Source organism: Lissotriton vulgaris, chromosome 2_1, assembly GCF_964263255.1.
Source record: "Lissotriton vulgaris chromosome 2_1, aLisVul1.2, whole genome shotgun sequence".
In the NCBI taxonomy this organism is placed as follows: Eukaryota; Metazoa; Chordata; class Amphibia; order Caudata; family Salamandridae; genus Lissotriton; species Lissotriton vulgaris.
In genome coordinates, this window is record NC_141687.1 from 1,864,303,542 (window position 1) to 1,864,375,630 (window position 72,089).

The 72,089-nt window shown below is 45.0% G+C and overlaps 1 protein-coding gene across 1 annotated transcript; it reads left to right on the forward strand.

The window, feature by feature from the left end:
• The first annotated feature begins 20,661 nt into the window (after positions 1-20,661).
• LOC147733435 (uncharacterized) lies at positions 20,662-42,522 on the forward strand. The gene is made up of 2 exons (XM_086958967.1): positions 20,662-22,849; positions 42,390-42,522. The coding sequence occupies exon 1, from the start codon at positions 21,207-21,209 to the stop codon at positions 22,485-22,487; it is 1,281 nt and encodes a 426-aa protein (XP_086815093.1). The 5' UTR covers positions 20,662-21,206; the 3' UTR covers positions 22,488-22,849; positions 42,390-42,522.
• Positions 42,523-72,089: the final 29,567 nt, after the last annotated feature.

The window sequence follows — 72,089 nt, forward strand, 5'->3', positions numbered from 1 at the left end:
ATTTACTCTGTTCGTAATGCTTATGTTCCTATCTTCTGTATATGAATGCTATCCATTGGCAAAATCAAGTTCGATTACCAGATTTGTCTTAGTAATTAATTAAGTGCAGATGTATAAAGTCCAGGAACAAGGGACGCTGTGCAGAGAACTCTTTTATTGTATTAGAAGCCTCTCAAACAAAAATAGGTGTGGAAGACCAGTAGTGACTGGATTATAAAAATCTAAATGTATCAGGAAATTGGAGAATAGCAGCATGGTTAAGAGGAGAGATAAAGAGGTTTGCTCTGACTACAAATGATTTATCTACGGCAGAAGTGACATTTAAAACCCAGGGGTTCAGGTGAAAAGGTCAGCAGCATTTTACAAATATGTAGCATTGCTTATATATAAATCATTTTTCTTTTTAGGTTTATCACAGTCATAATTGATTTACTAGACCCTTAAACATTTCCCATTTCCAACTGTATATATTCAGTATTAATGACTAGAAGTTTGCAACTTCACAGATTGTGGAGAAAGACGGTCTCGACTGAGAAATGTAATTTGTCATCAAGCAAGCTTGCTGTCCACTTGTTGAACACCTGTCCCTGAATTTTCTTATCAATGAAATAGTCAACACGTTTCGTCCGTTACTGGACTTCTTCAGGGCATAATCAGTTTATAATAGTCCGAGGTATATGGACCTGTCATTCATCAATTGAGCCCAGGTAGTTTTTATTTAAAGAATTTCATATCGAATCCCCTTGGCAATATATTTATTTATTTATTTATAAAGTTTTATAAAGCGCGAACTTGATCCCGAAGGATAAGGGAAGGTGTTTAAATTTCAAAAGATACCGGAAGGGTATATCTCCAATAGTATGCGTAGTATGGTGTAATGTATCTATGTATGTATGTATGCATGTACGTATGTATGTATGTATATATGCAGGTATTTATATAGTACAAGCATAGCCAGAGGTAACAAATTTATGCACAAAGGCAATGCATATAATCTCAGACCACCTACTTGCAGACGGCCAGTATGACTTGTGGGGGAAGAGAGGGGGACGCACGGGGAGAGGTTCGCACGGGGCGGAAGGTTTAATAAAAAAGTTACATTAACTTAACTTTGCTAGGCCGACCCGTGTCATCGGTCTGAGTCGTCCTCTGTACAACAGGAAGGAGCCACAGGCAACCTCCCACCCCTCCCCAAAGCCAATCACAATGCTGAAATGTCAGCATTGTGATTAGCTGGGACGCCGACCCCAGAGGCATCTATGGGGAGGACATCTTCTCTATGAAGGATGCATGCAGCTTACATAGAGAAAATGCAGGGTGCGTATCACTGGTTTGGTCGGCCATGAGACCGACCATACAGTCAGTGCCCACAACAGTGGGCAAGCCACTCCTCCCCTGCCCTCCAGTAGGCACAATCACCCACCCACCCACACCCAGAGCTAGAAACAGAAACATAAAATGATATTTAAAATACCATTTTATTTTTCTACTTCTTGCACTGCGAGAAAAAGCAGTGGGGCGACGCTCCTCTGCTCACATGGAGGAGCTGCCCCTGCCTACTTGGTGGGAGGATGCGCAGATGGGTAATAAGAGGAGAAAAATATATATATAGTCCTCAATGACCATAGTAATGACAGTTGTCACATATTTTTAAAAAATCACCACAAGGCAATCTTTCACCCATCCATAATCACTCAATCCTATGGTTTCAGGATTTGTATCTTCATCAAACATAAGTGCTGTCCTTCCCCCATATTCAGTTGCTCTAGATCCTTGCATCTCAAAACACCGCAGACTCCTGTCATCTAGTACATCTATGTTGTAGTTATCTCTGGACTAGAAGCCCACCACTCCATCTTTTTGGATGCTTGAGATCTCTGTAGCTTGAACTAGTGTATTATTGGGTTTCATAATCTGCTAAACATTTGTTCCATATGCAAAATTTCTATCTACCAGCTTCTCAGGAGGACTCGGCAACCTCTATGCTCTCTGCAGCAGTCGTTTTAATACCAGGATGTGGCCCTACAGAACAAGGACAGGACCATATGTTTAAGTGTCAGTAAGAGATGAAAATGGTCTCCTACTGACTAAATGAAGCCGATATGTTGCTGGTACAAGTAAGCATAATATTATTGTTTTGGTGCACCACTCCACAACACATCAAATTACTTGTATGATTCTCCCTGGAACCCCCATTCAATTAGGTTCCAACCTTGGACACCCTAACTTCCTATCCAGTATAGTGTTCACCTCTTTGCAGCCTAACATTACTCCAACTATGTGTGGTCCATTTTTTGCAACACAGTCCCACCATAGTGATGGAGGTTGCAACCATCCTGGGGGATAACCTCCCAAAACATTTGGAGGTCTTCACCTATCTGGCATAGATCTGTGTGCTTTCAGAGGGGTTGCCACCATGGTGGTACCTCTGAAGGCACTGTAACTTTGCTGACCAGCTGCCATGTTCTAATGCGCCCATTCAATAAAATGATTTGATTTTAAAAAGCCAACTGCCAAAGTTTGAGCTTGTGTTTGGGTAATACAAATATTAGCCCTGACTCGCTGAAGCACTGGGGGTCATTTTTATTTTCTCCATTTCGAGGCCATCAGGCTTTTCCACAACTCATTATATAGAAGCTGACCAATACTGTGGGGAGCATGGCACTCCTTCATGTTTGTGGTGGAGTACCAAATCCACCAAACTCTAAATAAGGCCTTAAGTGTTTTCAAGAAGATACCATCTGGATAAACCAGTCAAAAGGTGTGAGATCTCTTATGAACTACCAGATGGAGAGCATAATATTTCGGTTGTGAATAGTGGAAACGTTCTGTCTCAGGAATCCCATACTATCTCTTGACTACGTCAAAGGACCAACTTATTCCCTTTATGAAGCAGCCCTGATCTCTCCAAATCTGAATACAGTATGGGCCCTATTCTGAGTCAGGCGGTTTGAGGACCACCAGACTTGTGGTGGCGGAGCAGTGGCAGATCAAGCCACCGCCAAATCGGCGGTCCGACCGCCTGATTAGGAGTTGGCCGATCGGACCGCCCTGGAAATAGGTGTAATAATTGACATACTCCAAGAGGATGGAATCTAATTAGTTGTGGCTACATTGAACACGCTCGGAAGGATGGGGCCCCACAGGTCTACTACTGCTTTAAAGAAACCCACTGGGACCCCATCAGGTCCTGGTGCTTTTCCCCCTACACTTTCTTTCAGGGCAAAAAAAAAACATCAATTATATTGTTCAATGGTAGAGGAGTCCAGCAAAAATACATCTCGCTACGTTTATGCCCACTCGTCATCTCAGACTGCGTAAAGATATCTGAAAAAGGGGCCACCTGGGCATCACAAGTAACGTAGGATAACATCTCTGGCATCAAGTCACTCTTTGGGAATAGTGAGTTGACTGTGTCCCAAAAGAGTTTATTATCCAAGGTTTCTGCAGCCTCGGACAATTTAAACCAAGCTTCCTCTTGAAGCTCTTTTTCTCTCGGCAAATAGGACATTTCTATAGCTAAATCAGAGGGGCTTAATCAACACTTTATCTCTACATTGACAGTGGAGGGCCAGTGTCAACTGTTGGGATGCATTAGTACATGCATGATCTAAACCAACCTCTGCGTTTTCCATATTCTGAATTACAGGTGCAGGTCAGGAAAGAATTAATAGTACAGGTGACGTGAGTAAAGCTGGATAGTAACTTATTAGATTAGGGATAACTTCATTGTCAAGACAATATGAGATATCAATGAAGTTCCTAGAAATTATATCATGCAGTAATCTGGGAGGGTCAATGCCAGTCCACTTAATACTAACCCTATTTGGTCTAGTAGGGATAGCATTATAGATGATTCTAAATGGGACTTTGCTTTTCCTTCCTTAGAAAAAAACATAAATATAATACTGTTATGGTCACTTAATACAGACTCAGTGACACTCGGGGTACCATACATATTACTAGCATGGGCGAAAATTAAGATATGATTGATGACAGTTGAAGCATTTCTTCCTGTAAAAGTTGGAATCAAAGTCCAATATTATCACAATCATATTTAAGTAATTGTAAATAAAACATGGTAATCATAGAATTTAGTGTACCCTCATACACACTGTTACAAAAGTCTAAACCTAGAGAGACAGAAATATTACAGGCATAATTATTTATGGGATAATTGTTCTGTAGGTGCCTGTTAAAGAAACCGAGAGGCTGTAGAGACATATTCGAATCCATCTGGGAAAGAGGTATGGCCCTGGCTTGAACTTCCCTTGCTCCCTTTAGAATTCTTGAAATTAAAAATAATACAGTCTCCTTTGAGGCTCTTCCTCAAAGGACCAACCCATCCCACTCTCCTGGTTAGTAAACCTTGGTGTGCTCTCCCCACTGGATATTGACAATTTCAATACAGCTAGTGTATCACTATTTTTCAAAGATTTATGGGTTTCTGTTTGAACTGGACGCAAGAGGGGGGGCGTAAACTAAAACGACCACATAGGGGCAAAACGATAGGGGCACATTTATCGTATCATGATCGTAACATGATCCTCTACAGAATGTACAGCATTCTCACCCACTAGATGTAAATTTGTAAACTGCTACTCCGTATGATGCTTAATGTTGAATGTGCCTTAATCACTGAACCTGGCTGACCGTATTTTGTCCTCTGGTACGATACACTTTCAGGGTCCCTTTGTGTTGGCCCAGAAACAGAGCTAGCCCTTTGGGGCTTTCCAGAGTGATGATAGGTTGCCCTGGAATTAGTTTCTAGCAAAGAGGGTACAATGGCTTTTGGTAATGACATATCTGTATTATTGACCCTTAAATAATCAAGAGGAAATTTTGACAAAATAACCTGATCTTATCAACTTCTCCAATCAGACACTCCAACCTTTCTCTGATTGGGGATAATACATCTTTCATTATAGTTGTTATTCTGGCCATAAATGATACCATTGTGTCCCATCAAAAGATTCTGGGCCATTAAGGGTCTCAGGATACATCGGGGGCGGCGGGCACACAAACATGCATTTTACCGGCTAACACTACCTTCTTACACTTTCTTTTCCCCTTTGGTGTAGGAGGCAAGGCCATAGGAGTAGTGTCCTCAAGTAAGGCCTCTGGCTCGGCCTCTGATGGCAAATGGGGAGCTGTAGAAACATCAGAGCCCTCGGCAATGCTAGAACATTGACACCTCTTGCTGCAACTCGCATACAGAGTGCAAAGCAACATCAATGATAGGTGCCCCAGCCTCTCCTACACCCAAAGAAAGATGATATCGAAATTACATTTACCCCCGGCACTATGAAGAAGTCAATTGAGGCGCGGGGAGTATCAGCCGGGGGTGGAGCATCTGCAGTCATAAGCTTGCCCATGCTGTCGCGTAAGACCTAAAATTACCTGATAACCAGAGAAAGGCAAAAGAGATTTGGTCCTGCTCGACAACCAGGTAATCAACCCAGCCCGTGCAATAAAATGGGTACTAATAAAAGTCAAGCAACATTATCACCAGTATCATATCAATGTGCCAAGCAGCACCTACAACTGAACCACATAAAACTCAATTGTGATATTTTCGCTGATTTCCCCCCTTGCTGTGAAGTGCAAATATTGATTTTCCATAGGTTATGGTTATCTCATGATACTCTGTTTCGCTTTGCTTTCTTGTTTCCTTTTAAACCAAGCTCATAATATTTCACTTAGAACGACACTATATCAAAGTCTTAAAAAAATATATATGTAAATATAAATTTTTTTAATAACCATATTTTATTACATTTTTGTATTACACAGCTACATCCACATATAAGTACAATCATGAAATAACTTTCCACTTGGTCTGATCCAGGGGCACCGGCAGTTCCCCAACCACAATATAGCATTTTAAAAGCAGTCCGTAATGAGCACACAATTTCCTCCAGATCTTTTCATGCTTTTGAGGGCAACCATAGGCCTCATAGATGGGTCTGTCTTGGAGTGCACAACAGTCAACAGCCCTCTGCCACACATTCAGGCGCCTCTGGCAGCAGGCTATATCTCTTTTCGCTACCAGGGTCACCAGCCCAAAAAATATCCTCTCAGCCCGGACTCACCGATTCCTTCCAATAATTCCAGTAACACAGTTGGAATAGTAAATTAAACTATTCACTATCCAGCGCCCCAAAGCACTATGCGTTGTAAAGGCATGCGTTGTAAAAACCGCGTTGTAAAGGCATGCGTGGTATAAGCATGCGTTGTAACGTCATACATCCGCTCCAGGGACCACAGAAACCTCCTATGTCCCTCCCTCCCAGAAGGGCTTGAGGCATGGACAGGACCATGTGAAGGAAGTCTGCTTTTGAGGCTTGACATCATGTACGACTGGCCTGCTTCTCCCAGCCATCCATCCGCTGAGGGCAAGACAGAGTTAAGTATGTAGCAAGAAGGTGGTTGACCTGGACCGTTCATAGCCTAGAGGAAAATGCCAGCTATGGCAGACCAAGACATGCATCTCTCCAGTCCTTGCCATCTAGTTGTCCCAGCCAACCCTCCCTCCATTGGTGTCAATGTGTGAATTGGTCCATGGCGTTAATTATCAGGGACTGATAAATCTTTGAAATTGCTCCCTTACCAGGCAACCAATTAATAGCTCTGCTTCAAGAGGGCTATATTCAGGTAGCTGTGCAGCTGCTGGAATGTGAGTTAAAAGAGAAAGATGCATCTGTAGGTAACAGAAACACTGTGCTTGTGATAGATTATATTGTTCGTACATTTCTTGAAAATACATCAGATGCCCTCCCTTTCGAATGTCACCCAAGCCGGTAATGTCAATGCAATCCCATTGGGAGAATCCCGCCAGGCTGGTCACTTGACCCAACCAGGTGCCCCGCCATAGGAGCATCATATCTGTAAGGTGGCACATCCAGCATGTGTGGCGCAAGGCCACCCTCCAGCAAAGCACCATTGCCCGGGTACAGGATAGACACAGGGTACCGTATAAGAGGTCAGTAATCTGTCATACCCCAAAAGATGTATTTCAAGCCGATAGGCTGGGTCATTCCAACCCCTGTGACCCACTTGTTCACCCGGACCAAATGAGCAACAAGATAGCAGGTGTAAATGTCTGGGGCACCAAGTCTCCCGTCAAACTGTGACTTCCTGGCTGATGCAAAAGCCATTCGATGGCAACCACCTGCCCAAATAAAAGGGGTTAGTTTTGATGTGAGGGAGCGGAACCATGCCATGTGAAGGGTAAGGATAATTTGACAGGACATAGAGGTAACAAGCAAACACATCATTTTAACTAAAGCAATGCGCCCATAAGGTTACATTGGAAGTGACTCCACTGATGCAAGTCTCAATCTCGTGTCAATTGAAGAGGATGAAAATACATTGTGTTTCTGGGAGCAGCACTATGTCTGGTCTATGATATCTGATGTTGCGTGGGACAGCTGATCATTTAATACGGTCCAGAAGGCCATTAATGTTCCACAATATGACTTTAAAAATAGTGGGTTTATGAAGGAAAAAAGTAGGAGTAACCCAAGCCTCTAAGGGGCGAGGGCGGAAGGTGAGGCAGCTCACCCAGTCCAACCCAGGCATGTAACAAACAGTGGTGAAGCGCTTGTGTTATGAATACCTGAAAAAGAATTATATCAAAACAGTACAGGCAAAAATTGCCCCCCCCCCCACCATCGCCAACCCCATACTTTTGCCCAGGAAGCATCTGTCATACTTATAATCAACATTTATAAAGAACTAAGGGGGAAGAAAGAAAAGCACATGATGGGGAGCATTGCTAGCTCAGTCGAGGATAAACTGGCCTGGTACAATGCTTAAAGACAAAACATTAAATCATTCATACAATGTGGATTAGGGAAGCCCCCTCTTGCCCCCACACAAGTCAGGGTGGAGAAGTGTGGCTCACTGGTTAGAGCAGGCAGACCCTGAAGCAGAGGTCAGACCCAGGACGAGGGTTCAATTCCTGACGCGGCAGGATCTTGAGCTCAAATGTCCACGGACTCGATAATTCTCGCTTCGGTGCCTGACCTAATCATGGGTTCACACTCTGCAACTCTGGGCATTAGGCTTGCTTAATCTCCACAACGGCCCCCCCGCGGCGGGATGCCTGGCTTTCACCTTGGGGATGCTCTGTAGGGGCTATCTCACAGGGAAAAGCCAGGACGGGTTCCCAAGGCAAGCGCTTAGAGACCCCTGGGTGATAAGCGCTATATAAATACAATACAATACAAGTCAACAACAAACTGTGTGGAGCATCAATTATGGTGCGCATCTGAGGAGCCTGATCCCCTATCACAGGGCCTAAGCATATTTAAAGTAATGATCTAGGTCTTTCACGTCAGGGACTCTGGCAAGCTCTCCATTCATTTAAAGATTGCTGGTGTAGCAGACAGTGAGGCCTCCTGGTCTAGAGCCTGGCAGAAATCCACTGCCAGAGCAGGGCTCAAGGAGGTTTGTCTGTGCCCCTGGGCTCGCTTCTGCCTCCAAGACTGAGTACCACATCTGTGAGTTTTTGTCCAAGGGGTGAGTTACGCGGACCTTTCAATGCAGCTCCATCCGGATCCTCAGTGCTCTGCAAACAGAGAGACCTCTGTTCCGCTGCATTCCCAGGCCTGCCCTGGGGTGTCAAAGAAGAACGTGGAGGATGTAAATAGGCCCTGAATCTGGCTGGGAAGAGCAGCACATAGTGGATTTTGGGCACAAAGAGTTTTTGCTTGACTTCCTCAAGGGACTGCGTTTCTGCTGGACAGTTCTAGTACAGTCCGGTAAAATCTGAATTGTGGCATTGGAGTACAGCTGGTCAGGATGGGCACCAGCCTCCCTAGGGATAGTGTCCTGGTCTTCGTGGTTAAGGATGCGTGCCACCACCAGATGGGAATGTTCCCAGTATGAGGCCTCTTGGTCAGAGCACGATGGGTGCACCTCACTTCAAAGCACCAAGAGCGAAAGGTCATCCAGTTTGAACCCACCTCACCATCTCCAGCAGCCCAAGTAGGCATATATTATTCCACCTCGGACGTAAGGACTGCAACAGAAGACTGCAGCTGAGAGACTTGGGGGGCAGATTTACAAGCCCCTTGCACCGCCATGGCATCACTTTTTGTGATGCAACGGTGGCGCAAACAATGCGTCCTATTTACGTGATGCATCTGGGTGATGCATCACGTTGTAAAGCCCTGCATCAGGTATAATGTATGCAGGTGGGCGTTCCTACGCAGGAAAGCCTCGTAAAAGTGACGCAGTGAAATCTACAAGATTTCACGGCATCACTTTTAGGACGCCACTGCGCGTAAGGAGTGATGCAGTGTAGTGGGAATAGGAAACAAAATGCATTGCCGGAGTTGCGTCGTGCTTGTGACACAACTCCAGCAATGCATGACTTTTGCCCCAACAGATGAGTCAGAAATTCTGATGCATCTGTCAATCCTTCCGCCATGGTACACCGTATTGTAAATACAGTGCATCCATGGTGGCGCAAGCATTTATTTGGGTGCCACAAGAAAAGTGACGCATCTCTATAGATGCGTCACTTTCTTGTAAATCTGCCCCTTGGTGTTCGAGGGTACCCACATCGTCCTTGTCTGTCAAAATCCACGTTTTAGCTTACATGATACTCTCAGCCACCTTACGAAGGTCCTGGCACAGAAGGGAAAAAGACTAAAGGTCTCTAAATACCCTCCACTTTAGCCTCCACCACCTCTTTAGAGGCCCGGATTGCCACGAAAATAGCTGATAGGTCGACAGGTGTTGATGCTGTGGACGTGGTGGAAGAGTCCCCAGTGGCACATTTAGTGTGTGGTATTGACGTGGTGTATTGCTCCGTTTTAGGTTGAGCACCCCTGGGGGAGGCAGCTTGTCCCTGCCCATGAACAATAACGGTGCCCAAGGGTCAGAATTGCATTCAGCACTCTGTTGCTCTCCAGCACATACTTCTATAAGTACATGCATACATATACACATTTTGATGTCTGATCAAGGATGCAGGAGATAATGATTACATCTACCTTTATCTTATGCCACTCATAAACCAGGAGTTACTTACATGTGTAAAGATATGTGGCTTGAGAAAATCCGTGTCATACTTTACATCCATGTCGGAACATGAACGCACGTTTTTTTTGTAGAGTCCTGTTTCCCAGTAATGATTACTTAGTTTCTTAAGACGGATGTCAACAAACTGTGGGATTTTGCGACAATACTATCATAGTTAAACAAAAAAAATCGATATGTAAATTACACAATGAGAGCATTTTATGAGGATTAGATACATTTATTTTTTAATTTAAAATATGCCACAATAATTGGTGTTGTGTGGGCAAAACTACTCTAATTTGCCATTGTTAGGTAGTATTATGAGGTTTTCTTAGCCTTGTGTGCTTCACAGGTTAATACACTCATAAACCCAGCCGTTGTACCATGCACAAGGTTGTGCAAGGTTTATATTTCACATGAAAAGATTGTGTAGTTTACCTTGACCTGTTTTTTTCTCACAATAACTTTCTCAGCATAGTTATATCATTTCCAGTCTAATCAGATTCCGCCACGTTGAAAAATGTGTTCCTTTTTCCCTGCACGATTGCCATTTGCCGAGCTGTACTATGCATAAAGCATAACTATTTTCTGTCAAGTATATATTAGGCAGAAACATTGTGTTCATATTAATTAAAAACATGTGCATCACAATTGTCATTGCCATACTTTTCATGTGGAAGTTGGCAAAGTGAAAAAATGAACTACCAGTGTTATCCTTAGAACGCCATAAACGTGCAAAAAATATTTTGCAGTAAAATCATTGGAAGAGTCTTCAATATAGCATAAAAATATGTTTAAAAAAGGACTTCATTTAAGTTTTCAGGTTCACAATACTAAAATGTAAATACAAATGTGAACAGCAATTCCCTCCACTTAACTACAAAAACAGGACAGAAGTTGTATTGTGTCGTCAAATATTTGACATATGTGTTTTTGTTCCAGTGAAATATTAAACTGCAATCAGAATTTGCTTTATAATGTGAAATAGTACATTTAAAATGTAATGTTAATTCAAGAAATTAGATAAAATTGGTTAGTAAAATCTTTAAAAACAGCTAAAATAAGCATTCTAAAATACAGAAAATGCGAAGTCAGGACTGTCATTTTAATTATACACTCTTGTAATAAACAGAGAAATGCTCACAAGGTCATTATTTTGAGCAAAATGTAACTTTTAAAATGATTCTTCTTACTGCTGATAGAGAAAGTGTGTTTAATATGCGAAGTGTGTTAGAGGCTGCAGTACCACCTCCTGTCTACAGGGGCAGAGCTGAGCAAAAATGGTGAAACACAGGTCCCCACAAGACAATTTTTTAAAAACTTGTCAAAATTGGCACAGATGTTTCTGAAGTAATTTCCAATCATTTAGTAGACTTTACCTTATTGAGACTTGGGTTCAGGTCCCCACAGTGCAATGCAGTCCCCACAGCGTGAGTGTGTTATCATACTAAAGTACCCACAAGGATAGTAATAACACAAACACGCACACACACACACACACACTTTTTATCGATTACCTTTACCTAAGCAGCAACGTTCACCAATTTGCCATCCGAATTATTTTGATGTTAGTGGGAGTCAGTTGTTCTTGGATATTTGTATTGTGTTTTTTTGACGAACGTTTTGCTTTGCAAGCCGTGGAGTACTGAGTTTAATGCTTATTTAAGTTATGAGTAAGAACTCCGACATGCTGTTTAACTAGGAGCAGAGGTGCGCTTGGAAAGGTCATCTTTTCAGGTGTGGGTTTCCACAAACCCTGCAGCTAAACATTATGCAAACAACCCGACTCCTTTGAGGCCGCTGGGCTGGTGTGTATTCTGGTTAGACAACTCTGCCTCGTTCAATATGGGAGCAGAACAAAGCAGAGGCACTTGCTGAGGTACCCCCACAGGGGACACAGATGTATTGCTACAACTTCCGGGGAACACAGGAGTCTCTGGTGTAAGAACCATAAATGCTCAGGGATTTATGGAATTTTGGCTACAAAATGAGTATGTGTGCTGGAGCCCATGGAACTTTGCGTGTGAGAATGGTATGCCTCCTTTTCGCAGGAAATTGCAGACTACAGTGTTTAGGGATCATCAGTTCTGCTCTCAAGGATCTTTGTAACCTTAGCCCATGTTAGAAACACAAGACCAAGAAATATACCAACACGAGGAATGAGAAGCAAAAGGAGAAGGGTAAGGAAACATGGCAATGCTCCTCTACAACGTATATCTTCTTTGCACATGCAAAAGTAACATTTGAGGATCATCAAAGAACTAATAAACAATAAGAACGTAAAATCAAATTAAGTCCTTTAAATGCTTGTCTTGTGATTCTTCTTCCATTACAGTGAAGAGCAAGCGACCTTTAAGTCTCCATATAGGTTCCATTTAAACTTTCACAGAATCATCTAAAGACTTGGAGGCAGATTTACAAGCCCCTTGCGCCTCTTTTACGCCGCCGTTGCATCACTTTTGTGACGCAGCGGCGGCGCAAAGCCAGCGCCATGGTGCGGTGTACTTACAACGTGACGCATCTGGAAGATGCGTCACGTTGTAAAGCCCTGCGCCACATGTAGGCATTCCTGCGCAGGGGGGGCTGTAACGGCGTTGGAACGCCTCCTAAAAGCGGCTGAGTGAAATCTACTAGATTTCACCTAGTCACTTTTCAGGCCATGCTGCGTCAAAACCCTGCGCCTGCTTGAAGCAGGCGTAAGGTTTGACGCAGCATGTTAGGGATAGGGCAACCCTGAGGCTTGCTGGAGGTGGTCGCGCTTGTGACGCAACTCCAGCAATGCGCCGCCTTTCGGACAGGGGATGCAACATGCATCAGCCCATTCGTGCGCCACGGTGCGCTGCATTGTAAATGCGGCGCATCAGTGGTGGCGCACGGGTGGGTAGATGCATCGCAACTCTTCTGGCGCATCCCTGCTGATTAGCAGAGATGCGCCATAGAAGTTAATCTGCCCCTTGTTATTCAGGGACTCATTATGGTCCAACACCATATGTTGGAAATCCACTTCCAGATCCCCACCTATGTCCTTATGTTGTACTGCGTATGTGACACTTCATGCCTCTGCTAAACTCTCTGCCACTTTCCCAGGGACGTAGGTTGATCAGTAAGTTAGGGAGGACAGGGGGGTGAGCTTCATATTTCCCAACAATCAAGCTGTTAAAAATACATTAGTTGAGAAGCAGGACAGGAGGTGGACTCAAGGAGTAGCGGGAAGGGTGTGGAGTGGGACTATGAGGAGTACTTAAAACTCAATATTTTGTAAAATAACAATTTTTTGAGACCTTTAAGACAGAGAACAGAGTATGTGTGTGTTTTTCTGTTTGCATGTGAATGTAAAAGTTCCAAAAACAATGGGACAGACACCTGTGCCCAACTATTTACTACAGAGTACATTTTTTGGGGGCGAGTAATTCTCCAAACACCTCCCCGGCCCTGCACTTTCAATATGATAGAGGATATAACTCTCTCAACAACTCTGTCCGGTGACAAGAATATGGAGCTACCCTTGCAAACTGAACATGCATTATTGGATTAGACCCAATCACTCTTTTCAATATAGAATGATACCAAATGCATTTTTTGTATCACACCGTTTCTTGACTTTTTGTTGTTAGATTCTTACATTTTCACAAACAATCGAGTGCATTTTCTTCGTTATTTTACATGCTCTCTGCTTAGATAACTAAGCAGGGCATAGATCAGAACTTGGAATGAGAATCCATAAACAATTTGAAGGTGGAAAATCGGTGGCGGTGTGAAATACTCGATATAAACCCACAGTATTCCTGAATTTCCCTTCCACTTCTGCCAATGGCCAAAGCATTTTGAACCCCTTCACAAAGCATTATGTCGACCCTCGCGGCCAAACCATTACAATTGACAGACTATTGCTTTGAAGAGGCCATACTGTTCTGAACATAGTCTCGGCATCAAAGATATATTTTGAGGCTCTCACTGTAATTAGATGTTGCTTTCATGACACATGTTCCAGGTATACAGGGTCAAAACTGAGATCATTACCACAATTAGTCTGTGCTCTCATGGTGCACAGTCTCACGTAAATTGTGCTGTTTGAGCTATCAGATATCTCCATTTGTGTATGTGTGTGTAAACCAACACAGAACACGAACAGGTAAAGCACTGAATGAGAACCAGTATAACTAGCTTCTTTATTAGTCTCGGGGGTACTTGTTCTGAGGTGTCAGGGTGAAACCGGTAGTCTAAGTAATTGAACAGTTACACTTTCAGCTCATTTTGTCATGATCATGGATCAGGTTAGAAAGGAATACAGAGGTAAAAACACAGGATGCAATAAAAGGAAATGGAATCTTAAAGCAAAATTCCTTACACACTTCTATTGCAGGAATTTGTTTGCAGTGGTGCCTCATTCAAGATGGCGGTCGTTGTGGACAATGATGCCACAAAGTGAAACTAAAGTGAAATTTCGCAAAACCTCGAAATCTTATCCTGTGATATTTCATGGTAGAGGGATTCATGAATCTTTAGTATAAAAGGAGAAAACAAAGTGAATCTAATTGTTACCCAAACTTGCCACTGGAGCCTTGGAAACCTGGAGGTTTTGTAGCCATCTTTGTCCTTCATGTTGTGAAGAAGCTGACCTTGGAGATAATGTCGCAGTGAGAGGGGGAACCAATGAAGTTCTGTGAGTGAGGGGACAATGTAGTCAACCCTTAGTAAGTCATTGCATACACTGAGGATGCCCTTCAGGGAGTAAATGATGCCTATGAGTGAGTTGGGCATTACATCTGTCCAGCCGAGATATGACCCGTACTTGTACAACTCCTCTGAACTGTGATTTGCAAGATATGTTTTCATGTAATATGGTTCTTGTAGGTGAAAGCCACTTATAGAGTGCAATCTGTTGGAGTATATGGAATCCAATGGTGAAGGGATGAATCCTAAATCTTTATTTCTAAATATAAACGTTGTACTGATGAAATTTGGAAAAGCAGACCTTCAAACAGTCATCAACACCTAAGACCTGTAGATGTTCTCATGGTCCTCTGTGTACTGATGCATCGTAATGGTCATGCTAGTCAGGCATTCCAAGCAGGTGTTGAAGATGATGTTGAATATGATGGAGCATTTAGGAATATATACAACTTAATCATATTAGCCTCATCTGAGACAAGTTGGTAACTAATATGTAATTATGAGAACATCTGGAGAACAGTGTCCTCATCCATGCACACAGTGATCTTCGATGGTACCAGCACTTTTCCAGATATCTGGAAACATGCTACTCTCCTTCCGCTAGGGAAAAAACCGAAAGGGGATCCTGGGATCTGACCAATTATGGCCCATCTCTTTGCTACCTGCCCTAGCAAAGATGCTGGAAAAACTGGTGCGGAGGCAACTGTCCAGCTTTATTGAGAGGGAGGGCATCTTACATGACACCCAATCGAGTTTCAGGTCGGGTTTTAGTATGGAGACAGCCCTCCTGGAGGTGGTGAAGAAAGTTAGACAGGCAGCAAATTCAGGGGCATCCGCGAGGTTGGTGCTCTTGGATCTGTCGGCTGCTTTCGATACAGTCGACCACACCTTGATAGCTGAGAGACTGCAGGAGATTGGCATTGGAGGCACTGCTCTGGCGTGGTTGAAATCCTACCTGTCTAAGCACACTCAGAAGTTTGCGCTCCAGCCATTTCTATCTAAACCAAAACAGCTCTGGTGCGGAGTCCCTCATGGGTCAGCACTAAGCCCTCTTCTGTTTAAGCTGTATCTGGCTCCTCTGGTCACCTTGATAGCCAACTGGGGATAAAAGCGATCTCTTATGCAGATGATACCCAGTTGGTTTTCACTTTAAACAGCGGACCGAGGTCGCCTTTGAAAGCGTCAAGGGGTGCCTGAAAAATATTGCGTTGTGAATGAACAACAACAAACTCAAGCTCACTGTATGAAAGACAGAGGTGCTGTTCTTCTGGAAAGTGCAGCCTCTGGCCCTGGACCTCTGGTGGCCTATTGAAATGGGCCCCCCACCTTCACCGGCTGATTGTATAAAAAATCTGGGTGTGAAGAGGGAGGCTGACCTTTCTTTTTCAGCTCAGATACATCAGGTGACCGCGCCCTGCTTCTGTCAACTGAGAAATTTGAAGACATTTCTACAACTTCTGCCAGAGGAGTGCCGGGAAAGCATAGGACATGCCTTAGTGACATCCAGGCTGGACTATGCAAATGGCCTCTACTTGAGTCAGCCTAATTACTTGATTAAGCGCCTGTAAACAGTGCAAAATGCAGCTGCGAGACTAATTAGGCGAGTGCCCTTTCGCAAGCACGTCTCTCCACATCTAAAAGTACTTCATTGGTTCCCAGTCTCAAAAAGAATTACATTTAAGGCCTTGACGTTGGCATACCATGCCTTGCATGGCAACTGCCCTAGATACTGAAAAAACAGATTACATGTTTATCAACAGTCCAGACCCTTGAGGTCCAATTCGCAAAATGTTACTGTGTATCCCTCGTTTCAAAAAGGTCTGAATGGGGGGGCTGATCTTTTACACTCGGTGCAGCAAAACTGTGGAACTCCCTGCCGAATAATTTCCGAACCATAAAAACAGAGTCCCTCTTCAGGAAAATGGTAAAAACCTGGATCTTTAGTCTGTGGGCCTGATCTGAACTGTCCAATGCTGGACTACTGTTCGCATAGCCACGGGACACCACTGTTTGAGGTAGTTGTTGCACTTAGTAAGTGTCTGTATTATTATTATTAATATTGCTGAACACTGTTGACAGGTGTAGGGAGAAGAGGCAGCAAGATTTGCCATTGCGACCTTGATGGCTGTATTTTCTGCACTGCATTGAGGACTACTGTATCTGAAGGAAAGCACCGCTCTTGATTTAGTAGGGTGTTGTGGTTTGCAGAATTACTTTGCCCAGGAACGGATGGTGATTGTTTGCCCAATATTTAAAGAGTTTGCCTAGACTCATGATGACTTTCTGCAAAAGTGCCAAGACCTATGCTCTCTTGAGACGGCAGATGAAAATACCTTGTATGAGAGAAGCACTTATGATGTTAAGCATGGCTTTTAGTGCTTCATCGAGGATGAAATGTAGAAGGGATAATAGGATGACATAATCTTTGAATGATGCATCTTATTGAGACATGAGGATTTATTTTAACCCCTTCACTGCGGCGGCTATTCTGCCGCAGTGCTAAGGGGGTGGGGGGCCGCATGGCGGTCCCGTGCTCGTGACGGAACCGCTCCGTCACGGCACGTGGGTGAGCTGTGCTTGTGATGGAACGGTTCCGTTACGGCCCGCCCGGTCAATAGAACGTGCCGCGCAGGCGCGGCGAGCGGGCCGTGACGGAACCGTTCCATCACCAGCACAGCCCACCCGAGGCTCGTGACGGAACGGTTCCGTCACGAGCATGGGAGGGGTTAAAGAATTTGATAGGGTGGCATAGTATGTCTGTTGGTGTGTGCTGCTGTGACAAAATATGCGAGGAGTGGTGGCTGGTATTTCAGTATCATCAATGTGCTTTCTGTATTATGCTTCTCTGTGGTGTGATCAACCGGAAAGGTGGAAAGGTGTCGGTATGTGCATAATGACCTTTAACAGAGCTACGCTTTTGTTAAAACCTGAGTTGATGGTGTATCCACAATAGGATTTCTTGGCTGCAATTATGAATCTTCCAAGGGATGTTTGAAGTGCTTTCAAGGCCTGGAGCTCTTTAGTGCGATTTGATTCTTGTCATTTCTTCTCTTAGCTCTAAATATCATGTTCAAGGGTAGATGGGGCTGACAACTTCAGTTTTAATGAACAGATTTCCATGGGTGCTTGCTTGTCTACAAAGGCTTAGAGTGGCTGGTTGAGGGTGAAAAGCTGGGTGTGGATTTCAGTGATGGGATCTGAAGTAACCTTAACGGTGTCCATGTTTTGCTGTTGAAGGACAATTGAGAACTCTTAGAAGGGGCATTATTTTTTCTTGCTGTGATTTGCCTACACATGTAGGGAATGGTAGAGCTCAGGAGATTGAATAGGAGGTTGGCATGGTTGGTCAATCCAAGGACACTGACATGTAGCAGGCAAGAGATTAAATTAATGAGTAGATGAGGGATGAGATATTGTTCTTGAAGCTAGTACAGAGTTTATTATCTTTTTTGAGACATGTTAAGGAGAGTTTCTTTCAAGTTAAAGACGTCAAATGTCTGAAACAATCTACCGGCATTTTGTAAACAGATAGACCGGCATAGTGCTCCACTGCTCCCTCAGCTTGTAGAAGGTAGCCCCACCTACTATCTAATACAACTCTAAGACATGTATTTTGGCTTATAACTTCCAGTCTTTTGGAAGATCATAGAGTTGTTGTAAGAGAATCACTCTAGTGAGAGAAACTTGTGTTTTAATTCTTGTGTACTTTTGGGAGGCTAATTCACCTTTCACTAGTATGTCACAATGTCACAGTGTGCTCACGGTCACTACAGGGATCACAGATTGTCACTTACCTGTGGTAACGATCTCTTTTGTCTCCCAATTTAGGCAAGAGCAGGTGTTGGACAGGTAGTACAACTTGTGTGCAAACTGATACTTTTGTTGGTCATGTTTCTGTAGATAGTAGGTTTTATTAGGTCCTGAAGAATCGCAGCCAATGAGCTTGAAGCGAGAAATATGTTGACCACACCCCTCACATCGTCGCACTGTATCGCTCCTGGAAACCTAAGTTCCAGCGAATACAGGCTACCCATGATTTTATTTGCGGCAGAGGACCACCAGAATAAAATTGTTTTCCGGTACCTTGTGCCTCATTTTATCTTCACCCACACCATCTACTCTGTTCTGGCCCCTCACCCACACTTCACCCATAGGCAGTTGGATAAAAGATCTCCGATAAAGAGCCCCTCTTTGAGGTGTGCCCATTGGGCATTGCACCGCCTGCCCAACGAGGAGCATTGCCTCTGATGAAGCATGACACTCGCAAGGGTGTGTGAGGCCATTATATCCAACATATTGGATACTCAGGGTTAGCTCTCCTTTGAGTACTATCCCCTGCACCTTAGTGACCGTCCCTTCCTTCCTTTAGGAACAGCCCAGTTTCCTTTTTGTTGTCTACATTATCCAGGGCGACGATTGTGGCTGGACCTTCCATTCATTCTCTTGACCACCGTGGGGATTTCTCTGTTTGGTGAGTAAGATTAGTTCATTCCCCCTACCTTTCTACCCTCAGTAAAATACTGAGAGAGCTACGGGTACCTCTACTTTCTTCTGGAGCCTGTCTAAACTACCTCCTTTTCACTTAATTTTACACCATCATCACACCTCTCACTCCCCGACCACCACAAGATGGATGGGCAAGGGTTGAGTTTCGGTGACGATGACGCAGCCGCCATTCATAGGATACCATCAATCCTTGGTATTGACATTGAAGCAGCTACTGGGAGTAACTCCGCGGATTGGAAATCACTCTCTGATATGAAGAGAGAATGGGTGAGGATTACCCTTCATGGAGCACTCATGGCTGAGTATTTTAAGGCTAAAATAGCACTGAGCAGCCTCATTGTTAAGAAGTTCCCCAGGATATTCTGGGAGGATGGCCAATTCAAGATCGAATGATCATTAATCTCATGGAAATGTACCCACGACTTCCTAATCTTGCTGGTCAATACAGCAAAATGACTAGCTGACAAATTCCTTAGCAAAATCCAGACTGCAGAAAGTGCCCTCAAAAGTGCCGGGCAGAACCCAGGTTTTAAAACCAAACTGGCTGAATTGAATAAGGAAATCTCGGAACACAAAGAATTTCTGATGAAACAGAAGGTAACTAAGTTACAGAAAGACATTCAGCGCTTTTCTAAGGAAAAGGTCTACCCTTATTTAAAAGACGATTATGTCCTACCCAAGACGGGTTACCTCTCAGATTCTAGTGCTACTTCCTCCAGAAGAGGTTCCAACAGTGACAGCAACTCGAGTGGTGATGATTGGCAATCACAACCCCGACGGGTAAAGAGAGGGGGGAGGCGTGGCCAACAATTCTACCCACACCCTCCCTTTCAGGGCCCACCATTTTGGCAATACCCCCAATTCCCGCATCCAATGCCACCGTATGCACCCCAGTACCCACCTCAATTTGCCCCACATGGTACCAATCAGCCGTCTTTTTTAGACAGAGGTTGGGGCAGAGGGCGCGGGGGCAAGCAAGGAAACGGGCCGGACAAGAGAGTACAGTGGGAGGACACACAAGCTCAAGGGATGGACACCAGGAGCAAGACAGAACGAAAGTGAGTCTGGTGGTGAACTTATCTTCACGCCAACTTACTGAAGGCGAAGAAAAAGTGCTGCAGAAAGGACTCGGATTTGTTCCCACACCGAAGATTGATCATTTTCAACAGACTTGCGAAATTCAGAAACTCTTTCGCAAAATCAGGTTGAGGGCCTTCTTTGACGGAAGAGCACAAGAGACTCCTGATGACTCAGGTCTCCACAATCCCTCTAATTTTACTCCACATAGTGGGATGGTTCCTAATGAAATATTAACATACGAGCAGGCTGTGCTCAAGGACATTGGAGCCATGAGACCGAGCAAGAAACATCTCAACCTCTCCAAATCTGAGATGCAGATGCTAGATTCCTTAGCAAATGATCAATCTATAACGATTAAGCAGGCTGACAAGGGTGGGGCTACTGTTCTCATGAATACCACTGATTATGAGACCGAATGCCTCAGGCAATTAGGGGACAGTCGATACTATACCCCCATTCCATCCAACCCCACTGAACGCCTGAAAAGAACCATCACTGGTATGGTCGAATCTGCTGAATGCCAGGAATGGATCAGTAAAAAGGAGGGGGAATTCCTGACATGAAAAGAACCCCAGGTCCCCTACTTTTATATCCTTCCGAAAATCCACAAAGGGACTACCCCTGTACCAGGACGCCCAATAGTATTGGGCATTGATTCTGTATTAGAGCCCCTGTCACAGTTCTGTGATCACTTCTCACAGCCACTGGTCAAACGGATCCCTTCCTATGTCCAGGACACCACCGATGTCCTGCGTCTCTTGGATACTCTACAGGATGATATCCAGGTGGATTTCCTCATCACCCTAGATGTGGAGGCCCTCTACACGAACACCCCTCAGAGGGCCACACTAGGGGTGATTGAGAGGATCCTCAGTGCCGAAGAATGGACCTCTCCCACACCAACCTCTTTCATCATGGAATGTGCCTCCCTAGCCCTCACAGAAAACTACTTGGAATTCAAAGGGCAATATTACCATCAGACCCAGGGTACCTCCATGGGAAGCACATTTGCTCCTTCGGTGGCCTGTTTGTACATGGCCGATTTTGAGGAAAGATATATCAATGGCCCAGTGAATCCCTACAATCTAAACATCAAATTATGGAGGAGATTCATTGATGACATCTTGATACTCTGGGCAGGGACCTCAGACCTATACAAAGAGTTTTTCAATTGGCTCTACAGGTTGAATGATTATCTCAACTTCACCATAACGGCCTCTGCCACCAACATTGCCTTTTTGGATCTAACAATTAGGCTACAGGGAGAAAAAATTGATACCACTATGTATCGGAAACCAACTGACCGGAACCGTCTGCTCCACTTCACGAGCCACCACCCCAAAGCCCTGAGACTCAATCTTCCTTTTGGGCAATTCCTGCGGGTCAGACGGAATTGCTCTAACCTGACAGACTACAAAACAGATTCCATCATACTGTCCGGAAATCTGATGGATAGGGGCTATCCTACCAGGGAGATCTACAAGGCACGTAAACGTGCACAAAACAACCATAAGGGAGCCCTTCTTGAGTACAATATCCCTACCTCACAGGACACAGACCTCATAACCTGTGTCACTACCTTCTCGCCAGCTTCTAACGAAATTAAGAAAATCATCAAACGGCACTGGCAGATCCTTAACACAGGTAGTCTGAACCTCGCAGCACCCAGATTTGCCTTTAAGAGGTCAAGGAACATTAAAGGTATCTTGATCCACACGAGACCCAAAAAGGTAGAAGCAAGCAAACAAACCACTCTATGGCAATTGCCACCTGTACGGGGCCACTACCCATGTGGCTCCTGCAGCGCGTGCCCTCCCACGTCCATACACAAGACGATTCTCCTGACAGATACCTTCACGTGGGAACTACGGGGGCACACTTATTGCAATACTCCATACTGCATATATCTGCTGAGATGCCCCTGTGGGCTGCAATATGTGGGCATGACCACCCGCCCCATAAAAACCCGCATCTCAGACAACAGAAGCAACTTCCGTTGCAAAAAAACAAACACCAAGATGTGCAGACATTATGTAGAACAGAACCACACGGCTGACTCACTCTCGTGGCTAGTTCTTGAAGCCACCTCAGACAAATCTAAACACAATTTATTCCTGAAGGAACAGAGGTGGATACACCATTTGGCCACCGACAGCCGGGGACTAAACGAGGACATTCCAGGGAGTGCCCTGTGAACACAACACTACAATGGAATCTCCAAGATGCTAGATGCCCCCCCCTATATACTGTACTCTGCTAACTCTTTATTATTCAATGGGTTTAGAGCAAATAATATGGATGGTTGCTGAACTACCTATGACTATCACCTTCATATGACTACATAGCATATATCCACACCACTTTATGCTATCTGTCTGCGTACTTTACAACTTCCTCCTGTATACCGGATACCGAATTAAAAAAGTTAAATACAAGGCCCATCCACTCTGTTGTTACATTAACGCTCCTGGGCCCAGCACTGTATTTGTGGATCAATATGGCTAATCCTTTGACGCATAAACACCTGGCATTAAGCAACTATGGATTCACATACTCTGTCCTGATTAAGCATGGGCGGAAAATCCGTTCCGCTCGCGGATTTTGCGGATTTTCGGTAAATTCGCAATCTGCGAACGCTCGCAAATTTACTGAAAATCCGCAAATTCGCACGCAGCGGATTTTTTTTTCTTGGTGATACAATTTTGCGGCGTGCGGCGTTCACTTACCGTCATTCAGCGTTTGCCGAGTTGTTTTTCTCGATATTTTGCGAGTGCTGCGCCATTTTGGATCTTTCTGCGAGATCCCGCGGGAGTTTGGCGACCGCGATTACGTCATCGCACCCGCCACCTTGCACAGCGAGAGTTTGTCAACGCGAGTACGCCGTGATCACGTATCGCGAGAGTTCGCAATTGCGAACCCGTACATGCGGCGCGCAGCAACAATCTCGCACTCGCGAAAATACAAAATTTGCAATTCTGCACAAGAAATCCACCAGCAAGCAGCATAAACCTTCTGAAAATGATGATTTTTATCAGAATAACTCCTCAAGTTGACATTTGCCTGCACTTTTCTTTGCAAGGAGTCCATTTGGGGGGGGGGAGGAAGGAAGTGCCCCACAGTCTCCAACTTCCTGTTCCTGTCCAGCAGGCTCCTCCCAGTGCTTTCTTCATGTGCAGGTCACTTTCATTCGGATTCTTCACCTGGAAGGATTACTTTTTGTGGATGCTGCTGGATATTTGGATTTGAGGCCTTTTTGACTTTCTTTGCATCACTTTTGGATTAGAAATTTCACAAGTAAGTTTGTTTGGGGCATTACAGTTGCTGAAACTACAATTTTGTAATTTTCGATTTTTGGGCTGTTGTTGGGGCCTTTTTCCCAGGGGTACTCAGTGGTGGGTGGACTGAGTCTTTCTGTGGGGTCTCTTTAATAAAAACATCATGGAGGGCCTGGATGGCTTGGGATTGTGCTGATTTTTCTGTGATTTTCGTTTTTTTGGGCTGTTGTTGTGGCCTTTTCACCAGGGGTAGTGAGTGGTGCATGTGCCTAGTCTTTCTGTGGGGTGTCTTGAATTTAAACATCATGGAGGGCCTGGATGGCATGGGATTGTGATGATTTTTCTGTGTTTTTCGATTTTTTGGGGTGTTCATGGGGACAGGCCATGTGGGTGGGGGCCATTTTGAGTGCTGCTACAGGCCCTGGCCATGTGCTGGGAGGGAGGGGGCCATTTTGAATGCAGGCAGTGTTCTTAGGTCTGCAACCATTTTGCCTAGCTTTCAACCTTTATGCCCAGGGGTAGTGAGTGGTGCATAGGCCTAGTCTTTCTGTGGGGTGTCTTGAATTTAAACATCATGGAGGGCTTGGGATTGTGCTGATTTTTCTGTGATTTTCGTTTTTTTGGGCTGTTGTTGTGGCCTTTTCACCAGGGGTAGTGAGTGGTGCATGTGCCTAGTCTTTCTGTGGGGTGTCTTGAATTTAAACATCATGGAGGGCCTGGATGGCATGGGATTGTGCTGATTTTTCTGTGTTTTTCGATTTTTTGGGGTGTTCATGGGGACAGGACATGTGGGTGGGGGCCATTTTGAGTGCTGCTACAGGCCCTGGCCATGTGCTGGGAGGGAGGGGGCAATTTTGAATGCAGGCAGTGCTCTTAGGTCTGCAACCATTTTGCCTAGCTTTCAACCTTTATGCCCAGGGGTAGTGAGTGGTGCATAGGCCTAGCCTTTCTGTGGGGTGTCTTAAATTTAAACTTCATGGAGGGCTTGGGATTGAGCTGATTTTTCTGTGATTTTTGTTTTTTTGGGCTGTTGTTGCGGCCTTTTCACCAGGGGTAGTGAGTGGTGCATGTGCCTAGTCTTTCTGTGGGGTGTCTTGAATTTAAACATCATGGAGGGCCTGGATGGCATGGGATTGTGCTGATTTTTCTGTGTTTTTCGATTTTTTTGGGGTGTTCATGGGGACAGGCCATGTGGGTGGGGGCCATTTTGAGTGCTGCTACAGGCCCTGGCCATGCGCTGGGAGGGAGGGGGCCATTTTGAATGCAGGCAGTGTTCTTAGGTCTGCAACCATTTTGCCTAGCTTTCAACCTTTATGCCCAGGGGTAGTGAGTGTTGCATAGACCTAGTCTTTCTGTGGGGTGTCTTGAATTTAAACATCATGGAGGGCTTGGGATTGTACTGATTTTTCTGTGATTTTCGTTTTTTTGGGCTGTTGTTGTGGCCTTTTCACCAGGGGTAGTGAGTGGTGCATGTGCCCAGTCTTTCTGTGGGGTGTCTTGAATTTAAACATCATGGAGGGCCTGGATGGCATGGGATTGTGCTGATTTTTCTGTGTTTTTCGATTTTTTGGGGTGTTCATGGGGACAGGCCATGTGGGTGGGGGCCATTTTGAGTGCTGCTACAGGCCCTGGCCATGTGCTGGGAGGGAGGAGGCCATTTTGAATGCAGGCAGTGTTCTTAGGTCTGCAACCATTTTGCCTAGCTTTCAACCTTTATGCCCAGGGGTAGTGAGTGGTGCATAGGCCTAGTCTTTCTGTGGGGTGTCTTGAATTTAAACATCATGGAGGGCTTGGGATTGTGCTGATTTTTCTGTGATTTTTGTTTTTTTGGGCTGTTGTTGTGGCCTTTTCACCAGGGGTAGTGAGTGGTGCATGTGCATAGTCTTTCTGTGGGGTGCCTTGAATTTAAACCTCAATGGAGGGCTTGGGATTGTGCTGATTTTTCTGTGATTTTCGTTTTTTTGGGCTGTTGTTGTGGCCTTTTCACCAGGGGTAGTGAGTGGTGCATGTGCCTAGTCTTTCTGTGGGGTGTCTTGAATTTAAACCTCAATGGAGGGCTTGGGATTGTGCTGATTTTTCGGTGATTTTCGTTTTTTTGGGCTGTTGTTGTGGCCTTTTCACCAGGGGTAGTGAGTGGTGCATGTGCCTAGTCTTTCTGTGGGGTGTCTTGAATTTAAACATCATGGAGGGCTTGGGATTGTGCTGATTTTTCTGTGATTTTCGGTTTTTTGGGCTGTTGTTGTGGCTTTTTCACCAGGGGTAGTGAGTGGTGCATGTGCCTAGTCTTTCTGTGGGGTGTCTTGAATTTAAACATCATGGATGGCATGGGATTGTGCTGATTTTTCTGTGTTTTTCGATTTGTTTGGGGTGTATAACTGAACTGATGATCCTCTGTCTTCCATTGCTTTTAGGTGCACAAGACTCAAGAGAACCACCAGTGCCAGGAAGAAGTCCTGCAGCGGTGTGTGTGTGCAGCATAACGTCACGCGACGCCACGTCTGGCCACAGACAACTCTGCAACTCGTGCAACTGTGGCCTGCTGTTCTGACCTGCTCTGAAGAAGATGGCCCCAAAAAAAGTTCCCTGTAGCTCCTCTAGCAAGAAAGTTGCCAGTAAGGAGCAGAAGAAGCAAGTTACCAAGGAGACTGGTGTGCCGCCCGCCACATTTTTTAGGAGTAAAAAAAAAAAGTACGCCTGCAGCAGCAGCGGGATCTGCTGGGGACCAAGATGGGAGCAGCACCCCCGCTCCATTGGGCTCAGTGCCACCACCACCACCATGCCAACTTAAGTCCAAGCCCTTGAGTGCTGCAGAGGCACTTAGTCTAGTTGTTCAATCACCATCGACCAGTGATGTTGGCTCATCGCAAGAAAGTAGCAGCAATGTCCCTGAATCAACACAGGTTGTTGTAACTCATCTGACGAGTGTTGAACAACCACAGCCGCAACAACAACCACATGTGCAAGTACAAGCCCAAGTACATGTGGAAGGAGAGGCAGCGCAAGGAGATGCGCAAGCAGAGGTGCATGGAGGGTCACAAGTGCCCACAATAGTTGTTCCTGCCGAAGTAGGGGCACATCAGGAAATCGACAATCAAGCCGAGGTATCATTTGAGGAAGCCACTCCTCCTGATGATCATTCATTGTCTTCCACATCCCTAGCAAGGAAAAGATCAAGGGTGGTGTCTACATCTTCTTCAAGCCCACCTCCTTCTGATAATATGGATGAAAATTGGGAACCACCACTACCATCTGAGAGTGAGGCACACCATGATCTGACAAAGGTAGTTAAGCGTAAAAGGAACGTCGTCTAAAAACTCATAGTTATGGAGTGTGATAAGGCTCAACAAGAAGTGGCGGATACTGCTGCTGATGAAGGCTCTCACGACGACGACCCAGTTATCATAAAGGTCACTGCAGCCCCAGCGGGCATTCAGCAAACAGACATTTTGACCCTAGCCTGAGAAGCTGCTGAGCGTGATGATGATGTCGACGAGGAGGCAATGGAAACACAACAATCATTGGAGTTAACTAGTACACCAACACGTACAGCTTCCATATTTCTTCCTCGCCAGAAGGTACCTCCATCCACCTCGACCTCAATTAGTGGTGGTGAAAGTGCACAACGTACTAAAGTTCGGCAATCCACAACCTCCACTTCATCTGGCATTAGCAGCATGACCACCACCACCAGTATCGCCGCCTCCTCCGGCCCCCACAGACAATTCAAGTCCCCAGCTTGGGACTTCTTTAGTGTTTGCCCAAAAAGGGAAAACTTTGCCATTTGTAGCATTTGTAAGCTTGCAGTTAGTCGTGGTAAGTTTGGTACCAACTATGGTACCGGAGGCCAGAGAGGTCATCTTAAGAGACAGCACGCTGTCCAATGGTTTGCGCACCTAGAGGCGATCAAGGAAGCCCGAATTGCACGTCAAGAAAACGTTGATGTTTCATCTGATGATGACGAGGAGGAAGAAGACGTGTCAAACACTTCACTTACACCCAGTACCCCTGTCAGCAGCACACCCCATGTGAGCCACACTAAGAGTGTGGGAGAGAGTGAGACACCAATGCGAAAAAGTTTATCAGCGAGCGTAACTGGGTCACAGAAATCATCATCATCCCGAAAATGCTTGGTCCAGGGCAACATTAGAAACATGTTGTTTACAGAAGCGCCATATGAACGCAACCACCCACTGACGCGTCTGTATAACACTAAGCTGGCTAAAATGCTAGCTCTGGACCTTCTCCCTTTTTCTTTTGTAGAAGGGGTTGGTTTTCTATAATTAGTGGCAGCGCTTTGCCCTAAATGGAAGGTTCCTAGCCGGTTCTATTTTGCCAGAGTTGCGGTTCCAGCACTACATGAAGATGTGCTGGAGGTGATTGGGGCAGCTTTGCAGAAGAGTGCTGTTCACACTATACATCTGACAACAGACATGTGGACCAGTGGCGCAGGCGCTGATTACATGTGCATCACTGCACACTGGGTCTCTTTTTCAGGGGTTAAAGCAAAGCTAAACGCAGGTGTTGACCCGGACCAAGTTTTTAAAGCTGCTCGGAAACATGCAACACTAGCCATGTTTGGCTTCGAGAAACGTCACACAGCACAAAACATTTTGGATGAGTTTAACACAAAGGTCCTTCACTGGCTGTCCCCAAGAAAATGCCAGATTGGTTATGTTTCCACGGATAATGGCGCCAATGTAGTTAAGTAGTAAACACGTGATGCCAGTGGGTCACTGGGACCATCCCTGCAGGAACACCGATATCTCCTCTAATAATATCAGAGGATTCCGCACATTGTTGTATATAGTTTTGACAGTCTTTGTTTATTTTTCATAGATTTCTTCAGAAAATCAATTCATTTCACATGTTTCATAAATCATATATTAATATTCGAGACATCACGTGTATTTCATCCTATCCAATGCATTTCGGGCCGATATGTGGCCCTTCATCAGGGAACAATGCTGTCAAAAAGACAGTAAACATGTCACCTGTTTAGAAATGTTGTCTTAAAAAGATATCGTAAAAAGTCAAACATAAGAAATGGTTCATACATGTAAATACTGGTCAAGCGTTTGTCTCGGTCACATTTGTTTATGCAATAGTTTAAATGGTGAACATAATCGGTAAATATAACTGAAAAGCAACTTACATGTCTGATTTTGTTCAGGTAAGATTAAATGCTAAAGATGAGTGAGAAACGAAAAAGATAACATATTACATTATTGCTAACTATCTCAATAATTTTGAGTGGTACGATGTGGCATTTAGTCTGTTGATTCTCTAACCTGATGTGGAGTTTGAGAGATCCGCGCATGGCGGGTATCTTCAGTTTGAGAACGCCGCTATCGAAGGCGGTCGCCATTAGCTCTTTGTATACATTAGTGTTCCCGGTCGCGTGATCATGGTAACTGAGGATAGACTCACCTCGAATTAGCTCGGGTTATCGGTAACCTTAACTGCTGAAAGTGATCGTATGGTGCATACCAAAAGTATTATGGTATTGTTAAGTGCAAAAACGGTTAAAAAAATTATTAGAAAAATTAATTAAAAAAGTGAGGTGAAAAAGGTGGTCTCGAAATCTAGTTAAAGAGAGTTCATAGAGTCAGGTTCCTGACTTAGCATGGTGTGCTATATGAAAGGTGAGAAAAACATATGTGAATTCTACTGGATATGTTTATAATCAAATTGGCAGAGTATCTAATACTATCACAGTAACACCAAATTGCATTTTGGGAGCAAAATCATAAGTAGCATGCAAATTCTATTCTATCGTTTAAACCGTTTGATTTCTGAGTACATAATCTATAGATCCAATAGTTCTCCCTTTGTAGAAGGTGTTTGGTATTGTCTCTTCCTTATCCAGTAGAATTCATATATGTTATCTTTTCGTTTCTCACTCATCTTTAGCATTTAATCTTACCTGAACAAAATCAGACATGTAAGTTGCTTTTCAGTTATATTTACCGATTATGTTCACCATTTAAACTATTGCATAAACAATTGTGACCGAGACAAACGCTTGACCAGTATTTACATGTATGAACCATTTCTTATGTTTGACTTTTTACGATATCTTTTTAAGACAACATTTCTAAACAGGTAATATGATTACTATCTTTTTGACAGCATTGTTCCCTGATGAAGGGCCATATATCGGCCCGAAATGCATTGGATAGGATGAAATACACGTGATGTCTCGAATATTAATATATGATTTATGAAACATGTGAAATGAATTGATTTTCTGAAGAAATCTATGAAAAATAAACAAAGACTGTCAAAACTATATACAACAATGTGTAGAATCCTCTGATATTATTAGAGGAGATATCGGTGTTCCTGCAGGGATGGTCCCAGTGACCCACTGGCATCACGTGTTTATTAGTTAGATAACGGCGTTTTTAGAGGTAATAACGCCACCAGCAGTGAACCCAAAAAACGAACTAATATTTTACAAACAGCTGTGCACCCATCCAAACAATTGTTTCTTGCCAATGTAGTTAAGGCCATGGAGCTGGGTGACTATTTCAGAGTGCCGTGTTTGGCACACTGTATAAACCTGGTTGTTAAAAAATTCTTGAGTGATAAAGACAGTCCAGCGTGCGAGGTAGTGGACACCTGCCAAAAAATGTGCAACCATTTCAGCCATTCTTTTAAGGCCCGGAAGCATCTGAGGAGCCTGCTACATAAACGTCGAATGCCGGTGAAAGCACTCATCCAGGAGGTGGCAACACGTTGGAACTCAACCTTCTACTTGCTTGAGCGTCTGTATGAGCAGTATACGGTACTCGATCACTATTTCTTAAAACAGGGTACAGCTCAGAAGGACCTGAGGATGGATGCGGCGCAATGGGAAATAGTTAAAAGCCTGACAGGCATGCTTCGTCCTTTTGAGGTCTTCACGCGTGCAGTCAGCAAGGAGGACTGTAATTTGGGAAAAGCTATCCCATTGTTGTACATGCTGGAGCACCAACTGAAGGCGGTGTCTTCTGTGTTTCAAAAAGATGAAAAAAACCAAGACCCTTTTGTTTTGGCGGAGAAATTATTAGAGCGCCTACAAGGTGATGAACGTCTTAAAATGATCCACTCAGAACAGCATTACATTTGTGCTACTATTCTGGATCCACGCTACAAAAAGGCGCTGGCAGGCCGAGCATTCTATCCTTTTGCTGATGAAGATGTTACAAAGTACAAACGTTGGCTAGCCTTGTCAGCCAAGAGGTTTGAAAGAGAACGGAAGCTCATTGAAGGAAAATGCAGTACATCAGCATCAGCATCAGCAGGCCATCCCCAGTCAAAACAATCCACTCCTGCTCCTGTGGCTGTGGCACCAGTGACCTCTCAGCCGTTAAAGACACTGGCAACCGGATCATCTGCACCAGACACAACAGTAACATTGGATGCTGAAGAGGATTGGCTAACTCTGCTTGGGTTTGGTTCTCAAAAGTTTACAGCAACAGCTAAGCAAAGTGGAGGAACCTTGGAGGACCTTGAGTCGATGGTGCAGAACTATCTGAATGACTCAACAGAGGTCTATGTTAATGCTGACCCATTGGTGTATTGGCATGGGAAAAAAGAATTGTGGCCACAGCTCTCCAACCTGGCTTTATACTACTTGTCTTGCCCACTCGCAAGCGTGTCTTCTGAACGTGTTTTCAGTGCTGCTGGTGGCATTGTAACTCCCAAACGGAGCCACCTCTCGCCTAAAAATGTGGAGAGGTTAACAATGATCAAGATGAATCAGCACCTCATACCACCAGATTACAAAGTACGAGAAAGCACGCTGGATGAAGACGAGGTGGACAGCAACGTAGATGAGGGAATTTCTTCTCTGTTACGTGACACTGAGCTCACCCTGTCTGAATTCGCAGAGTATGATGACGAAGCCTTATTCTTATTCCCTGACACCGAGCCCTGAAAATGAGACAATGAATCAATAACTTTCTTTTTCGTCCTATTCACTTTTATTCCTGTGTGTCTGTCTTTCTTTGTTGTGCACAGTTAATATAATTCAAACTTTAATCACCTAATCACAAAAACAAGCCCATCAGCAGAACTGTCTTCACTTGTTTGCTTATTGATTTGAAGGTGCCGCAGTCTGCATTCCTCAGGTTCACAAGTTCAGAAGAACATGCTCCTCTATCCTCCTCCTCCAGACTCCTATTTCCCTCAAAGCAGAGGGCTGAATTATGCCCAATGAAGAAATACTCAGCACTTGTGAGGGTGTTCTACTTCTTTGCGGGTGAGTTGACGGCTCTGGGGCCATTGCTGGGAAGCTCTAATACCGGATAAAAGTGGTTTGGACCAAATCGGAGGTGGAGTTATTTTTGTGTTTTTGCTGACTTGCTTGCATTTGAGGTGCTCTTTGAGGGGTTCCGGGTGTTTGTGGGTGAGTTTTGGGGTCTGGGAGCACTGCTCGGACAGTCTAATCTTGATTGCATTTGCTTTTCCAGGAAATCCGTGGTGGAAAATGGGAGTTATGACCCAGCTGCACAGCGCGTTTGGACCGAAGGCCGAGAAATATTGTAAGTATGAGATTTTCCTTTTTGGCTGTTTGGGGGTGTTGTGCTTTTTGGCGGGTGGGTTGGCGGGTCTTGGGGCATTCCTGGGAAGGGCTAATACCAGATAGAAGTGGTTGGGACAAAATCCATGCAGAATTCTTTTTTGCTATTTCTGACATTTTGCTCAATGTAGCATTTTCGGGGGCCTGTTTGGGGGGCTTCCTGGTGTTTGTGGGTGGGTTTCGGGGTCTGAGAGAACTGCTGGCTATGGATACTTTAGTTTGCAAGAGGTTTGAAGCAAATCCATGGTGGCAGAGGGGAGTTAGGGCCTAGCTGCAGAGCGCGCGCGGAGTGATTTTGGAAATTGGCAAGAAAATGACTAAGTCCCCATTTTTGGACTTTTGCTTTTTGGCTGTTTGGGGGTCTTCTACTAGTTTTTTCCTGGGTTGACGGCTCTGGGGCCATTGCTGGGAAGCTCTAATACCGGATAAAAGTGGTTTGGACCAAATCGGAGGTGGACATTTTTTTGGCTTTTTGCTGACTTGCTTGCCTTTGGGGTGCTTCCGGGTGTTTGTGGGTGAGTTTTGGGGTCTGGGAGCACTGCTGGGACAGTCTAATCTTGATTGCATTTGCTTTTCAGGAAATCCGTGGTGGAAAACGGGAGTTATGACCTAGCTGCCTAGCGCGTTTGGACCGAAGGCCGAGAAATATTGTAAGTATGAGATTTTCCTTTTTGGCTGTTTGGGGGTGTTGTGCTTTTTGGCGGGTGGGTTGGCGGGTCTTGGGGCATTCCTGGGAAGGTCTAATACCGGATAGAAGTGGTTGGGACAAAATCCATGCAGAATTTTTTTTTGCTATTTCTGACATTTTGCTCAATGTAGCGTTTTCGGGGGCCTGTTTGGGGGGCTTCCTGGTGTTTGTGGGTGGGTTTCGGGGTCTGGGAGCACTGCTGGCTATGGATACTTTAGTTTGCAAGAGGTTTGAAGCAAATCCATGGTGGCAGAGGGGAGTTAGGGCCTAGCTGCAGAGCGCGCGCAGGGTGATTTTGGAAATTGGCAAGAAAATAACTAAGTCCCCATTTTTGTATTTTTGCGTTTTGGCTGTTTGGGGGTCTTCTACTAGTTTTCTCCTGGGTTGACGGCTCTGGGGCCATTGCTGGGAAGCTCTAATACCGGACAAAAGTGGTTTGGACCAAATCGGAGGCGAAATTTATTTTGTTTTTGCTGACTTGCTTGCCTTTGAGGTGCTCTTTGGGGGGGTTCTGTGTGTTTGTGGGTGAGTTTTGGGGTCTGGTAGCACTGCTGGGACAGTCTAATCTTGATTGCATTTGCTTTTCAGGAAATCCGTGGTGGAAAACGGGAGTTATGACCTAGCTGCAGAGCGCGTTTGGACCGAAGGCCGAGAAATATTGTAAGTATGAGATTTTCCTTTTTGGCTGTTTGGGGGTGTTGTGCTTTTTGGCGGGTGAGTTGGTGGGTCTTGGGGCATTCCTGGGAAGGTCTAATACCAGATAGAAGTGGTTGGGACAAAATCCATGCAGAATTCTTTTTTGCTATTTCTGACATTTTGCTCAATGTAGCATTTTCGGGGGCCTGTTTGGGGGGCTTCCTGGTGTTTGAGGGTGGGTTTCGGGGTCTGGGAGCACTGCTGGCTATGGATACTTTAGTTTGCAAGAGGTTTGAAGGAAATCCATGGTGGCAGAGGGGAGTTAGGGCCTAGCTGCAGAGCGCGCGCGGAGTGATTTTGGAAATTGGCAAGAAAATGACTAAGTCCCCATTTTTGAACTTTCGCTTTTTGGCTGTTTGGGGGTCTTCTACTAGTTTTCTCCTGGGTTGACGGCTCTTGGGCCTTTGCTGGGAAGCTCTAATACCGGATAAAAGTGGTTTGGACCAAATCGGAGGCGGAAATTTCTTTGTGTTTTTGCTGACTTGCTTGCCTTTGAGGTGCTCTTTGGGGGGTTCCGGGTGTTTGTGGGTGAGTTTTGGGGTCTGGAAGCACTGCTGGGACAGTCTAATCTTGATTGCATTTACTTTTCAGGAAATCCGTGGTGGAAAATGGGAGTTATGACCTAGCTGCACAGTGCGTTTGGACCGAAGGCCGAGAAATATTGCAAGTATGAGATTTTCCTTTTTGGCTGTTTGGGGGTGTTGTGCTTTTTGGCGGGTGGGTTGGCGGGTCTTGGGGCATTCCTGGGAAGGTCTAATACCGGATAGAAGTGGTTTGGACAAAATCCATAAGGAAAAGCCTTTTGGCACTTTTTGTAACTTAGGGTTCATTAGGGTTAGCCCTAGCAGCAGGATTGCATGTGTTTCGGGGTGTTCTAGATTTTTGCAACTGAGTTCTGGGGTCTTAGATCACTCGTGAGAATGTGTAATTTTGGTTGCAAGTCATTTGAAGAAAATCCATGGTGGGAAAGGGGGGATTTGGCATAGTTAAAGAAAGCCTTTGCCACTATTCTTAACTTAGGGCTTGTTAGGGTTAGCAGTATTTCTATTGCATGTGTTTGGGTGGGGGGGTTTTCGAGTCTTGGAGCGATGTGGATACTTTTGCTTGCTTGCAAGTGGTTTGAATACAATCCACGGTGGGTAAGGGGGTATTTGGGCCTACTTTTACTTTCAAAGTACGTTTTGTCACCAGTTTTCTGCTAGGCCTCATTTTTTAAGATCTGATTGGGGGTCTTCTACATTTTTGCGACTGGCTTTAGTAGGGGTCTGGGTGGGAGCACTGCTGGGAAGGTCTAATTTTGTTCTAAAACACAGTTTACAGACAGTACACCTAGCTTGAGGGGAAAGATCCGCTAAATTAATTTGCCCATACATATTTATCCTTCAAAAGGTGACTCAGACAGAGTACGCAATTTTCAAAAATATTGTACTGTCTATTAGGAAAATCAAAGTGTGACTTTTTGCACTACACAGCGTACATACCTTATATTTATTTATCAGTGGTGTTGTAATATATCACTTCCTGTTTTTCGTTCAATAATTACAGGCCGGGTTTCAGTCTGTACAATGGGGAAAAAAGGATGGAGTCAGGCTTCACATTAGCGAGCCGCAATTCAGCATCTGCCAGGCAGGCAGTGGACAGGGTGTTTTCTGGTCACCAACATTGATGGACGAAGCGTCAGCTGGAATGGAGGAATGCCGCTAATAAGAGGAATTGTTTGTTGCATGCAACTTACTTACCAAATTCAACAGGACAACTACAACAACATACAGATACAGTATCCATTGTTTTCTTCTATGAGTGTGACTGCATTTCTTGGATCTCTCTCTGCTTCTAAATTGATCCCTACAGCCATTCTATAGGTTTTACTTCGGCTATTTTTTAAACCTAATTTAATGTAAGAAGTGTTTCTCTGAGTGCAGAGATAGGCAAGTGAAAACGCTGCAGCCCTGTACTCTCGCATTCTAGTACTACTTACTTTTCAGTAACAATGCATGCAGTAGTGCATGCACTTCCTTTATGTCACTTAAAAGATTTATGGTTAGCTTTGTACCCAAAGATTTCTTTATCTTCAATTATTGTTTGTCCATGCTGTGCTTTTTGTTCTTCTCTCAACAAAACCTACCCAAAAAGAAACCCCCATTCCCATCCATTTTCCAAACCCTAACCCTCTTCCCCCGGGCTGTGTGGTTTTGCTTGATGTGTGACTAAATGACATCAATAATTCCACACACTTGCTGGGGAGGATAAGGTCATAGCAACAGGCTGGTGAAGGAATCCGAGGATATATTCTAGACTTACTCAGCTTCAGTACTATTTCTTGTAGTAGTAGCCAATGTCAAAGAAATCCAACACAAGTACAAGTTATACTTTCAATACTTTACCATTTGTTAGGCTACATTGTGGCAATGTTCTAGTGTACTGTCACCTGCTATATTCTCTATCGTACCGTTGTAATGCTACAGTAAGGACAAACCAGGTTTCATTTTCTTTTTTTCCATAGGCATGCAACTGCCACTATGTCACACCACTAGTACCACCGCAATGAGGAGGAAATTTCATCCGCCCTGGATTGCCAACCTTAATCGCCATTTCCCGTGGAGCCAGCCCTGGGCCTAGCCCTACTTTCAAACACAAATTACAGGTAAGATAAGCGTTTGGTTGGAGGTAGTATAATGGAGTATTAGGAGAGACGAGAGATTGACGGTAGTACTACTAAAGTCCTAGGACTATTCAGGAAAATAAACTTACTGTTAAACCCCCACCCACCAGACTCAAAAGCAGTAAAAAACAGGTATGGTCAGATAAAGTTTAAAAAAGTATATTTTTGTAGCCCTAACAAAATAATATTCCGCAAGACCCTCCCTAACCCCAACGATTGTCCTTCAAAAGTCCCAAAAACAACACAACTCCCAATTCCCACCCCCCAAAAATCTCTAAAAAAGGGGCAAGGGACACTACGGCAGGGTGCTGTTGACTTTAGCGGCCAGGGCATCATGCTCCTTGCGGAGGGTGGCATGGTCGAAGCGGAGGCCCTCCACCAAGTTCTTATAGGTTAGGACCTCCTGCTCCAGGTAGGACACTCTGAGGCATAAGCGGCGCAAATCCTGTTGGGGGCAGCTTTGCTGCTCGGCGGTGGCGGTTGGCTTTGGTAGCCCGGCTCCGTACCGCTGGAGCACTGCGCTGGCTGGCAGCCCGTGGGGGCACGGAGGAGGATGCAGCTGTCCCAGTGGATGTTGTTGTTGTACCGGTAGACTGCCTCTCCTCCTCCTCCAGGGCCACCAGCCACCGATATTCGGCGACAGTGGCATCCAGCCTCCGTTGCCGGGCCATTCGAGCCAGCTCCCTCCTCCTTGATGGTCTGTTGGATTTGGAAGGAGCAACTATATGAAGAAAGAAAGACATAGTCTGTAACCAATGCTCCTTAAGATTAACACAAAATGATTGAGCAGAAAGTTGTGTCACAGTACAAGTAGCAAATTGAAAGCACAGTACATAACTATTGAGGACAGTATCTATGTAACCTCCGACTTCTTCATCCTTGCTCTAACATTAGTGGGAGTTTAAGGAACAAATTCTACGAGCACTATGGACTTCCATTACAGTCGACTATGACAGTACACCAGTCTTATTCTTCTTCTTCTCTCTTGTTTAGGAAAATTGGTACGTTATCTTATGCAAGCCGGCATAATGCCAGCGCAGTGAACTTGCACCCGAGAAAAACAGACGCACACCATGATGAGTGAGACAGACTTGCGTTACTGTACCGGTCCAGTACATGCAGGTGGTGAAGCTCTTACTTTTCTATTACGGGTGGCACTGAGAATACTCTGTTAAAAGGGCTACTGCTTAATTAATTTAGTTTTCACCCTACAGTGCAAATGAGTACTAGAAAAGGAAAATGAAGAAGCTAAATAATCTGATTATCTATCACTTCACATGGGATGTATTTGATGACATATGGGATGACTTTAGGTGCTTTGCTTATTATTGAGTGAACAGTGATACACCCACACATGAATGACGTACTACTACTAAACTAAGGTTATTAAGAGAGGTAGGGAGTGTCCACCGTAATAACCGGATATATGCTGTGCTTGCAGTTGCAATACAAACTACTGCTACTATTCATGGTAGTATTTGGACAAAATTACAACTTCTTTTCCTTGCCTTTCCTACACTGGAACGGACGTGCGGGTGCAGTGTTACATGCTCTTCAAAGTAACACTTAGTTCACCCAGTGACCGTCTACTCTCTCTAGATACACATATGCTATCTAAGAGTCAGATAGTACCATGATCCAGGCATCTATCCATTCAAAGTAGATGCACACATACAGTTTCTGTTTTACCCACCCAGGCTGTTCTCCTTCCTCCCATCCTTGCTTCATCATTCACCCAGCCATGCACCATACCATATTCTTTCCTTCCCAGCCACCTCGGGGACCAAGCAAACACATATCATTCTTCTTTGCCAGTCATCATTACATTTCTCGTCCTTCCACACTTACTTACACCCTTCTTTCGCTTTTCGTTCATCCCATCCATCAAGTTCATCTCAGATCTGATTGGGATTCTTCTCGCCAAAAACTTCACAGCTAAGTCGAAGTACATTTAGAGGAGGCTACTACCTGGTTGATTTATAATACACCCGTGCAGAAAGCACACTCTGCAGTCTTCAATCTCAATAAGTAAGGAATATATAGCTTACCTCTGCCCTCCACCACCGTGTTATCCCTCACAGGCATGTCCTTGTCCGGCACTTGCACCACCTCCTCCCCAGAGTTGTTCCCCTCGCCCCGCCTCCAGATGTTCCACCTACAAAGTACATTTAAGAATGTTAGAATACACCACTCACTACTATATAATATTTGGTCTAGGAGGAAGAAAGAAATGTGAAAAAAACAGAATACAATGTAATAATTTGTGACTGTCTACTCTAAAGTAAAAATGTCCCTTTTCCCAGGGAAGGCTGTTGTCTTGCTGCACTTTTTGGCACAACTGATGAATGCTTGCTTTTTATTTTTAACACGCACCACTTTTTCTCAGACAGAAGCTTGACTTCTAAGAACACGAGCAGGAATAAGTTCAAACCAGGTGAGAGCTCGGCTCGACCACAAGAAATGTGTCCAATTAATCGTCAGCACTAAGCACTTTTCCATTTTCAGTTAAACGTTTACTTTTATGACAAACTTGATTTTAATAAATGTGTTTACTTTTAATAAAGCTTTTTAAACTTAAATAGACTCTTTGGTTTTTGGTCCTCCAGACTAGAGTGGATGAGCTAAAGGTTTTGGAATTTTTGCAAGCATGAGTCCGTGCCTCTGCCATCATTGGGGATCAATCATCGGTGACTTTGGGAGCTAAATGACTCTGCCACACTATCTAGTCAGTAAGGAGATTGGGGGTTCAACTACAAAGTCTGTTATCACTGAGGTATGTGGAAAGTCTAACAGCACCTATTATAATTGATAAGCTAAGCAATGCATTATTTAGTGTCCATAGTTCTGTTTGTGCAGATTTGTCCCTGCAACAGTAGTAGAATGGATTGTCCTACTATCCAAACCAAAAGTAAAGTAGTATCTTATTCTTTCTTGGTGGTCATTCACCTTTTTATTGTTGCCAATTGTCAAAGCATAAACATTTAGAAGACTTGAAAAGACATTATGGACAATCCCAGAGGACTGCACTCAGTGCATAGAGCTTTTGCTGACTAGAATGGGAGTCCAATGGAATTGCCAAATGTGCAATCTTAGTTAGCTACACAGACAGACTAATAAGAATAATCTAGTAATACCACAGGGAGTCATAGTCGAGGCAGGATAAGAATTTAGATCCAGTCTACAAGAAGATCAAAGACGATTTAGAAAAAATCGAATGAGGAACGCTAGGAAAAAATAAGTACTCTATATTAAAATTAAAACTTACTGGGGCCAGCAAAGGAGCCCTCGCCTGCCCGATCCTGGCCTGCATCCTGAACAGCACCCTCCTCCTCCTCCTGTGTCCTCTTGCCCCTGGAGGGAGCTGATGTACAACATGAAAGAAAGAAAGACCAGAAAACATGGATGATATTTGTCAACCAAATCAAACATTTCAAAAGAACAATAACAAAATATTTTGGCGAAATAGCAAATAGACAACTATTCCATGGGCTTTATTGACCAATCTCATGTGGTCTACTACGTTATTAGTATTGCTTGATTTGCGGACCGTCGAATTGGAAACTTCTTATGTAACTCACTAAACAAAGTACTAAAAAGGTTTGCCTAGGATTGGCAGGCAGCAGTCGCAGCACGCAAAGTGACAGACAAAGTCCATCATGATTGCAGATCAGCGACAACACTAAAGTTTCCTACTACATTAACCAGTCATTAAAATACTCAAACTATCAATCCACCACCACTATTTCTTCTTATCGCCATGTGTACAAAGGAAGGACTGGACTTGAGTCTGTAGGGGCTGATTTAGAAGCCCCTTGCGGCTCTTTTGCTCCATTGTTGCGTGACTTTTGTGACGCAGCGGCAGAACAAAAGAGGCGCAATGGTGCGGCGTATATTAACAACGTGATGCATATGGGAGATGCATCATGTTGTAAAGCTCTGTGCCATCAGGGGGCGTTCCGGCGCAAGGGAGTGCGTTCCTGCGCAGGAACGCATCCTAAAAGTGGCTGAGGGAAATCTACAAGATTTCAATCAGTCACTTTAAGGACAATGATACGTGACTCAAACCCTGCGCCTGCTTGAAGCAGACGTACGGCTTGACGCAGCATTGGGGAGATAGGACACCCCAGAGCATTGATGGAGCTGCGCCATCGTTGCGACGCAACTACTGCAATGCGCCGCCTTTATGGCACAGATGCGTAACGCTTTGGTGATGTTTTGGGCCAATGGTGCGCCACATTCTAAATACGGCGCACCATGGGTGATGGTGGCGTGGCACACAATTACTGGCGCATCCCTGCTACTTTGCAGGGATGGGCCAGTAATTAAAAATCTGAACCTTAGTGTCTAGCATTACGCAGTTCTTTAAACTACACTCATACATAATTTCACAGGCCAATGAAATGAACACAAAATCGAAAACAAATAAGCATCGTAGCAACACTACTGAGAAGGAGAGCAGTGCACCTGAAATGCACAGAAGATTTTGAAATATAATTTACCTACAATGTAATGAGCAGCATTATTGCTCTTGGTCAAAAACAAAAATTTGCAATATAATAACACACAGAGCAGGAGAAAACAGAGTAGTAAAGAAATAGCTACTACTACTCACCAAGCCCGGGGATCTCAAGGCCAAGCAGGTCAAGCAGATCGCGTTCACGGTTCAGGACATCCGTCCAGCGGTGGGTGGCCTGGTTGTAGGTGCGCCGGACCCGAGAGTGGTGGTACATGGCCCGGCACACCTTCTCCCACCGCTTCCGGCGCTCCCGGATCCCGTACCCGCTACCGATCCTGCTGCCTGCCATGATGGTCCTGGGGAGGCGGCGCTGAACATAAAAAATTAGTGCGGCCACCTCCTCCGGGCTGAAGATCTCCCGGGGTACGACCTGCTCCCCCCTCAAACGCCCGTGCGGGACCCTTCCCATTCTCGGGATGCTTCCCGGCTCCCTTCACCATGGTCTGGGCAGAAAGGAAGCTAAATAATAAAGAAAATAGAATAGGGAAGAGAAGAAAAGTAAAGAGTTGAAAAAAGTAGTTCAAAATTAACCAAAAGTAGCAGAAAACACAAAAATATAGAGCAAGAAAGATAGAGAGATAGATAATAAGTAAAATAGATCAAAAAAAACTTCAAACAAGCAAAGGATGGCAGAGATACAGAGAGGATACCAAAAGCATGCCCAGAACCATAGCAATGAATGAGAAACAAGATGGCCGCGCCCGTTCACGACTGCGCGGGTAAGTTCGCGCGAGATTTTCCTCGCGAACACCCGCGAAATTGTACTAGCGAGCCGCACACTTTGCGAGATTACACTTCACGCCCGGAAATGGAAATACGTCATGTAAACAAGATGGCCGTGCCCTTGAACGACCGCGAGGGTAACTTCGCGCCTTGCGCTACAAGCGGCTCGCTAAAACGCACAAAACCTTGCGAACTAACACGCCGCAAAAAACCAAATCGCATATTAGCACAAATTCGCGGCTTCCGAATCCGATCTCGCGCAAGTTCGCACCCCGCGAATCCCGCGAAATTGCAGAAAAACAAGTTTTGCAAAACTGAAAGCACTCAGCAGGTGCAAGAGTTCAAACTCATCATTAGTAACCATTCCCTGTAGTGCTTCCTGACTGGGGCCCCTCCAGAGTTCAGTTGCTAGTTGCAACAATTGTATGACCCTGCTCTGACCCTCACAGCAGGCTCATAGAATAGCTACAAGTAGGCCACAAAGGTCCTGGAAAAAAAAATTGCACTGCAACAGAAAGCAAATTACTGATAAGGAAGCAGGTGCCAGACCTGGAATTTTAAAACAGTAACACATTAATAAACTAACCCCAAATTAATTCATGTCAGTTGAAGCAGGGCAGGTGTGCTTGCTTTCCCCCCCCATAATCTACAGTGATGATGAACCAGAGGGTGGCATTGATGTAACAGAGGGTGGCATGGGTGAAACAGAGGGTGGCAGGGGTGAAACAGAGGGTGCTGGGAACCTGTGATGATGAACCAGACGTAGAAACAACATAGTCGCGACTGTTGCGAGCCGACAAGTAAGTTCGCAATTGCGAACTGGTACCAAACCTTCGCGAACTGGCAGAAACCCTTGCGAACACAAAAAAAAAAATCCGCAAATTCGCGAGAATTCACGGATTTTGCGGATTGCGAGTTCGTAAATACGCAAATTCGCGAACGCCAGATTCGCAAAATTCGCCCATGCTTAGTCCTGATTGTACTACTTGCTGTGTATACAACAGTAACTACTCCACCATTGCGTGCACCTTATATACATACATATCTATCACGGTAGTACACAGGCATATACATCACTGTATGAGCCAGACCTATATACAATTCGATATTGGGAAGTCTTGTAACTGGGTCACGCCATCCACGCAGATGAATGGCCTTCACTTATGCCAATCTACAATACACCTAACTTTGTCTGCAATGTTGCTCATTGAGACATTTAACATGGGGATCTACTTTGAGTTATGTAGTTCCTTGCATTTGCTTTGAACTATACCCCCTCCACTCCATCATGGCCGCCGTATTGACTAGCGTTATCACATGACCCACCGGCACTTGTCCCTTCCGGTTTGAGAGCCACGCCCACCGCATTACTTAATCTCTAACGCAATACCGGCTTTTCACTATCCGGACCCGGTAGAGATGGGTAGGCGTGATCATCGCTGACTTAGGCAGTAGAAAGTAAGTTACCTGGATGAATGCTACACCCGGATGACTGGCGTTGATACCCCCGACGCATTTGTGTAAATGTTTGGACTCCGTGCTTGTTGGTTGTGCGAACACAACTTTGAGGTCGCACATAGTCTAGTTTCTGGTTCGTAACAGATGACGGACCCGGTGTTGCCATGCGGGCGGACCGCGCTGCTAGCGTTTGTTAACGTGCTGTTTCTAATCTGAATGAACACGCATACCTATAGGGCCACGACCAGAATCTGGGCGGTAGCTTAAATTAACCCAGTGCATGTCCTCCTTTAGAAGGTTCCGCCCTCATCTTACACGATAGTAACAACAAGGGGCATGTGTTAAATAATGGCCGCGGCAACAACCAACAGCTGGATTGCCTTAGTGTTGAATAGGCCCCTTACTGTATGGGTCCTTCCATTTGCGTGTGTCCTTCTATATAGACCTTTTTAGTGGGTCCTTACCGCATTTGTGACTGTCTTAACTATTAGCCCGGTATAGACCTTTTAACATGTGCATACCGCCTTTTGCACTATGTTGTCTATTACCCTGATATATTTAACTAAGTATCCATGTTGAGACAACCGTTATCGGCAGAACTACCATAGTGGGTATTTTTCAGGCCTACAGATACCCTTCAACCGGAGTAGTGTTTATCTCCTCACTGAGTCCGGTCCCTTGGGTTTTATCGATGGGCAAATAAAAAAAACCCTCTGGCTACCGGCTATTCACGAAACAAGTCATTTACACGAACGCTGTGGGCGCGATCTGAGAGGCTGCCCCATACCCTAACACCCTCTTACCCTTATCCCCCCTCCCTAGCTTCAATCATTATGGCTTCTCCCCTGATGTCAGACCTACCGGGTACTGTTGACACCTTTTTACTATAACTATTAGGTGAGTATTTTGCTCCTACTGCTTCTGATACTCTACCAAATATGAATGCTGCTGCAACTTATTGTTTTTATTGGTTTTACATCCAAGTTTGGATTTGCCACTTTGGTTTTTAGTCACATACTAGCTACACCTTTCACTAGTACGTCACAATGTCACAGTGTGCTCACGGTCACTACAGGGATCACAGATTGTCACTTACCTGTGGTAACAATCTCTTTTGTCTCCCAATTTAGGAAAGAGCAGGTGTTGAACAGGTAGTACAACTTGTGTGCAAACTGATACTTTTGTAGGTCATGTTTCTGTAGATAGTAGGTTTTATTAGGTCCTGAAGAATCGCAGCCAATGAGCTTGAAGCGAGAAACATGTTGACCACACCCCTCACATCGTAGCACTGTATCGCTCCTGGAAACCTAAGTTCCAGCGAATACAGGCTACCCTTGATTTTATTTGCGGCAGAGGACCACCAGAATAAAATTGTTTTCCGGTACCTTGTGCCTCATTTTATCTTCACCCACACCATCTACTCTGTTCTGGCCCCTCACCCACACTTCACCCATAGGCAGTTGGATAAAAGATCTCTGATAAAGAGCCCCTCTTTGAGGTGTGCCCGTTGGGCATTGCACTGCCTGCCCAACGAGGAGCATTGTCTATGATGAAGCATGACACTCGCAAGGGTGTGTGAGGCCATTATAGCCAACATATTGGATACCCAGGGTAAGCTCTCCTTTGAGTACTACCCCCTGCACCTTAGTGACCGTCCCTTCCTTCCTTTAGGAGCAGCCCAGTTTCCTTTTTGTAGGCTAATTCTGTTACCATATCTTTTATTAACGGGGCTCTTACCTTCCACTTGCTTTTTCTGCCTGGGGACATCTTATCTCCTCCTGGTCTCCGCCCTGTTCCACCACGGCTGTGTGCCGATTGAGCGGAGGCCGTGTTGAGAATCAGCCTGTTACACTCGCGTTCTCGGCATTTCCGTTTTTTTTCTACTTAAACCCATGCCGTGGTGGGTAGCAGCGAACACGCGCAGCAGGCGCGCCTAAGGCAAGCCCATCTGCGCCCGTCCATGCCTGGCCATCGCTAGACACCAGACACTTTGTTGGTTTCGCTATAGGTATGGTCACTTATTCCCTGGGTGATCTCCTTGCTAGTAAGAATGGATGAATCCCTTGCAGTCACCCCCCTTGTTTCCTTCCACAGGGCCCGTTCTGCTACTCAAACTGTGGTTTCAACTCCTGTGTGTCCATCATACCCCCTTATGCCTCACCCATATCTTGCCCCGAGATCAAACTTCTCAGCTTGAATCGCTGCTCCTTAGCCAAGCATTATGCAGATCTTTACAATCTGCTACAGGACGAAGTCCCGGATGTTCTTTTCTTAACTGAAATATGGTTGTCAGCTGACATGGTGGCTGAACCAGGTCTGGCGCTTCCCCCGGGTTTTAGTATTGTGACTCTCAACAGAGAGAGGAGAGGTGTGATACAGCAGCCAGGGCAGCTGACACCGGAGCACAGGGCTCACGGTTCCATCCCCAACTCCGGCGGCAGCTCAGCTCAGCACCATGTGACTTAATTTCCACAACGGCCCCAGCGCATTGAGACCCGTAAGGGTGAGTAGTTCGCGCTTTACAAATACGGATTTACATTTACAGAGTCCAGAGGGGGTGGTATAACAGTCATTCTTAAATCTTGCTACCCCTGCACCTTCGTCAAGGAGTCCCTGGTTGAGTGCGAATCTGCACGTTTTGGGATATCATTCAACGCTAGTTACACCATGTCAGGTCTATTGATCTACCGCCCGCCAGGGCTCTCCAAAGAGTTTAGGGCTGCACTTATTGAGTCTGTGAGCCCCTTAGCCATGAGAGCGGCCAATTTTTGCATTATTGGTGATTTGAATTTGCATCTGGATAGCCCTCAGGATATTGATACAGGCAACTACCTAGCCGATCTTGCGGCATGTCAGCTATCTCAACTGGTGCAGGGTCCCACACACTCTGCGGGCCATTTACTGGACCCAGTTTTTTCCAACCTTCCTCTCCTGACCGTCCACACCCCCTCTCCGATTGGCTTTTCTGATCATTATTTAATAACTATGACACTCTCTGGGTTGTGCCCGTGAGGAGGGTGTCTCAGAAGTTTTCACTTAGATGACCGGTATCCTTTCTACAACCATGCTCAGCATTCCAGATGACCCAGGCGCAGCCGATAGATCATTGTCAGATTGGATCCTCCACGCTTTGGACTCTCTCATCCCTGTAAAGTGGTCAAGAAGCTGTAAAATCAAATCCAGTCCCTTGTATAATGCTATGCAGACTGAACAGGCAACTTACTATGCAGATGAGATCAGGAGTAGTAATAATCCCTCCAAAAGTATCTTTTCGATACTGAAAGATCTTAAATCATAGACTGCCCTCAATGCGACCTTGATATCGTTAGATGAGCAATGTGAGGCTCTTGCCTCCTTCTTTGTGGAGAAGGTGGATAAGATCTATATGTCATTCCCCCAGGTAGCCCTAAGTCTGACCTCATGCCTAGACCCCCTTCTGTCCATACTTTGGCCGCTTTCCTGCCAATCTCCCAAGAGGAGCGGTCTGTGCTCTGTAGGAAGGTTAAATCTGGCTCCCCCACCCTCACCAATTTAAGCCTTAAGCTCAACCAATGTATGACAATCTTACCTGTGCTCCTTACACCCCTGAGCCAGATGATCAATGTGTCTCTCTCTACAGCGGTTGTCCCCAGCTCATGGAGGCAAGCTAGGGTGGTCCTTTTGTTAAAAAAACCTAATCTTGACGCAGCCAAACCAGAGAGCTTTTGCCCATCTCCCTCCTGTCCTGGGTCTCCAAGATCTCTGAGGCCTATATCAACTCTATCTTGATGGGTTAGCTGGAGGAAAAGAACATATTGGACCCCTCACAGAATAGTTCCCATCCTGGTCACAGCACGGAATCTGCTGTCCTAGCTGTGACTAAACATCTGAGGGGGGCTCTAGATGAGGGTCGTACTTTGGCACTAATCCTACTCGACACTGTGTCCCACCAGATCCTGCTGAAAAGGTTGGAGGAGGTGGACATCGTGGATTTGGCCCTAGATTGGTTTGCCTCTTTTCTCATGGAGAGGACCTTCCAGGTAGTCCGCCCCCTTTTGCCTCTAGGGTCCATAGTACCAAACAGGGGGTACTGCAAGGCTAAGCCTTGAGCCCAACCCTCTTCATCCTATATGTCCAGCCGCTAGCTACAGTGGCTAAGAACAGAGGGCTCACAGCAGTATCATATGTGTATAATACACAGTTGGTAGTTGCACTCTCGGACGTCTCCACTCGGGATGCACGTAAGTTCTGGAGTGACCTTGAGGCTATTGCGGAGTTGATGATGGCCAACTGTCTCCAGCTCAACGCCAGCAAGTCCGAGGTATTGCTCATAGGGAAAGACTCTGAGTTGTGGAGCGAGCACTGGTGGCCTGCCACTTTGGGGCATGCACCTGCCCCCAAACAGGTTGTAAAAAACTTGGGTGGATGGGTAGACTCTGCCCTCAGCTTCCAGACCCAAACCAAGAAGGTGATGGGGACCTGTTTTGGTATGCTGCTGGGGCTCAAACCATTGTTGGGTGTTTTTTGACCCCTCCATCAGGCAGGTTATTGTTCAGGCTTCCATTCTGTCGAGATTGGATATGCCAGCTAACTCTATCTGGAGTCTAACAAGACTGAAATCTTGAGGCTGCAAAGGGTTCAGAATGCTGCGGCCAGTACTCTCCTTGGTCTACCTAGGACTTGCTCTGTGTCCAGTGCTATTCGTCGGCTTCATTGGCTGCCTGTGGTCAAACGTATAGAGTTTAGGTCCCTTTGCATTTCTTTTAAAATCTTGAACTCCTCCTCCCCAGGTATTATGGCCAACATGCTTGCACAATGCACTCCTACCCGTCAACTTCGGTCGATGGCGCAGCATTTGGCGGTTACCCCACGGGTGAGGAGGGTGCACACCGGGGGGTGTTGCTTTCATATTTTGGCAGCAAAACTTTGGAACGCGCTTCCTATTTCCATCCACAGCTTGAAGAATATTTTGGCATTTCGTAAAGCAATTAAAATGTACCTCTTCCCTCCATTGTAGGCCTCTTCCCTGTTAGTGGCTGTGCAGTTTTCTGCTATCAGCGCGGGGACACCCCTTTGCTGGGGCAGCTGTGTGCTCTACAAAATCGCATAACATAATAGAGAGCAAGAGCCATTTTGTATGAATGGAAATGGGCACAAAAAAGAGGCTATCTTGCTAGGATCATTGGGTTGATCCCCATAAATGTTAAGGACCTCATTTAAGAGGCTTTGTCGTAGGGCAGTGCCACAGGCCTTCCTGCAACGCTACCTTCTGGCAAAAGATAAAGGTAGGAATGCGCTGTATCTATCAGATGTGGCGCATTTTTTTCCTTTTCCCCTGCATCAGCACACAATGGGCTGCCGTGCGCCAACGTAGGCACCTTTGCACCATGATGCAAGGGTGTCTGTGTTACAGGGATGATTTTTGTTGTGCAGGAATGGAACCCTTACAGCACAAAAATAATCACAAGAGGGGTTTTCCTGTTTCTATTTGTGCTGCTGAATGCAGCACACATAGAAAGAGGAACAATAAGGAGAAATAAAGATATTTCTCCTCGTTGTGCCTCGGTTACGCCTCACCTGGGGAGGTGTAAGTTTTTGGTGCTGCCTCAGACTTACGATTTCTCGTAAATCTGGGGCAGTGTCAAAAAGTCATGGATGCTGCTGTGAACACCCCCAGCAACACCCATGGAACGCCCCTTTGGAACGTCCCTTTTACACAGCTTTCTGTGTGAAAGGGGCACATATCTATAAGGCCATGAAAACCCACGCAAAAAGGGTTCTCTATTCCTATCGCCAAGATGCATCTGGACTCCATTTTTCTTAGCTCCATTGTTCTATCACCATCTCTATTTCCTGGGGTACGATCTTAATACCAAAGTACTTCAGCTCCCGGTTGTTCCTGGAATGATGTTCAAAAAAAGGTTTCGACATGGGATAAGAGAATATTTATTCTTGATGGCTCTCAAATGTTGAAGTATTCTTAATTTCAGTTTATTAGTCGTACTCCCAACATTATGTTTGTTATAGGGACATTCTAATATGTAAACCACATATTTGGACTCACAAGTTATGTGGTCCATGATCTGTTCTGTTTTGCCATTCTGTAATGTAAAAGTTGATGTATTTCATCCATACTCACATGCCCTGCATTTAGGGCATTTCCTGAATCCCGGAGTGGTTAACCACGTTGTTTTCTTGGGGGCCTTGATTTCAAAATGACTGTGTGTCAATATGTCCCCTAGGGATGCTGTTGTTCTATACATAATGCTGGGACATGATGATATATTCTTCTTCAGTGTTTCATCCAGCATTAGTACGTTCCAATTCTTTTATACAATCTTTTTCAGTTCCTTGTTCTCATTATTAAAATCAACGATCAGTCTTGTTATTCCCACCTCCTCATCTTGTACTGCCAGGTCTTCCTGTTGGGATGTGACCCAAGATTTCTGTGTTTTCTGGTTGACCTTGGTTCTGGCAGTTCTGATTACCTCCCAAGGATATTCTCTCTCTGGAAAAAGGGCGCTCATCTCATCAAGTTGCTATTCCACATCATTTGTTTCAAAACAATTTCTCTTAACCCGCAACATTTGTCCATATGGTATAGTCCACTTCAGATGTTGCGGATGCTCACTATTCGCGTGGAGTATACTGTTGCAGGCAGTCGGTTTTCGGTGCATTTTGCTGCAGATTTTGTTGTTCTTGATGAATATTTCCGCATCTAAGAATATCACACTGTCTTTGCTGGTGGTGGATGTGAAAGTTAAGTTGAAGTTGTTCCTGTTCAGTGATTCAATTACATTTTCCAATTCATTCTGTTCACCTTCCCAAATCACGAACAGGTCATCGATGGACCTGGTCCAGATTTTAATATTGGACTTTTGCTCCCCAGTTAGTACACCCCTCTCCCATGCTCTTGTGAGTAAATTCACGTATGTGGGAGTGAATTATGTACCCATAGCTGTCCCCTGTTTTTGTAGGGTTTACCATTGAAGAGAAAGATGCTATGGGTGAGGCAGTAGGATAGCATTTCTAGGAGAATAGCTGAATGCTATGATCTGGTTTTAAGGAACTAGTGCAAAGCCACAATACCATTAGAATGTAAGATTGATGTATATAGAGAACACACATCTATTGTGGCCATTATGAGTCCATCACCCCATTGGACACTTTGGATCTTTTTGAGGAAGTCTGTCGTGTCCTTTTAATAAGACGGCAATGATGTAACATAGTTCATGAGAAAAGTGTCTATGAAGCGTGATTTCTTTTCCACAGGTGATCCAATCGAGCTCACAATTGGTCTCCCTGGTGTTTTGTTGACCGACGTATGAATTTTTGGTATGAAGTATATGGTTGCAACAATATGATGGTTTACTTTTAAATACATGTACTCCTCAAAGTCGATCAACCCCAACTCATTCCATTGTTGTAATGTGTCATGATATTCTTGTGTCCATGTTTCCATAGGATTTTTGTCTAGACACTCATAATGATCAATATTTGAGATTTGTCTAGTAGCTTCCTCTATATCGTCATTTTCATCTTGGACGACGATATTTCCACCCTTATCGGATGATTTTATTATGATTTGTTGGTCTTCTGTCAATTCTTTTGAGACTTTATATTCCCATGATGTTGGATTCCATTTTCTCTTGTGCCTTTTTGTTGATTTTAGTGTAGGAGATAGCAATTTGTTAATATCTTCCACCATTAGTTCTTGAAAGATGTCAATTTATTCTCGGGTGGAGGTTGGGGACAGAATGTGGATTGTAGTTTCAGTCCACTATTCCCCTCTTTCCCAGTCGGGATGCCTATGTTCTGACAGAATTGTATGTCATTATCATCCTAGTTGTTTATTGAGGATCTCAGTGGTTCCAATTTTTTTCCAAGCTGTTCAATGTTCTCAATGTTATGGGGTCTCGGAGGTCAAGTGGGGAGATCTCCATTGCAGAAGGAACTTTACATTTTTGATTAGACGTTCTCTCCTTTTGGAGTTTTAGTTTGTGACAAAATTTGTATAAGTTAATACCAATATTAGGTTAATCCATGTCCTGATGGGGCAGTAGGGTAGACCTCTGTTCAGCAGATTGATTTGCTCTGGGCTCAAGGTGCTGTTGGATAGATTTACAATCAAATCCTTTTTAGTTATTGTTTTCATTAATGTTGCTGTTTCTTTCCGCTTCCTTTTTTGCTCTTTAATCTGCCTTCTGCTTCGTCTTGTGGTTGGGGTTGATTTCGTCCCCTTGCCAACGTTGTTCCTCTTCCTCTTCCCCTTTGTCGTGTGACCATTTGCATTAGTCGCATCTCCCCGCAAAAATACAAATTTGAGGTGCTCTGTTCCTAATCACGAACTTCGGTTTGTGACTTCGATTTTTCATTTTTAATTTTTACTTTTCTTTTTGTTTTACTTGTATATCTTTTCCTTTGTCATCAAGACTTTGACTGGCTTGTACTGTTCCTAAAAAGCATATGGCTTCTCCGAACAATACTATGAAAAACTGAAGAAAAACCCAATGATGGAGATCATACGTGGCCCAGCTGAGTTCTTACATACAGGATACAAATGATTTATTGAGGATCCTGCAAAACACACCGTGGCAAGAGTCATATCAATTGGTAACGATGGATGTCGTTTCCCTCTAAACAAACATTGAAAATGACATGGGAAAACAAGCATGTAATTATTTCCTGCAAGAGACGAATATGAAATATAGTGATCACAACAAAATGTTGTTAGATCTGATTTCAATCATCCTGGATAACAACATATTCACCTTTGGAGAAGAACTATTTCGTCAATGCAGCGGAACTGCGATGGGATTTTCCTTCAGTCCCAATTACGCATGTTTAAAGATGGGTTGGTGCGAGCAAGAAAAAGCGTGGAGCGCAATGAATAACAAGGTAACAAACAAAATGGAAAAGATTCATTGACGACTTGTTAATAATCTGGGATGGTACTGTAGCGGAAATCCAAGAATACTTTCAAGTCATCAATAACTGTACAAAAAATCAGCAATTTACTTATACAATAAGTAATGAAAGAGTTGCATTCTTGGATACAGAAATATATATCAAGGATGGCCAAATTCACACAACGCTACATTGAAAAACCACTGCAACAAATGCCACCCTAGAGGCGACCAGCTTCCATCAAAGTTCCATAATATCAAGCATTCCATATGGGGAATTCTTAAGAATTCGCAGGATCTGCAGTGAAGAAGAAGAGTGGATGAAACAAAGTCAAAACACTGCAGAACGTTTCGTCAGAAGAAAATACAAACCAAATGTGGTAAAAAAATGCTGGGAGAGAATCAACCACAGAACACGAGAAGACTACTTGGCGGTCAAAGTACCAAAGGAAAAACCGAAAGAGGAAACAATAAGAATGATAACAGATTTTGCCCAAGAAAGCCAGCAAATAGAAAAGATCTTAAGGAAGAATTGGAAAATACTGCAATTGGATGCAACAGTGAAAGAAATAGTGGGAAATCATCCCACAGTAACCTACAGAAGAGCTAAAAACCTTAAGGATCATCTGATTCATAGTCATTTTCAAGGAAAAAAGAAAAAAGAAGATACATGGCTAAAAACCAAAGGATTTGTGAAATGCCACTCGGGCAAAATGTGCCAAATAGCCACACCAACAAAAGATGTCAAATTGGAAACAACAAAGTATGGGAAATACGCAATACACAGTGTATGTAGTAGAGTGTCCGTGCCCGCAGAGGTACGTTGGAAGCACAATTTGTGAATTGAAAAAAAGAATAATGAAACATGTAAGAGCAACAATTCACAAAGATCGAACAAATGCCATATCAAAACATATGGAACAATACCATCAAGGAGACTGGAAACAACTTAAATTCTACGGAATAGAGACAATCCCAAAGAAAGATCGGCCGGTGATCGGGAAAAGACTCTTCACCAAAAGGAATCGCGCTACATTTTAAATTTGAGAACATGAAATCCACATGGATTAAATCAATCAGAGGAAATGTACATTCATCTGTAAAAAAGAAAAAGCCACTAGAAAATCTGAAGTAAGCAAGGTTCAACGACGAGATTATTCACCCCAATGGAGGGGATACAAATATGTGAAAAAAACAATAAAGAATCCAGTCACTAATAATGAGAAAAAGAGGACAATGAAAGTAAAGTAAAGATAAATAAAAAATAAAATGTGGACTAAGAAATTCCTTCTACCTAAATTAAGGATGAAATGGATTTATTAAGACAACTTTAGTGACTGAACACAAACCTCTAAGAAACAGATACATAAATTAAAATGTGAATGGTGAAACTACTACTACCATAATGCAAAGGGCCACCTAAGAAAACAGGAAATGACGTCATGCAGTTTGAATATTTCAAGGTGAACTTGCTGAGGGGCCAGTTGATCGTGAGCAAGGTGTTTGGCAACATCGAAACGCGTTGATCTGTCACGCTTAAATAAGCCCTTTACTTAATGATAAACTTAAAATAAAAAGAGTAAAATCATAATTTCTGGAGTGCGGCCCGTTTTTTCCTTCCTCGGAAGGAATTGTGTGAAAAACAAAATGTATATATATATATATATATATATATATATATATATATATGATGTCCAAAATGCTACTCGAATGATCCTCGACCAACCAACGTTGATGCCGTCGGTAGTAGCAGCCGCTACCTCAATTTTTCTCAGGTACTGGATCCCACCATGTAGAAGGACACAGAGACGGCACACCAGGAGATCTTGCACAAATCCTTTATTGTGCACTCTTTAACCAAGGACGACGCGCTTCGGCGTAAGCCTTTTTCAAGTAACCACCATATTGCATATTGCCAAACTTATAGTCCGACATTTGTGTCGATGCTCATAGACATAGAAGAAACACTCTAATAAGTACATTATGCTTGATAATAGCATTCATATTTACAACAAGGGGTGGTGAGGGACAGAGTCTCTGAATTAAGCAGAAAGCTCTCACCCAGTCAAGAGATCAGGGCTAGATCCAACACCGTTTTTTAGCTCACTGCACCATCCCAGTTTCAGAACCTGGCTGTATGCAAATTAGTCTGTTCCTGTCCCAGTGCATGATGGGAACAGGGCAAACCAAACTACAAAAGCCAATTCTTACACTGGGAAGGAAACAAGCTCCCGGGGACCGGTTTCTGGCATTACAGCCGTCTTCGGCCCGGTTTGCTTGAATCCTGATGGTGCAATGAGCAAGGGTCTCACATCTGAGAATACCCTTCCACGCTTGGGGTGGACAAAAATATTTACAACAAGGGGTGGTGAGGGACAGAGTCTCTGAATTAAGCAGAAAGCTCTCACCCAGTCAAGAGATCAGGGCTAGATCCAACACCGTTTTTTAGCTCACTGCACCATCCCAGTTTCAGAACCTGGCTGTATGCAAATTAGTCTGTTCCTGTCCCAGTGCATGATGGGAACAGGGCAAACCAAACTACAAAAGCCAATTCTTACACTGGGAAGGAAACAAGCTCCCGGGGACCGGTTTCTGGCATTACAGCCGTCTTCGGCCCGGTTTGCTTGAATCCTGATGGTGCAATGAGCAAGGGTCTCACATCTGAGAATACCCTTCCACGCTTGGGGTGGACAAAAATATTTACAACAAGGGGTGGTGAGGGACAGAGTCTCTGAATTAAGCAGAAAGCTCTCACCCAGTCAAGAGATCAGGGCTAGATCCAACACCGTTTTTTAGCTCACTGCACCATCCCAGTTTCAGAACCTGGCTGTATGCAAATTAGTCTGTTCCTGTCCCAGTGCATGATGGGAACAGGGCAAACCAAACTACAAAAGCCAATTCTTACACTGGGAAGGAAACAAGCTCCCGGGGACCGGTTTCTGGCATTACAGCCGTCTTCGGCCCGGTTTGCTTGAATCCTGATGGTGCAATGAGCAAGGGTCTCACATCTGAGAATACCCTTCCACGCTTGGGGTGGACAAAAATATTTACAACAAGGGGTGGTGAGGGACAGAGTCTCTGAATTAAGCAGAAAGCTCTCACCCAGTCAAGAGATCAGGGCTAGATCCAACACCGTTTTTTAGCTCACTGCACCATCCCAGTTTCAGAACCTGGCTGTATGCAAATTAGTCTGTTCCTGTCCCAGTGCATGATGGGAACAGGGCAAACCAAACTACAAAAGCCAATTCTTACACTGGGAAGGAAACAAGCTCCCGGGGACCGGTTTCTGGCATTACAGCCGTCTTCGGCCCGGTTTGCTTGAATCCTGATGGTGCAATGAGCAAGGGTCTCACATCTGAGAATACCCTTCCACGCTTGGGGTGGACAAAAATATTTACAACAAGGGGTGGTGAGGGACAGAGTCTCTGAATTAAGCAGAAAGCTCTCACCCAGTCAAGAGATCAGGGCTAGATCCAACACCGTTTTTTAGCTCACTGCACCATCCCAGTTTCAGAACCTGGCTGTATGCAAATTAGTCTGTTCCTGTCCCAGTGCATGATGGGAACAGGGCAAACCAAACTACAAAAGCCAATTCTTACACTGGGAAGGAAACAAGCTCCCGGGGACCGGTTTCTGGCATTACAGCCGTCTTCGGCCCGGTTTGCTTGAATCCTGATGGTGCAATGAGCAAGGGTCTCACATCTGAGAATACCCTTCCACGCTTGGGGTGGACAAAAATATTTACAACAAGGGGTGGTGAGGGACAGAGTCTCTGAATTAAGCAGAAAGCTCTCACCCAGTCAAGAGATCAGGGCTAGATCCAACACCGTTTTTTAGCTCACTGCACCATCCCAGTTTCAGAACCTGGCTGTATGCAAATTAGTCTGTTCCTGTCCCAGTGCATGATGGGAACAGGGCAAACCAAACTACAAAAGCCAATTCTTACACTGGGAAGGAAACAAGCTCCCGGGGACCGGTTTCTGGCATTACAGCCGTCTTCGGCCCGGTTTGCTTGAATCCTGATGGTGCAATGAGCAAGGGTCTCACATCTGAGAATACCCTTCCACGCTTGGGGTGGACAAAAATATTTACAACAAGGGGTGGTGAGGGACAGAGTCTCTGAATTAAGCAGAAAGCTCTCACCCAGTCAAGAGATCAGGGCTAGATCCAACACCGTTTTTTAGCTCACTGCACCATCCCAGTTTCAGAACCTGGCTGTATGCAAATTAGTCTGTTCCTGTCCCAGTGCATGATGGGAACAGGGCAAACCAAACTACAAAAGCCAATTCTTACACTGGGAAGGAAACAAGCTCCCGGGGACCGGTTTCTGGCATTACAGCCGTCTTCGGCCCGGTTTGCTTGAATCCTGATGGTGCAATGAGCAAGGGTCTCACATCTGAGAATATCCTTCCACGCTTGGGGTGGACAAAAATATTTACAACAAGGGGTGGTGAGGGACAGAGTCTCTGAATTAAGCAGAAAGCTCTCACCCAGTCAAGAGATCAGGGCTAGATCCAACACCGTTTTTTAGCTCACTGCACCATCCCAGTTTCAGAACCTGGCTGTATGCAAATTAGTCTGTTCCTGTCCCAGTGCATGATGGGAACAGGGCAAACCAAACTACAAAAGCCAATTCTTACACTGGGAAGGAAACAAGCTCCCGGGGACCGGTTTCTGGCATTACAGCCGTCTTCGGCCCGGTTTGCTTGAATCCTGATGGTGCAATGAGCAAGGGTCTCACATCTGAGAATACCCTTCCACGCTTGGGGTGGACAAAAATATTTACAACAAGGGATGGTGAGGGACAGAGTCTCTGAATTAAGCAGAAAGCTCTCACCCAGTCAAGAGATCAGGGCTAGATCCAACACCGTTTTTTAGCTCACTGCACCATCCCAGTTTCAGAACCTGGCTGTATGCAAATTAGTCTGTTCCTGTCCCAGTGCATGATGGGAACAGGGCAAACCAAACTACAAAAGCCAATTCTTACACTGGGAAGGAAACAAGCTCAGACATGAGTCCCTTTCTCACTGCTCCATCAGGATTCAAGCAAGCCGGGCCGAAGAGGCTGAAATGCCAGAAACCGGTCCCCGGTAGCTTGCCTCCTTTCTGGTAAAGAATTGGCTTGGTAGTTTAGTCTGCCCTGTTCCCATGATGCACTGGGCCAGGGACAGCCTGATTTGCATATAGCCAGGTTCTGAGCTGGGATGGGGCAGTGAGATAAATAACGGTGATGGATCAAGCCCTGATCTTTGGACTGGGTAAGAGTGGTCTGCTCAATTCAGACACTCTGTTCATCACCACCCCCTTTTTTAATTCGATTTTGGCCACTATAGGTGTGGCAGGGTATACTCAGACATGAGTCCCTTTCTCACTGCTCCATCAGGATTCAAGCAAGCCGGGCCGAAGAGGCTGAAATGCCAGAAACCGGTCCCCGGTAGCTTGTCTCCTTTCTGGTAAAGAATTGGCTTGGTAGTTTAGTCTGCCCTGTTCCCATGATGCACTGGGCCAGGGACAGACTGATTTGCATATAGCCAGGTTCTGAGCTGGGATGGGGCAGTGAGATAAATAACGGTGATGGATCAAGCCCTGATCTTTGGACTGGGTAAGAGTGGTCTGCTCAATTCAGACACTCTGTTCATCACCACCCCCTTTTTTAAATCGATTTTGGCCACTATAGGTGTGGCAGGGTATACTCAGACATGAGTCCCTTTCTCACTGCTCCATCAGGATTCAAGCAAGCCGGGCCGAAGAGGCTGAAATGCCAGAAACCGGTCCCCGGTAGCTTGTCTCCTTTCTGGTAAAGAATTGGCTTGGTAGTTTAGTCTGCCCTGTTCCCATGATGCACTGGGCCAGGGACAGACTGATTTGCATATAGCCAGGTTCTGAGCTGGGATGGGGCAGTGAGATAAATAACGGTGATGGATCAAGCCCTGATCTTTGGACTGGGTAAGAGTGGTCTGCTCAATTCAGACACTCTGTTCATCACCACCCCCTTTTTTAAATCGATTTTGGCCACTATAGGTGTGGCAGGGTATACTCAGACATGAGTCCCTTTCTCACTGCTCCATCAGGATTCAAGCAAGCCGGGCCGAAGAGGCTGAAATGCCAGAAACCGGTCCCCGGTAGCTTGTCTCCTTTCTGGTAAAGAATTGGCTTGGTAGTTTAGTCTGCCCTGTTCCCATGATGCACTGGGCCAGGGACAGACTGATTTGCATATAGCCAGGTTCTGAGCTGGGATGGGGCAGTGAGATAAATAACGGTGATGGATCAAGCCCTGATCTTTGGACTGGGTAAGAGTGGTCTGCTCAATTCAGACACTCTGTTCATCACCACCCCCTTTTTTAATTCGATTTTGGCCACTATAGGTGTGGCAGGGTATACTCAGACATGAGTCCCTTTCTCACTGCTCCATCAGGATTCAAGCAAGCCGGGCCGAAGAGGCTGAAATGCCAGAAACCGGTCCCCGGTAGCTTGTCTCCTTTCTGGTAAAGAATTGGCTTGGTAGTTTAGTCTGCCCTGTTCCCATGATGCACTGGGCCAGGGACAGACTGATTTGCATATAGCCAGGTTCTGAGCTGGGATGGGGCAGTGAGATAAATAACGGTGATGGATCAAGCCCTGATCTTTGGACTGGGTAAGAGTGGTCTGCTCAATTCAGACACTCTGTTCATCACCACCCCCTTTTTTAAATCGATTTTGGCCACTATAGGTGTGGCAGGGTATACTCAGACATGAGTCCCTTTCTCACTGCTCCATCAGGATTCAAGCAAGCCGGGCCGAAGAGGCTGAAATGCCAGAAACCGGTCCCCGGTAGCTTGTCTCCTTTCTGGTAAAGAATTGGCTTGGTAGTTTAGTCTGCCCTGTTCCCATGATGCACTGGGCCAGGGACAGACTGATTTGCATATAGCCAGGTTCTGAGCTGGGATGGGGCAGTGAGATAAATAACGGTGATGGATCAAGCCCTGATCTTTGGACTGGGTAAGAGTGGTCTGCTCAATTCAGACACTCTGTTCATCACCACCCCCTTTTTTAAATCGATTTTGGCCACTATAGGTGTGGCAGGGTATACTCAGACATGAGTCCCTTTCTCACTGCTCCATCAGGATTCAAGCAAGCCGGGCCGAAGAGGCTGAAATGCCAGAAACCGGTCCCCGGTAGCTTGTCTCCTTTCTGGTAAAGAATTGGCTTGGTAGTTTAGTCTGCCCTGTTCCCATGATGCACTGGGCCAGGGACAGACTGATTTGCATATAGCCAGGTTCTGAGCTGGGATGGGGCAGTGAGATAAATAACGGTGATGGATCAAGCCCTGATCTTTGGACTGGGTAAGAGTGGTCTGCTCAATTCAGACACTCTGTTCATCACCACCCCCTTTTTTAAATCGATTTTGGCCACTATAGGTGTGGCAGGGTATACTCAGACATGAGTCCCTTTCTCACTGCTCCATCAGGATTCAAGCAAGCCGGGCCGAAGAGGCTGAAATGCCAGAAACCGGTCCCCGGTAGCTTGTCTCCTTTCTGGTAAAGAATTGGCTTGGTAGTTTAGTCTGCCCTGTTCCCATGATGCACTGGGCCAGGGACAGACTGATTTGCATATAGCCAGGTTCTGAGCTGGGATGGGGCAGTGAGATAAATAACGGTGATGGATCAAGCCCTGATCTTTGGACTGGGTAAGAGTGGTCTGCTCAATTCAGACACTCTGTTCATCACCACCCCCTTTTTTAAATCGATTTTGGCCACTATAGGTGTGGCAGGGTATACTCAGACATGAGTCCCTTTCTCACTGCTCCATCAGGATTCAAGCAAGCCGGGCCGAAGAGGCTGAAATGCCAGAAACCGGTCCCCGGTAGCTTGTCTCCTTTCTGGTAAAGAATTGGCTTGGTAGTTTAGTCTGCCCTGTTCCCATGATGCACTGGGCCAGGGACAGACTGATTTGCATATAGCCAGGTTCTGAGCTGGGATGGGGCAGTGAGATAAATAACGGTGATGGATCAAGCCCTGATCTTTGGACTGGGTAAGAGTGGTCTGCTCAATTCAGACACTCTGTTCATCACCACCCCCTTTTTTAAATCGATTTTGGCCACTATAGGTGTGGCAGGGTATACTCAGACATGAGTCCCTTTCTCACTGCTCCATCAGGATTCAAGCAAGCCGGGCCGAAGAGGCTGAAATGCCAGAAACCGGTCCCCGGTAGCTTGTCTCCTTTCTGGTAAAGAATTGGCTTGGTAGTTTAGTCTGCCCTGTTCCCATGATGCACTGGGCCAGGGACAGACTGATTTGCATATAGCCAGGTTCTGAGCTGGGATGGGGCAGTGAGATAAATAACGGTGATGGATCAAGCCCTGATCTTTGGACTGGGTAAGAGTGGTCTGCTCAATTCAGACACTCTGTTCATCACCACCCCCTTTTTTAAATCGATTTTGGCCACTATAGGTGTGGCAGGGTATACTCAGACATGAGTCCCTTTCTCACTGCTCCATCAGGATTCAAGCAAGCCGGGCCGAAGAGGCTGAAATGCCAGAAACCGGTCCCCGGTAGCTTGTCTCCTTTCTGGTAAAGAATTGGCTTGGTAGTTTAGTCTGCCCTGTTCCCATGATGCACTGGGCCAGGGACAGACTGATTTGCATATAGCCAGGTTCTGAGCTGGGATGGGGCAGTGAGATAAATAACGGTGATGGATCAAGCCCTGATCTTTGGACTGGGTAAGAGTGGTCTGCTCAATTCAGACACTCTGTTCATCACCACCCCCTTTTTTAAATCGATTTTGGCCACTATAGGTGTGGCAGGGTATACTCAGACATGAGTCCCTTTCTCACTGCTCCATCAGGATTCAAGCAAGCCGGGCCGAAGAGGCTGAAATGCCAGAAACCGGTCCCCGGTAGCTTGTCTCCTTTCTGGTAAAGAATTGGCTTGGTAGTTTAGTCTGCCCTGTTCCCATGATGCACTGGGCCAGGGACAGACTGATTTGCATATAGCCAGGTTCTGAGCTGGGATGGGGCAGTGAGATAAATAACGGTGATGGATCAAGCCCTGATCTTTGGACTGGGTAAGAGTGGTCTGCTCAATTCAGACACTCTGTTCATCACCACCCCCTTTTTTAAATCGATTTTGGCCACTATAGGTGTGGCAGGGTATACTCAGACATGAGTCCCTTTCTCACTGCTCCATCAGGATTCAAGCAAGCCGGGCCGAAGAGGCTGAAATGCCAGAAACCGGTCCCCGGTAGCTTGTCTCCTTTCTGGTAAAGAATTGGCTTGGTAGTTTAGTCTGCCCTGTTCCCATGATGCACTGGGCCAGGGACAGACTGATTTGCATATAGCCAGGTTCTGAGCTGGGATGGGGCAGTGAGATAAATAACGGTGATGGATCAAGCCCTGATCTTTGGACTGGGTAAGAGTGGTCTGCTCAATTCAGACACTCTGTTCATCACCACCCCCTTTTTTAAATCGATTTTGGCCACTATAGGTGTGGCAGGGTATACTCAGACATGAGTCCCTTTCTCACTGCTCCATCAGGATTCAAGCAAGCCGGGCCGAAGAGGCTGAAATGCCAGAAACCGGTCCCCGGTAGCTTGTCTCCTTTCTGGTAAAGAATTGGCTTGGTAGTTTAGTCTGCCCTGTTCCCATGATGCACTGGGCCAGGGACAGACTGATTTGCATATAGCCAGGTTCTGAGCTGGGATGGGGCAGTGAGATAAATAACGGTGATGGATCAAGCCCTGATCTTTGGACTGGGTAAGAGTGGTCTGCTCAATTCAGACACTCTGTTCATCACCACCCCCTTTTTTAAATCGATTTTGGCCACTATAGGTGTGGCAGGGTATACTCAGACATGAGTCCCTTTCTCACTGCTCCATCAGGATTCAAGCAAGCCGGGCCGAAGAGGCTGAAATGCCAGAAACCGGTCCCCGGTAGCTTGTCTCCTTTCTGGTAAAGAATTGGCTTGGTAGTTTAGTCTGCCCTGTTCCCATGATGCACTGGGCCAGGGACAGACTGATTTGCATATAGCCAGGTTCTGAGCTGGGATGGGGCAGTGAGATAAATAACGGTGATGGATCAAGCCCTGATCTTTGGACTGGGTAAGAGTGGTCTGCTCAATTCAGACACTCTGTTCATCACCACCCCCTTTTTTAAATCGATTTTGGCCACTATAGGTGTGGCAGGGTATACTCAGACATGAGTCCCTTTCTCACTGCTCCATCAGGATTCAAGCAAGCCGGGCCGAAGAGGCTGAAATGCCAGAAACCGGTCCCCGGTAGCTTGTCTCCTTTCTGGTAAAGAATTGGCTTGGTAGTTTAGTCTGCCCTGTTCCCATGATGCACTGGGCCAGGGACAGACTGATTTGCATATAGCCAGGTTCTGAGCTGGGATGGGGCAGTGAGATAAATAACGGTGATGGATCAAGCCCTGATCTTTGGACTGGGTAAGAGTGGTCTGCTCAATTCAGACACTCTGTTCATCACCACCCCCTTTTTTAAATCGATTTTGGCCACTATAGGTGTGGCAGGGTATACTCAGACATGAGTCCCTTTCTCACTGCTCCATCAGGATTCAAGCAAGCCGGGCCGAAGAGGCTGAAATGCCAGAAACCGGTCCCCGGTAGCTTGTCTCCTTTCTGGTAAAGAATTGGCTTGGTAGTTTAGTCTGCCCTGTTCCCATGATGCACTGGGCCAGGGACAGACTGATTTGCATATAGCCAGGTTCTGAGCTGGGATGGGGCAGTGAGATAAATAACGGTGATGGATCAAGCCCTGATCTTTGGACTGGGTAAGAGTGGTCTGCTCAATTCAGACACTCTGTTCATCACCACCCCCTTTTTTAAATCGATTTTGGCCACTATAGGTGTGGCAGGGTATACTCAGACATGAGTCCCTTTCTCACTGCTCCATCAGGATTCAAGCAAGCCGGGCCGAAGAGGCTGAAATGCCAGAAACCGGTCCCCGGTAGCTTGTCTCCTTTCTGGTAAAGAATTGGCTTGGTAGTTTAGTCTGCCCTGTTCCCATGATGCACTGGGCCAGGGACAGACTGATTTGCATATAGCCAGGTTCTGAGCTGGGATGGGGCAGTGAGATAAATAACGGTGATGGATCAAGCCCTGATCTTTGGACTGGGTAAGAGTGGTCTGCTCAATTCAGACACTCTGTTCATCACCACCCCCTTTTTTAAATCGATTTTGGCCACTATAGGTGTGGCAGGGTATACTCAGACATGAGTCCCTTTCTCACTGCTCCATCAGGATTCAAGCAAGCCGGGCCGAAGAGGCTGAAATGCCAGAAACCGGTCCCCGGTAGCTTGTCTCCTTTCTGGTAAAGAATTGGCTTGGTAGTTTAGTCTGCCCTGTTCCCATGATGCACTGGGCCAGGGACAGACTGATTTGCATATAGCCAGGTTCTGAGCTGGGATGGGGCAGTGAGATAAATAACGGTGATGGATCAAGCCCTGATCTTTGGACTGGGTAAGAGTGGTCTGCTCAATTCAGACACTCTGTTCATCACCACCCCCTTTTTTTAAATCGATTTTGGCCACTATAGGTGTGGCAGGGTATACTCAGACATGAGTCCCTTTCTCACTGCTCCATCAGGATTCAAGCAAGCCGGGCCGAAGAGGCTGAAATGCCAGAAACCGGTCCCCGGTAGCTTGTCTCCTTTCTGGTAAAGAATTGGCTTGGTAGTTTAGTCTGCCCTGTTCCCATGATGCACTGGGCCAGGGACAGACTGATTTGCATATAGCCAGGTTCTGAGCTGGGATGGGGCAGTGAGATAAATAACGGTGATGGATCAAGCCCTGATCTTTGGACTGGGTAAGAGTGGTCTGCTCAATTCAGACACTCTGTTCATCACCACCCCCTTTTTTAAATCGATTTTGGCCACTATAGGTGTGGCAGGGTATACTCAGACATGAGTCCCTTTCTCACTGCTCCATCAGGATTCAAGCAAGCCGGGCCGAAGAGGCTGAAATGCCAGAAACCGGTCCCCGGTAGCTTGTCTCCTTTCTGGTAAAGAATTGGCTTGGTAGTTTAGTCTGCCCTGTTCCCATGATGCACTGGGCCAGGGACAGACTGATTTGCATATAGCCAGGTTCTGAGCTGGGATGGGGCAGTGAGATAAATAACGGTGATGGATCAAGCCCTGATCTTTGGACTGGGTAAGAGTGGTCTGCTCAATTCAGACACTCTGTTCATCACCACCCCCTTTTTTAAATTGATAATAGCATTCAACATTCAAAGCAAATACATAAAACATTTAGTGTACTTGAGTTAATAAAAAATGAGTGTAAGACCGTCAGTCATTTGGAGCATGTAACGTAATGAGTTTGGCGATAACCACATTGCCTATCGGAAGTTGTAGTCCCGAGTTCGGTCAGATGATTGTGACTGTGAACTACCCCAGGCGGTATGCTTACGGGGTAATGTAGTTCGGTGTGTGCCTCGCATTGAGTTCAAGACTGTAGTCTCGAAGTTATAATGTACAGAGGGAGCTCCCTGTTTTTAAATGCAAAGAGTGGGCACTGAGACCCGGTAGGATCCTATGTTAAACGGATCGTTACCGGGTATGTCAATCGAGGAGAGCACCCCTCGTAATCTGACCGTCATGTGGAGATTAGGAGATAGTAACTGGCGGTGGTGTGGTCAGGGCATGAGTGCTTTTACATATATATATATATATATATATATATATATATATATATATATATATATATATATATATATATATATATATATGTACACTCACAAACACAAAGGACGCCAGACTCAATGCGTCTGAAGTGTGGCATCCTTTGTGTTTCTGAATTTAAATATCGGGTAAGGATTCTACCTGTTGCTGCCTGCAGCAGGTATTGAGTGTTCTGACATTGGGAAATATTTGTTTGATGTATATATATATTTACAGAGTGATTTCCCAGTGCTAACAATATGAGACTATGAAAGAACTGTATTGAGTCTCTCTAAAGTTGCATGAAAGGCAGTAAAGTCGGGTACTGCTGCAGAGTATAAAAAAATTAATCCTGCTAGATAGAGATATCTAACTTTTGTCTGGTGGTAGTGCTGACGCCATAAAGGGCATGTTGGAAAGAACAGTTCGGTATTATGTGGATCGCTAAGTGGATTAGTAAAGCCACGCGGTAGAAACACTTTTAAACAGATGAAATGTATTTTTGAGAGAGGGGCTATTGAGAGATGAGGGGCACATTTGCCAGGATGGTAGTGAGAGAGGGAAAGGATGTTATAGTGTGCAGTTGTAAAGCACATGTTCACCTGTAAGAATCTTGGCGCAAAATGATGGTCGCACTGGCTCCGATCAGCGACAAAAGGCTACGATGGTGGGTATGTGGCAAGGTTAAGTAATACTGTGTCTTTTTTCTCTCTTTCTTAGTTTTTTTGGAGAGCGTACGGATTTGGCAAAGGTAAGGTGACTTCGTCATTATTGACTGTTAAACACTTCACTCACGCACACACCCACCTGCACTTTAAAACCAACAACCTATCTGCCTTCTACGTAGGATAGTGTTTCAAAACTGTTTACGCACCTGATCCAGATGGCAACATACAATGCGTATGTTGTTTACCGTTAGACCACCACAGGAAGACTCATGTCTTTCCTTGACTTTCAGTTGTCTATGATTGAAAGTCTTACTGCTACAGAAGCAGAAGCCTCCACTTCATGTGTTCTGGAGAACGTGGCTAGTCTGCAGGAGCAACACTTTGCAGATAAAATTCCTGCAACACCCAAAAAGGGGCCACCATGTTGTCATTGTAAATTGTGCTCGATGCAGGGAAAGAGGCAGGAAACTTGTGTTTACTGTCCTCAGTGCCCAAGTAAGCCTGCCTTCATTTTTCCTACTTGCTTTATGTTGTATCACACTAAAGCAAAATACTGGGAAATTGACTGAGGTGGAGCTGCCAATAGGTTAACCTTTCAATTGGTATGAATGGATACCTACTGTCTGTGGGCCACTCCTTCACTAGGCAAGCAGCTGCAAGATATTTCTTCCTCTACTTCATGAAATCATGGACTTCTCAACACTTTTATCTGCTTTCAGAACGTGGTAGTTGTTCTGTTCGCCAATTGACAAGTGCATTATAGTCCCCACGCTGCACATACTGGTGGACAGAACATATGCGACGTTGTTATGGAGTACCCGTGTTTCACATTCAACCGTTCTTCGTAGTTTATGATGCTCATTTTAGGAAGTTTTTGAAAATTTCCAGCAGTTTGCCTTAGTTTCAAAGGTAGATATGCTTGCTCAGTTCGAGGAATGGCTTTGCGGCATACTTGAGAACCCCCCAACTTGCATCCACAAACTGGAAGGAGTTGGATTAGCATAGTGAGTGCACTAAAGGTGCATGAAAGACATGTCTTCCTGAGCCTCATGTGGCTGTCATGGAAGCCATTAGTATAGGTTCACTGGGCATGCATTGGGTAATGTTCTGGAAGAAGGAGGTGGAGACTTGACAGGTCGTAAAATATAGTTAAAGTCATTATGTCTTGTGGCATATGAATTATGATGTTATCTTTTGAAAAATTCCAGCATGTTTGCCTTAGTTTCAAAGGTAGATATGCTTGCTTGTTGTATAGCGTTTTAAGATCCTGGTGTAATTTCCCTGATTCATGCCCTTATATAGGTATAAATCACCTTGTCCTTATATAGGCATAGAAATACCATATTTAGACATAGCCAATGCAGTCCAAATACAAGCATGGATACTTCGGCTAGTCCTGAAAAGCCACAATGATTTCTTGGAAAACTCAGCTTCAGCAGTTAGGGACTTCCCCTTGCTTGAATATTGATTTGCCCAAGAACTCATGGACTTTTCAAAGAACTGAGACTCTTTGAGGACATTATTATGTCCAACTTTAAGTCAAACTCGGCACCTTCAAGGTATAGATATGCCCACACTTGCCATAGCAAATGCAAAGTGGTTTGGAGCAGTTCAACTATCTACTTGCCCGACGCAGCTCGCTACAGCAAGTGCCGAAGGAAGGCGACCCTCCAGCAGACGCACTGAGAGAGCGGCTGTCTTTTCTCTTGCCGAGAAATCCAGCTCCAGTGTTTCCAAAGCTCCCCTTGCGGGGTGTTGGGAAATTGAGTCCTGAGACAGAGAGATATCAGACCTCCTTCATTCTAAACCAAGGTACAGAGCTGATTAGACCATGAGAGAAATCTTGGATAGATTCTTGGCAAAAGAATACTAAACTTATGCTACACCTCACTTACTTCTTCCCTCGTACTAGACTTAGGTTAGATAAATTGGGGTAGGCGTATTTTAGAAGAACCAGTTGAGCACTTTTAGTCTTTATTTATTTATGTATGTATTTTATGGCTTAGAAACCATAGCATGCTTTTACAGTATTATTTTATAATACTCTTCTTGCTGTACGCATTATACTTTACAGCTAGCATTACGATTGTAGCAGTTCATTTCTTCTGCATGAGAAAGAAGACTGTTCAATAAATACTTTTATTGAAAACGTCTGTCTCTCTATTTCTCTACACCTCTGATCAAACGAAGCATGCGCGATTGACTGAGTAAAATATCTATCTATTGTTTCCACGTCTCTGAAGATACGTTTTATCTTGGGGAAACAAAGTTGTCATGTTTATGCGGTTGTCAGATACTAATCCCTTCTTGTTTATTCGAGAAAGTGTCAAGTGACCTCTGAGCTAGCTGGCACTCACAATTAAGTCTAATTAAGTTCCTTCGCTGGCCGCCGAGCACGGGGCCAAAAACCGAGGTCACCCCCTTGCAAAACCAGGTTGTTTTGTGATAGCATATTTTGAAGTCGCCTCAATACGTTTTTGGCCCTAGCCTGTCGCGGATACTTGGGCCTCCCACAGGAGTGAGGTACCATTTTTATCAGGAGACCTTGGGAAACACTGGTTGGTAGGAAATAAGTGTCTGACCGGCGATGCCACACCCTTCCCACACAAAAATGTGTGGAAAAAAGTGATTTTTTTCAGCTAAATTTGAGGTTTGCAGGGGATTCTGGGTAAGAAAACGTTGTGGGATCCATGCAAGCCATACCTCCCTGGAACCCCCCGGGTGTCTAGTTTTCAGAAATGTGTGGGTTTTATAGGTTTCCCTAGCTGGCTGCCGAACACGAGGCCAAAAACCGAGGTTACCCCTCGCAAAACCAGGTTGTTTTGTGATAGCTAATTTTGAAGTCGCCTCAATAAGTTTTGCGCCCTAGCCTGTTGCGGGTACTTGGGTCTCCCACACGAGTGAGGTACCATTTTTATCGGGAGACCTTGGGGAACACTAGGTGGTAGGAAATGTGTGTCTGCCCGGCGATACCACAACTTTCCCACACAAAACTGTGTGGAAAAAAGTGTTTTTTTTCCAGCTAAATTTGAGGTTTGCAGGGGATTCTGGATAAGAAAACGTTGATGGATTGACGCAAGCCATACCTCCCTGGAACTCCCTGGGTGTCTAGTTTTCAGAATTGTGTGGGTTTGATAGGTTTCCTTAGCTGGCCACCGAGCATGGGGCCAAAAACCGAGGTCACCCCCCTCACAAAACCAGGTTGTTGTGTGATAGCCAATTTTTAAGTCGCCTCAACACGTTTTTGGCCCTAGCCTGTACTTGGGCGGGTACTTGGGCCTCCCACATGAGTGAGGTACCATTTTTATCAGGAGACCTTGGGGAACACTGGGTGGTAGGAAATGTGTGTCTGCCCAGCCATGCCACAACTTTCCCACACAAAAATGTGTGGAAAAGTGATTTTTTTCAGCTAAATTTGAGGTTTGCAGGGGATTCTGGGTAAGAAAACGTTTTGGGATCCACGCAACCATACCTCCCTGAAACCCCCCAGGTGTCTAGTTTTCAGATATATGTTCGTTTCCCTAGCTGCCCGCTGAGCACCGGGTCAAAAACCGAGGTAACCCCCCCTTGCAAAACCAGGTTGTTTTGTGATAGGCAATTTTGAAGTCGCCTCCACGTGTTTTGGACCCTAGCCTGTCCCGGGTACTTGGGCCTCCTTCACTGCAAAAATGTGGTGTGTCCGCGTTGTGTTTTGGGTCGTTTCCTGTGGCGGGTACTTGGGCTTCCCACACAAGTGAGGTACCATTTTTATCGTAAGGCTTTGGTGAAATTTTGTGGATCCACGCAGATTCCAGATCTTTCCACCACAGAAATGTGAGGAAAATTTGTTTTTTTACATGTTTTTTAGGCTTGAAATGGACTCTGGGTAACAAAACCTGGTGAGAGGCAGTCAACTCACCCCATCCTGGATTCCCCTGGGTGTCTAGTTTAAAAAAATGTATAGGTTTCTCCAAGTGCCAGCAGAGCTAGGGTTCACAATCTACATCTAGGCACTTTATTGAAAAAGGGTCAGTTTTCACTACGAAAATGTGGTGTGTACACATTGCATTTTGAGCCGTTTCCTGACGCGGGTAGTTGGGCTTCCCACACAAGTGAGGTACCATTTTTATCGGAAGACTTTGGGGAACACGGGGTAGGTGGAATTTTGTGGATCCACAGAGATTCCAGAACTTTGCACCACAGAAATGTGAGGAAATTGTGTTTTTTTACATTTCTTTAGGTTTGCAAGGGATTTTGGGTAACAGAACTAGGTGAGAGGCAGTCAATGTCACCCCATCCGGGATTCTCCAGGGTGTCTAGTTTACATTTTTTTATAGATTTGATAGGTTTCCCAAGGTACCGGCAGAGCTAGGATTCAAAATCTACAGCTAGGCACTTTGTTGAAAAAGGGTCAGTTTTCACTGCAAAAGTGTGGTGTGTACATGTTGCGTTTTGGGCCATTTCCTGCTGCGGGTACTTGGGCCTCCCACACAAGTGAGGTACCATTTTTATTGGGAGACTTTGGTAAACACGGGGTGTGTGGAATTTTGTGGATGCATGCAGATTCCAGAACTTTCCACCACAGAAATATGAGGAAAATTTGTTTTTTTTTACATTGTTAGGTTTGCAAGGGATTCTGGGTAACAGAACCTATTGAAAGGCAGTCAAGTCACCCCATCCTGGATTCCCCTGGGTGTCTAGTTTTCAGAAATGTATAGGTTTGATAGGTTTCCAAGGTGCCGGCAGAGGTAGGGTTCACAATCTACATCTAGGCACTTTGTTGAAAAAGGGTCAGTTTTCACTGCGAAAATGTGGTGTGTACACGTTGCGTTTTGAGCTGTTTCCTGTCGCGGGTACTTGGGCTCCCCACACAAGTGAGGTACCATTTTTATCGGAAGACGTTGGGGAACACGGGGTAGGTGGAATTTTGTGGCTTGACATAGATTCCAGAACTTTGCATCACAGAAATGTGAGGGAAATGTGGTTTTTTTTTTACATTTCTTTAGATTTGCAAGGGATTTTGGGTAAAAGAACCAGGTGAGAGGCAGTCAATGTCACCCCATCCGGGATTCCCCTGTGTTTCTAGATTTCAAAAATGTATAGGTTTGATAGGTTTCCCAAGGTGCCGGCAGAGTTTGGGTTCAAAATCTACAGCTAGGCACTTTGTTGAAAAAGGGTCAGTTTTCACTGTGAAAATGTGGCGTGTACACGTTGCGTTTTGGGCCATTTCCTGTTGCGGGTACTTGGGCCTCCCATACAAGTGAGGTACCATTTTTATCGGAAGACATTGGGAAACATGGGGTGGGTGGAATTTTGTGGATCCACGCAGATTCCAGAGCTTTCACCACAGAAATGTGAGGAAAATGTGTTTTTTTAACATTTTTTTAGGTTTGTAAGTGATTTTTGGGTAACAGAACCTGGTGAGAGGCAGTCAAGTCACCCCATCCTGGATTCCTCTGGGTGTCTACTTTTTATAAATGTGTAGGTTTGATAGATTTCCCAAGGTGATGGCTGAGCTAGCGTTCAAAATCTACAGCTGGGCACTTTGTTGTAAAAGGGTCCATTTTCACTGCGAAAATGTGGAGTGTACAGGTTGCCTTTCGGGCCATTTCCTGTCGCGGGTACTTGGGCCTCCCACACAAGTGAGGTACCATTTTTATCGGAAGACTTTGAGGAACATGGGGTGGGTGGAATTTTGTGGATCCAAGCAGATTCCAGAACTTTCCACCACAGAAATGTGAGGAAAATTTGTTTTTTAAAACTTTTTTTAGGTTTGCAAGGGATTCTGGGTAACAGAACATGGTGAGAGGCAGTCAAGTCACCCCATACTGGACTCCCCTGAGTGTCTAGCTTTCAAAGATGTATAGGTTTTATAGGTTTCCCAAGGTGCTGGAAGAGCTAGGGTTCAAAATCTACAGCTAGGCACTTTGTTGAAAAAGAGTCCGTTTTCACTGCGAAATTGTGATGTGTACACGCTGTGTTTTGGGCCGTTTCCTGACGCGGGTACTTGGGCTTCCCACACAAGTGAGGTACCATTTTTATCGGAAGACTTTGGGGAACACGGGGTAGTTAGAATTTTGTGGATCCACGCAGATACCAGAACTTTACACCACAGAAGTGTGAGGAAAATTTGTTTTTTTTTGCAATTGTTTCGGTTTGCAAGGGATTCTGGGTAACAGAACATGGTGAGAGGCAGTCAAGTCACCCCATCCTGGATTCCCCTCTGTGTCTAGTTTTAAAAAATATATAGGTTTGCTAGGTTTCCCTAGGTGCTGGCAGAGCTAGTGTTAAAAAACTACAGCTAGGCACTTTGCCAAAAAAGGGTAATTTTTCACTGTGAAATTGGGATGTGTCCACATTGCGTTTTGCGCCGTTTCCTATCGCGGACACTAGGCCTACCCACACAAGGGAGGTACCATTTTTATTGGGAGACTTAGGGTAATTCATATTTGTAACGCAACTGTTTTTACCTATTGAATTTTGATGCATTTCTGCCTTCCAAATAAAAGACAATGTGTAAAAAAAGTCATTTTGAAAAATGATCGAAAATTGTCATGCTACTATGAGTATTCCCAATTTTGGAAATGTGCAAATATCTACTGTTTCTAAACTCTACATTTTGTTCCCATTTCTGAAATACATAGGAGTCTTTCATACCGAATTTTCCATGTATGCATTTTCCCACAATACTTGCTATATACCCGGTACATAATAAAAAACCATTGCAAGACGCTGCTCAGTTTTTGGCTCTGGGTTCGTCGGGTTCTTGGTGAACCTACAAGTCCTATATATCCCCATAACTAGTACGGTCCAGTGGATATAACGATATATTGATTTTAAAGAGCTGTCATAATTAGAAGAAGTTACAGGTGAAAACGTTGGCAAAAAAGGCTGTTTTTTTCAACTAATTTTCCATTTTTCCTATATTTAACTGTTAGTTTCTATAAAGAAACCTTGATGGATTTACACAAATGACCTCTTGCTGAATTCAACATTTTGTCTACTTTTCTAAAATGTATAGATTTCCAGGATC

Excerpts from the sequence above, each read along its gene's own strand:
- LOC147733435 (XM_086958967.1), top strand. The coding sequence starts at position 21,207 with ATGGAATGTGCCTCCCTAGCCCTCACAGAAAACTACTTGGAATTCAAA.